This window comes from Odontesthes bonariensis, assembly GCF_027942865.1.
Source record: "Odontesthes bonariensis isolate fOdoBon6 chromosome 6 unlocalized genomic scaffold, fOdoBon6.hap1 SUPER_6_unloc_1, whole genome shotgun sequence".
Classification (NCBI taxonomy): domain Eukaryota; kingdom Metazoa; phylum Chordata; class Actinopteri; order Atheriniformes; family Atherinopsidae; genus Odontesthes; species Odontesthes bonariensis.
The window spans coordinates 407,762-479,850 of record NW_027457365.1 but is presented as its reverse complement, the minus strand read 5'-3'; the positions used below and the strand labels follow the sequence as shown (position 1 = coordinate 479,850).

Genomic DNA, 72,089 nt, shown 5'->3' with positions numbered 1-72,089 from the left:
TAAATCCACACCGTGTGTGTGTTACTGTCCCCCCAAATAAATCCACACTGTGTGTGTTACTGTGTCCCCCAAATAAATCCACACCGTGTGTGTGTTACTGTCCCCCCAAATAAATCCACACTGTGTGTGTCACTGTGTCCCCCAAATAAATCCACACTGTGTGTGCTACTGTGTCCCCCAAATAAATCCACACTGTGTGTGTGTTACTGTCCCCCCAAAAAAATCCACACTGTGTGTGCTACTGTGTCCCCCAAATAAATCCACACCGTGTGTGCTACTGTGTCCCCCAAATAAATCCACACTGTGTGTGCTACTGTGTCCCCCAAATAAATCCACACCGTGTGTGTTACTGTGTCCCCCAAATAAATCCACACTGTGTGTGTTACTGTGTCCCCCAAATAAATCCACACCGTGTGTGCTACTGTGTCCCCCAAATAAATCCACACCGTGTGTGTTACTGTGTCCCCCCAAATAAATCCACACCGTGTGTGTTACTGTGTCCCCCAAATAAATCCACACCGTGTGTGTTACTGTGTCCCCCAAATAAATCCACACTGTGTGTGCTACTGTGTCCCCCAAATAAATCCACACTGTGTGTGTGTTACTGTCCCCCCAAAAAAATCCACACTGTGTGTGCTACTGTGTCCCCCAAATAAATCCACACCGTGTGTGTTACTGTGTCCCCCAAATAAATCCACACTGTGTGTGTTACTGTGTCCCCCAAATAAATCCACACCGTGTGTGCTACTGTGTCCCCCAAATAAATCCACACCGTGTGTGTTACTGTGTCCCCCCAAATAAATCCACACCGTGTGTGCTACTGTGTCCCCCAAATAAATCCACACCGTGTGTGTTACTGTGTCCCCCAAATAAATCCACACCGTGTGTGTTACTGTCCCCCCAAATAAATCCACACTGTGTGTGTTACTGTGTCCCCCAAATAAATCCACACTGTGTGTGTCACTGTGTCCCCCAAATAAATCCACACTGTGTGTGCTACTGTGTCCCCCAAATAAATCCACACCGTGTGTGTGTTACTGTCCCCCCAAATAAATCCACACTGTGTGTGCTACTGTGTCCCCCAAATAAATCCACACCGTGTGTGTGTTACTGTCCCCCTAAATAAATCCACACCGTGTGTGTTACTGTGTCCCCCAAATAAATCCACACCGTGTGTGTTACTGTCCCCCTAAATAAATCCACACCGTGTGTGTTACTGTGTCCCCCAAATAAATCCACACCGTGTGTGTTACTGTCCCCCTAAATAAATCCACACCGTGTGTGTTACTGTGTCCCCCAAATAAATCCACACCGTGTGTGTTACTGTCCCCCAAATAAATCCACACTGTGTGTGTTACTGCCCCCCAAATAAATCCACACTGTGTGTGTTACTGTGTCCCCCAAATAAATCCACACCGTGTGTGTTACTGTGTCCCCCAAATAAATCCACACTGTGTGTGTTACTGCCCCCCAAATAAATCCACACTGTGTGTGTGTTACTGTCCCCCAAATAAATCCACACTGTGTGTGTTACTGTGTCCCCCAAATAAATCCACACTGTGTGTGTCACTGTGTCCCCCAAATAAATCCACACTGTGTGTGCTACTGTGTCCCCCAAATAAATCCACACCGTGTGTGTGTTACTGTCCCCCCAAATAAATCCACACTGTGTGTGCTACTGTGTCCCCCAAATAAATCCACACTGTGTGTGCTACTGTGTCCCCCAAATAAATCCACACTGTGTGTGTGTTACTGTCCCCCCAAATAAATCCACACTGTGTTTGCTACTGTGTCCCCCAAATAAATCCACACTGTGTGTGTTACTGTGTCCCCCAAATAAATCCACACTGTGTGTGTTACTGTGTCCCCCAAATAAATCCACACTGTGTGTGCTACTGTGTCCCCCAAATAAATCCACACCGTGTGTGTGTTACTGTCCCCCCAAATAAATCCACACTGTGTGTGTTACTGTGTCCCCCAAATAAATCCACACCGTGTGTGTGTTACTGTCCCCCCAAATAAATCCACACTGTGTGTGCTACTGTGTCCCCCAAATAAATCCACACCGTGTGTGTGTTACTGTCCCCCCAAATAAATCCACACTGTGTGTGTTACTGTGTCCCCCAAATAAATCCACACCGTGTGTGTGTTACTGTCCCCCCAAATAAATCCACACTGTGTGTGTCACTGTGTCCCCCAAATAAATCCACACTGTGTGTGCTACTGTGTCCCCCAAATAAATCCACACTGTGTGTGTGTTACTGTCCCCCCAAAAAAATCCACACTGTGTGTGCTACTGTGTCCCCCAAATAAATCCACACCGTGTGTGCTACTGTGTCCCCCAAATAAATCCACACTGTGTGTGCTACTGTGTCCCCCAAATAAATCCACACCGTGTGTGTTACTGTGTCCCCCAAATAAATCCACACTGTGTGTGTTACTGTGTCCCCCAAATAAATCCACACCGTGTGTGCTACTGTGTCCCCCAAATAAATCCACACCGTGTGTGTTACTGTGTCCCCCCAAATAAATCCACACCGTGTGTGTTACTGTGTCCCCCAAATAAATCCACACCGTGTGTGTTACTGTGTCCCCCAAATAAATCCACACTGTGTGTGCTACTGTGTCCCCCAAATAAATCCACACTGTGTGTGTGTTACTGTCCCCCCAAAAAAATCCACACTGTGTGTGCTACTGTGTCCCCCAAATAAATCCACACCGTGTGTGTTACTGTGTCCCCCAAATAAATCCACACTGTGTGTGTTACTGTGTCCCCCAAATAAATCCACACCGTGTGTGCTACTGTGTCCCCCAAATAAATCCACACCGTGTGTGTTACTGTGTCCCCCCAAATAAATCCACACCGTGTGTGCTACTGTGTCCCCCAAATAAATCCACACCGTGTGTGTTACTGTGTCCCCCAAATAAATCCACACCGTGTGTGTTACTGTCCCCCCAAATAAATCCACACTGTGTGTGTTACTGTGTCCCCCAAATAAATCCACACCGTGTGTGTTACTGTGTCCCCCCAAATAAATCCACACCGTGTGTGTTACTGTGTCCCCCAAATAAATCCACACCGTGTGTGTTACTGTGTCCCCCCAAATAAATCCACACCGTGTGTGTTACTGTGTCCCCCAAATAAATCCACACCGTGTGTGTTACTGTGTCCCCCCAAATAAATCCACACCGTGTGTGTTACTGTCCCCCAAATAAATCCACACTGTGTGTGTTACTGTCCCCCCAAATAAATCCACACCGTGTGTGTGTTACTGTGTCCCCCAAATAAATCCACACTGTTTGTGTTACTGTCCCCCAAATAAATCCACACTGTGTGTGTTACTGTCCCCCAAATAAATCCACACCGTGTGTGTTACTGTCCCCCAAATAAATCCACACCGTGTGTGTTACTGTCCCCCCAAATAAATCCACACTGTGTGTGTTACTGCCCCCCAGATAAATCTACACTGTGTGTGTTACTGTGTCCCCCAAATAAATCCACACTGTGTGTGTTACTGTCCCCCTAAATAAATCCACACCGTGTGTGTTACTGTGTCCCCCAAATAAATCCACACCGTGTGTGTTACTGTCCCCCTAAATAAATCCACACCGTGTGTGTTACTGTGTCCCCCAAATAAATCCACACCGTGTGTGTTACTGTCCCCCTAAATAAATCCACACCGTGTGTGTTACTGTGTCCCCCAAATAAATCCACACTGTGTGTTACTGCCCCCCAAATAAATCCACACTGTGTGTGTTACTGTGTCCCCCAAATAAATCCACACCGTGTGTGTTACTGTGTCCCCCAAATAAATCCACACTGTGTGTGTTACTGCCCCCCAAATAAATCCACACTGTGTGTGTGTTACTGTCCCCCAAATAAATCCACACTGTGTGTGTTACTGTGTCCCCCAAATAAATCCACACTGTGTGTGTCACTGTGTCCCCCAAATAAATCCACACTGTGTGTGTGTTACTGTCCCCCAAATAAATCCACACTGTGTGTGCTACTGTGTCCCCCAAATAAATCCACACCGTATGTGTGTTACTGTCCCCCCAAATAAATCCACACTGTGTGTGTTACTGTGTCCCCCAAATAAATCCACACCGTGTGTGTGTTACTGTCCCCCCAAATAAATCCACACTGTGTGTGCTACTGTGTCCCCCAAATAAATCCACACCGTGTGTGTGTTACTGTCCCCCTAAATAAATCCACACTGTGTGTGTTACTGTGTCCCCCAAATAAATCCACACTGTGTGTGCTACTGTGTCCCCCAAATAAATCCACACCGTGTGTGTGTTACTGTCCCCCCAAATAAATCCACACTGTGTGTGTTACTGTGTCCCCCAAATAAATCCACACCGTGTGTGTTACTGTCCCCCTAAATAAATCCACACCGTGTGTGTTACTGTGTCCCCCAAATAAATCCACACCGTGTGTGTTACTGTCCCCCTAAATAAATCCACACCGTGTGTGTTACTGTGTCCCCCAAATAAATCCACACCGTGTGTGTTACTGTCCCCCAAATAAATCCACACTGTGTGTGTTACTGCCCCCCAAATAAATCCACACTGTGTGTGTTACTGTGTCCCCCAAATAAATCCACACCGTGTGTGTTACTGTGTCCCCCAAATAAATCCACACTGTGTGTGTTACTGCCCCCCAAATAAATCCACACTGTGTGTGTGTTACTGTCCCCCAAATAAATCCACACTGTGTGTGTTACTGTGTCCCCCAAATAAATCCACACTGTGTGTGTCACTGTGTCCCCCAAATAAATCCACACTGTGTGTGCTACTGTGTCCCCCAAATAAATCCACACCGTGTGTGTGTTACTGTCCCCCCAAATAAATCCACACTGTGTGTGCTACTGTGTCCCCCAAATAAATCCACACTGTGTGTGCTACTGTGTCCCCCAAATAAATCCACACTGTGTGTGTGTTACTGTCCCCCCAAATAAATCCACACTGTGTTTGCTACTGTGTCCCCCAAATAAATCCACACTGTGTGTGTTACTGTGTCCCCCAAATAAATCCACACTGTGTGTGTTACTGTGTCCCCCAAATAAATCCACACTGTGTGTGCTACTGTGTCCCCCAAATAAATCCACACCGTGTGTGTGTTACTGTCCCCCCAAATAAATCCACACTGTGTGTGTTACTGTGTCCCCCAAATAAATCCACACCGTGTGTGTGTTACTGTCCCCCCAAATAAATCCACACTGTGTGTGCTACTGTGTCCCCCAAATAAATCCACACCGTGTGTGTGTTACTGTCCCCCCAAATAAATCCACACTGTGTGTGTTACTGTGTCCCCCAAATAAATCCACACCGTGTGTGTGTTACTGTCCCCCCAAATAAATCCACACTGTGTGTGTCACTGTGTCCCCCAAATAAATCCACACTGTGTGTGCTACTGTGTCCCCCAAATAAATCCACACTGTGTGTGTGTTACTGTCCCCCCAAAAAAATCCACACTGTGTGTGCTACTGTGTCCCCCAAATAAATCCACACCGTGTGTGCTACTGTGTCCCCCAAATAAATCCACACTGTGTGTGCTACTGTGTCCCCCAAATAAATCCACACCGTGTGTGTTACTGTGTCCCCCAAATAAATCCACACTGTGTGTGTTACTGTGTCCCCCAAATAAATCCACACCGTGTGTGCTACTGTGTCCCCCAAATAAATCCACACCGTGTGTGTTACTGTGTCCCCCCAAATAAATCCACACCGTGTGTGTTACTGTGTCCCCCAAATAAATCCACACCGTGTGTGTTACTGTGTCCCCCAAATAAATCCACACTGTGTGTGCTACTGTGTCCCCCAAATAAATCCACACTGTGTGTGTGTTACTGTCCCCCCAAAAAAATCCACACTGTGTGTGCTACTGTGTCCCCCAAATAAATCCACACCGTGTGTGTTACTGTGTCCCCCAAATAAATCCACACTGTGTGTGTTACTGTGTCCCCCAAATAAATCCACACCGTGTGTGCTACTGTGTCCCCCAAATAAATCCACACCGTGTGTGTTACTGTGTCCCCCCAAATAAATCCACACCGTGTGTGCTACTGTGTCCCCCAAATAAATCCACACCGTGTGTGTTACTGTGTCCCCCAAATAAATCCACACCGTGTGTGTTACTGTCCCCCCAAATAAATCCAAACTGTGTGTGTTACTGTGTCCCCCAAATAAATCCACACTGTGTGTGTCACTGTGTCCCCCAAATAAATCCACACTGTGTGTGCTACTGTGTCCCCCAAATAAATCCACACCGTGTGTGTGTTACTGTCCCCCCAAATAAATCCACACTGTGTGTGCTACTGTGTCCCCCAAATAAATCCACACCGTGTGTGTGTTACTGTCCCCCTAAATAAATCCACACCGTGTGTGTTACTGTGTCCCCCAAATAAATCCACACCGTGTGTGTTACTGTCCCCCTAAATAAATCCACACCGTGTGTGTTACTGTGTCCCCCAAATAAATCCACACCGTGTGTGTTACTGTCCCCCTAAATAAATCCACACCGTGTGTGTTACTGTGTCCCCCAAATAAATCCACACCGTGTGTGTTACTGTCCCCCAAATAAATCCACACTGTGTGTGTTACTGCCCCCCAAATAAATCCACACTGTGTGTGTTACTGTGTCCCCCAAATAAATCCACACCGTGTGTGTTACTGTGTCCCCCAAATAAATCCACACTGTGTGTGTTACTGCCCCCCAAATAAATCCACACTGTGTGTGTGTTACTGTCCCCCAAATAAATCCACACTGTGTGTGTTACTGTGTCCCCCAAATAAATCCACACTGTGTGTGTCACTGTGTCCCCCAAATAAATCCACACTGTGTGTGCTACTGTGTCCCCCAAATAAATCCACACCGTGTGTGTGTTACTGTCCCCCCAAATAAATCCACACTGTGTGTGCTACTGTGTCCCCCAAATAAATCCACACTGTGTGTGCTACTGTGTCCCCCAAATAAATCCACACTGTGTGTGTGTTACTGTCCCCCCAAATAAATCCACACTGTGTTTGCTACTGTGTCCCCCAAATAAATCCACACTGTGTGTGTTACTGTGTCCCCCAAATAAATCCACACTGTGTGTGTTACTGTGTCCCCCAAATAAATCCACACTGTGTGTGCTACTGTGTCCCCCAAATAAATCCACACCGTGTGTGTGTTACTGTCCCCCCAAATAAATCCACACTGTGTGTGTTACTGTGTCCCCCAAATAAATCCACACCGTGTGTGTGTTACTGTCCCCCCAAATAAATCCACACTGTGTGTGCTACTGTGTCCCCCAAATAAATCCACACCGTGTGTGTGTTACTGTCCCCCCAAATAAATCCACACTGTGTGTGTTACTGTGTCCCCCAAATAAATCCACACCGTGTGTGTGTTACTGTCCCCCCAAATAAATCCACACTGTGTGTGTCACTGTGTCCCCCAAATAAATCCACACTGTGTGTGCTACTGTGTCCCCCAAATAAATCCACACTGTGTGTGTGTTACTGTCCCCCCAAAAAAATCCACACTGTGTGTGCTACTGTGTCCCCCAAATAAATCCACACCGTGTGTGCTACTGTGTCCCCCAAATAAATCCACACTGTGTGTGCTACTGTGTCCCCCAAATAAATCCACACCGTGTGTGTTACTGTGTCCCCCAAATAAATCCACACTGTGTGTGTTACTGTGTCCCCCAAATAAATCCACACCGTGTGTGCTACTGTGTCCCCCAAATAAATCCACACCGTGTGTGTTACTGTGTCCCCCCAAATAAATCCACACCGTGTGTGTTACTGTGTCCCCCAAATAAATCCACACCGTGTGTGTTACTGTGTCCCCCAAATAAATCCACACTGTGTGTGCTACTGTGTCCCCCAAATAAATCCACACTGTGTGTGTGTTACTGTCCCCCCAAAAAAATCCACACTGTGTGTGCTACTGTGTCCCCCAAATAAATCCACACCGTGTGTGTTACTGTGTCCCCCAAATAAATCCACACTGTGTGTGTTACTGTGTCCCCCAAATAAATCCACACCGTGTGTGCTACTGTGTCCCCCAAATAAATCCACACCGTGTGTGTTACTGTGTCCCCCCAAATAAATCCACACCGTGTGTGCTACTGTGTCCCCCAAATAAATCCACACCGTGTGTGTTACTGTGTCCCCCAAATAAATCCACACCGTGTGTGTTACTGTCCCCCCAAATAAATCCACACTGTGTGTGTTACTGTGTCCCCCAAATAAATCCACACCGTGTGTGTTACTGTGTCCCCCCAAATAAATCCACACCGTGTGTGTTACTGTGTCCCCCCAAATAAATCCACACCGTGTGTGTTACTGTGTCCCCCCAAATAAATCCACACCGTGTGTGTTACTGTGTCCCCCAAATAAATCCACACCGTGTGTGTTACTGTGTCCCCCCAAATAAATCCACACCGTGTGTGTTACTGTCCCCCAAATAAATCCACACTGTGTGTGTTACTGTCCCCCCAAATAAATCCACACCGTGTGTGTGTTACTGTGTCCCCCAAATAAATCCACACTGTTTGTGTTACTGTCCCCCAAATAAATCCACACCGTGTGTGTTACTGTCCCCCAAATAAATCCACACCGTGTGTGTTACTGTCCCCCAAATAAATCCACACCGTGTGTGTTACTGTCCCCCCAAATAAATCTACACTGTGTGTGTTACTGTGTCCCCCAAATAAATCCACACTGTGTGTGTTACTGTCCCCCTAAATAAATCCACACCGTGTGTGTTACTGTGTCCCCCAAATAAATCCACACCGTGTGTGTTACTGTCCCCCTAAATAAATCCACACCGTGTGTGTTACTGTGTCCCCCAAATAAATCCACACCGTGTGTGTTACTGTCCCCCTAAATAAATCCACACCGTGTGTGTTACTGTGTCCCCCAAATAAATCCACACTGTGTGTTACTGCCCCCCAAATAAATCCACACTGTGTGTGTTACTGTGTCCCCCAAATAAATCCACACCGTGTGTGTTACTGTGTCCCCCAAATAAATCCACACTGTGTGTGTTACTGCCCCCCAAATAAATCCACACTGTGTGTGTGTTACTGTCCCCCAAATAAATCCACACTGTGTGTGTTACTGTGTCCCCCAAATAAATCCACACTGTGTGTGTCACTGTGTCCCCCAAATAAATCCACACTGTGTGTGTGTTACTGTCCCCCAAATAAATCCACACTGTGTGTGCTACTGTGTCCCCCAAATAAATCCACACCGTATGTGTGTTACTGTCCCCCCAAATAAATCCACACTGTGTGTGTTACTGTGTCCCCCAAATAAATCCACACCGTGTGTGTGTTACTGTCCCCCCAAATAAATCCACACTGTGTGTGCTACTGTGTCCCCCAAATAAATCCACACCGTGTGTGTGTTACTGTCCCCCTAAATAAATCCACACTGTGTGTGTTACTGTGTCCCCCAAATAAATCCACACTGTGTGTGCTACTGTGTCCCCCAAATAAATCCACACCGTGTGTGTGTTACTGTCCCCCCAAATAAATCCACACTGTGTGTGTTACTGTGTCCCCCAAATAAATCCACACCGTGTGTGTTACTGTCCCCCTAAATAAATCCACACCGTGTGTGTTACTGTGTCCCCCAAATAAATCCACACCGTGTGTGTTACTGTCCCCCTAAATAAATCCACACCGTGTGTGTTACTGTGTCCCCCAAATAAATCCACACCGTGTGTGTTACTGTCCCCCAAATAAATCCACACTGTGTGTGTTACTGCCCCCCAAATAAATCCACACTGTGTGTGTTACTGTGTCCCCCAAATAAATCCACACCGTGTGTGTTACTGTGTCCCCCAAATAAATCCACACTGTGTGTGTTACTGCCCCCCAAATAAATCCACACTGTGTGTGTGTTACTGTCCCCCAAATAAATCCACACTGTGTGTGTTACTGTGTCCCCCAAATAAATCCACACTGTGTGTGTCACTGTGTCCCCCAAATAAATCCACACTGTGTGTGCTACTGTGTCCCCCAAATAAATCCACACCGTGTGTGTGTTACTGTCCCCCCAAATAAATCCACACTGTGTGTGCTACTGTGTCCCCCAAATAAATCCACACTGTGTGTGCTACTGTGTCCCCCAAATAAATCCACACTGTGTGTGTGTTACTGTCCCCCCAAATAAATCCACACTGTGTTTGCTACTGTGTCCCCCAAATAAATCCACACTGTGTGTGTTACTGTGTCCCCCAAATAAATCCACACTGTGTGTGTTACTGTGTCCCCCAAATAAATCCACACTGTGTGTGCTACTGTGTCCCCCAAATAAATCCACACCGTGTGTGTGTTACTGTCCCCCCAAATAAATCCACACTGTGTGTGTTACTGTGTCCCCCAAATAAATCCACACCGTGTGTGTGTTACTGTCCCCCCAAATAAATCCACACTGTGTGTGCTACTGTGTCCCCCAAATAAATCCACACCGTGTGTGTGTTACTGTCCCCCCAAATAAATCCACACTGTGTGTGTTACTGTGTCCCCCAAATAAATCCACACCGTGTGTGTGTTACTGTCCCCCCAAATAAATCCACACTGTGTGTGTCACTGTGTCCCCCAAATAAATCCACACTGTGTGTGCTACTGTGTCCCCCAAATAAATCCACACTGTGTGTGTGTTACTGTCCCCCCAAAAAAATCCACACTGTGTGTGCTACTGTGTCCCCCAAATAAATCCACACCGTGTGTGCTACTGTGTCCCCCAAATAAATCCACACTGTGTGTGCTACTGTGTCCCCCAAATAAATCCACACCGTGTGTGTTACTGTGTCCCCCAAATAAATCCACACTGTGTGTGTTACTGTGTCCCCCAAATAAATCCACACCGTGTGTGCTACTGTGTCCCCCAAATAAATCCACACCGTGTGTGTTACTGTGTCCCCCCAAATAAATCCACACCGTGTGTGTTACTGTGTCCCCCAAATAAATCCACACCGTGTGTGTTACTGTGTCCCCCAAATAAATCCACACTGTGTGTGCTACTGTGTCCCCCAAATAAATCCACACTGTGTGTGTGTTACTGTCCCCCCAAAAAAATCCACACTGTGTGTGCTACTGTGTCCCCCAAATAAATCCACACCGTGTGTGTTACTGTGTCCCCCAAATAAATCCACACTGTGTGTGTTACTGTGTCCCCCAAATAAATCCACACCGTGTGTGCTACTGTGTCCCCCAAATAAATCCACACCGTGTGTGTTACTGTGTCCCCCCAAATAAATCCACACCGTGTGTGCTACTGTGTCCCCCAAATAAATCCACACCGTGTGTGTTACTGTGTCCCCCAAATAAATCCACACTGTGTGTGTTACTGTCCCCCCAAATAAATCCACACTGTGTGTGTTACTGTGTCCCCCAAATAAATCCACACCGTGTGTGTTACTGTGTCCCCCCAAATAAATCCACACCGTGTGTGTTACTGTGTCCCCCCAAATAAATCCACACCGTGTGTGTTACTGTGTCCCCCCAAATAAATCCACACCGTGTGTGTTACTGTGTCCCCCAAATAAATCCACACCGTGTGTGTTACTGTGTCCCCCCAAATAAATCCACACCGTGTGTGTTACTGTCCCCCAAATAAATCCACACTGTGTGTGTTACTGTCCCCCCAAATAAATCCACACCGTGTGTGTGTTACTGTGTCCCCCAAATAAATCCACACTGTTTGTGTTACTGTCCCCCAAATAAATCCACACCGTGTGTGTTACTGTCCCCCAAATAAATCCACACTATGTGTGTTACTGTGTCCCCCAAATAAATCCACACCGTGTGTGTGTTACTGTCCCCCCAAATAAATCCACACTGTGTGTGTGTTACTGTCCCCCAAATAAATCCACACTGTGTGTGTTACTGTGTCCCCCAAATAAATCCACACTGTGTGTGTTACTGTCCCCCAAATAAATCCACACCGTGTGTGTTACTGTCCCCCCAAATAAATCCACACCGTGTGTGTTACTGTCCCCCCAAATAAATCTACACTGTGTGTGTTACTGTGTCCCCCAAATAAATCCACACCGTGTGTGTTACTGTCCCCCAAATAAATCCACACTGTGTGTGTTACTGTCCCCCTAAATAAATCCACACCGTGTGTGTTACTGTGTCCCCCAAATAAATCCACACCGTGTGTGTTACTGTCCCCCTAAATAAATCCACACCGTGTGTGTTACTGTGTCCCCCAAATAAATCCACACTGTGTGTGTTACTGTGTCCCCCAAATAAATCCACACCGTGTGTGCTACTGTGTCCCCCAAATAAATCCACACCGTGTGTGTTACTGTGTCCCCCCAAATAAATCCACACCGTGTGTGTTACTGTGTCCCCCAAATAAATCCACACCGTGTGTGTTACTGTGTCCCCCAAATAAATCCACACTGTGTGTGCTACTGTGTCCCCCAAATAAATCCACACTGTGTGTGTGTTACTGTCCCCCCAAAAAAATCCACACTGTGTGTGCTACTGTGTCCCCCAAATAAATCCACACCGTGTGTGTTACTGTGTCCCCCAAATAAATCCACACTGTGTGTGTTACTGTGTCCCCCAAATAAATCCACACCGTGTGTGCTACTGTGTCCCCCAAATAAATCCACACCGTGTGTGTTACTGTGTCCCCCCAAATAAATCCACACCGTGTGTGCTACTGTGTCCCCCAAATAAATCCACACCGTGTGTGTTACTGTGTCCCCCAAATAAATCCACACTGTGTGTGTTACTGTCCCCCCAAATAAATCCACACTGTGTGTGTTACTGTGTCCCCCAAATAAATCCACACCGTGTGTGTTACTGTGTCCCCCCAAATAAATCCACACCGTGTGTGTTACTGTGTCCCCCCAAATAAATCCACACCGTGTGTGTTACTGTGTCCCCCCAAATAAATCCACACCGTGTGTGTTACTGTGTCCCCCAAATAAATCCACACCGTGTGTGTTACTGTGTCCCCCCAAATAAATCCACACCGTGTGTGTTACTGTCCCCCAAATAAATCCACACTGTGTGTGTTACTGTCCCCCCAAATAAATCCACACCGTGTGTGTGTTACTGTGTCCCCCAAATAAATCCACACTGTTTGTGTTACTGTCCCCCAAATAAATCCACACCGTGTGTGTTACTGTCCCCCAAATAAATCCACACTATGTGTGTTACTGTGTCCCCCAAATAAATCCACACCGTGTGTGTGTTACTGTCCCCCCAAATAAATCCACACTGTGTGTGTGTTACTGTCCCCCAAATAAATCCACACCGTGTGTGTTACTGTCCCCCCAAATAAATCCACACCGTGTGTGTTACTGTCCCCCCAAATAAATCTACACTGTGTGTGTTACTGTGTCCCCCAAATAAATCCACACCGTGTGTGTTACTGTCCCCCAAATAAATCCACACTGTGTGTGTTACTGTCCCCCTAAATAAATCCACACCGTGTGTGTTACTGTGTCCCCCAAATAAATCCACACCGTGTGTGTTACTGTCCCCCTAAATAAATCCACACCGTGTGTGTTACTGTGTCCCCCAAATAAATCCACACCGTGTGTGTTACTGCCCCCCTAAATAAATCCACACCGTGTGTGTTACTGTGTCCCCCAAATAAATCCACACCGTGTGTGTTACTGTCCCCCTAAATAAATCCACACCGTGTGTGTTACTGTGTCCCCCAAATAAATCCACACCGTGTGTGTTACTGCCCCCCTAAATAAATCCACACCGTGTGTGTTACTGTTTGCACTCTGCCTTAAGCTTACATGGGCTTCCTCAAGAGTCTGTATCTCAAGCCATGTCACAATACACAATATTGCTGTGTGCAGTTCTACAGCAATCAAACTTTAATGGGAGTCCATTTCTCAATCCATGACTCCTCCAATGTCCATATAGTTCAGCATAAAGGTTAGGGTCAATGACTGCCCGCTCAACCATATGGTTGAGCACATTTTGGGTCACTATATCTCAATGAGATGAGTGCCTAACTTAGCTTAACCTGGTTGAGCCATCTCTACCACTTGGCTGAGGTACGTTGCGCTAAAGAAATCCACTAGAGGGCACTGTGTCTTTAAATAATATTCTTTGTCATCCCCCCTCCAACTAGGAAGTCAGAAACACGAAAATCCTTCCCGACATGTTGACTTTTTTTAGTAAAACTTTGAAAGGTAGGAATAATTTTTTGACATATGATAGTGTTAGAGACCTTACTAAACAGAATTATGTAACTTGATACCACCTAAAAACCTAAATTAAATGTCTAATAATTTTTTAAAAACATGCTCGACCAAATGGTTGATTTGTCGCTTTATGATGCAGTGTTTTCTTGTGTTTGAATGCAAAACAGGAATGCTTTGCAGCATATCACCAGAGGTAAAGTGGATCTAATGCACAAAAAGCATTTGTGCTGTTGCACAACCACACAGATGAGGTTTTTTTTAGGTGAAAAGGTCGCAAATGTGATGTTTTAATATGTTTGGAAATGTTTTCCTGTGTTTGCAATGTTTTTTCAAAGTTTAAATGGTAACCAGCAATACTAGTTCCATGAGAAATGTGACTCTTGTGTCCCATAAAACATGACTGCTGTTGCACCAACACAGACGAGGTGTGTTGAGATATTAAAGCGAGAAATGCAAATGTTTATATTGTTTTGCAGTATTTTCTTTTCCTTTTTGAATGCAAAAATTAATGTTTTGCACTGTTACATATAATCAGAAGTGGATTGAATGTGAGAATTTTGTGCTGTTGCACTTTAACACAGATACAGTCAAGATGGGAAAATTAGAAATGCAATATTTCCTTGTTCGAAGCAATATTTTCCTTGGTTGACATAAAACCAGCAGTGTTTTGTGGCATACTAACAGAAATAAAGTGTATCCAGTGCCCCAGACATTTTTTGTTGTTTATTTCTTCGTAAATTAGCATTTTATTTGAATTTATCTACTGTTCCTGGTATTTTCATGAAGTTATGCACTTAAACCATTAAGTGAAATCTCAACCGTTTGGTAGAGATCAATATTTTAAAAACCATAGGGTCTGTTAAAAAAAAAATCATTGATTTTTCTTATGACTCCCCCAAGGGTAAAAGAAATGCAAAGAAATAATTTTTTCACTGTTTTTTTCTTGGTGGGTTTGTTAAAGGGTTAAACTCTGCTTTAAGCTTACATGGCCTTCCTCAAGAGTCTGTTTCTCAAGCCATGAACCAAAGAAGTGCAATGGCCTCCACCAATGTCCATGAGCACCTTCTGAATGACTTCAAATGTGTACCTTATGCTTTTGGGATAGTCGATGTTGAGTGCGTAGAGCAGACCCATCAGCAGTGCCACAGCAGTTGGAAAATCACTGATGAATGGAAAGATGATTTCTTCCTCGATGACCACTGTGAAATTGACAGTATCATCCCCGTCTGCCACCATGAGGATGCCAACAGTCATTCCTCTTGTCATGTCCTCCTCAGCATCTGTGGCCTAAACAAAATGGACAAACATGTGATAAAATAAACCTTTATTGATTCTGTTGATGTGGCCGCAACAGCATTAAGCAAGAAACACACCAGTTGTTCCTAAACTTTTTAGCTTGAGACACAACAGAGACATCTTCTGTCTCCCTGGAACCCAAACTACGGACATAGCTGAACTACAAGCTCACAACACTTCACACACAAAAAAGCAGTGTGAGCTGTTGAGTACTTAGAAACCTATTTTTTAAGGGCATTTATAGAAAAATAATAATAATAAAGAAATAAATAAAAGAATCACACCCAGTGGGAAATGAGTGGTGCTTTCGATGAGTTAATTTATACTCCTAAGTGGCACAGATATTATGTGAAGCTTGGACAATGGTATCGAGGCAGTGCTGGTACGGACATACACACAAAGCCACATGTTGGAGCGGTTAGCGCTCAAAAAAGAATTGTAAATATTTTGAGGAAATTTGGGCTATTTGCTCATGATTGGTCCCAACCCACTGTTTAGGTCCTAAAATACAGGCTACGTACAAGTAAAGGTAAGAATAGGGGTCTGATCTGCACTGATGGAAAATATAAAATAAAATATACCTGAACTTTCTTGTAAAAGTTGGACGCAGCATGTTTGAGGTAGTGGGGGAGCCCCATCAACACGACGGTCCTTTTCCATTGGTTGGAACACTAAAAATAAAAGACAGTACACAACCAATGGAACAGCTTCAGTCAGATAACATCAGAATAGAGTTTTTCACAGTAAATAAAGCTGGAGCGACAGGGACTGAGAGAAGCCTGTTAATGAACCAACACTATAGTAACATTTACTATAAGAACTTTTTTTAACAGAAAAACACAACAGAATAACAAAATATTGCGTAAGCATACTTACATCACTATCCAGTGTTGTCAACAGCTTCTTCAGCTCAACCACACCAGGCTTGGCTCTGTAGATATCAATGAACCTCTGCAGATACTTGTCAAGGCCAGCGAAGAGGCCGCCTTTCAGGTCAACAGTGGTGAGGCGAGCAAACTCTGCTTCAATCTAGTAGGCATAAAAGAAGCAAAGAACAAGCCGAGGGATTGGCTGTAAATTCAGTAGCACTGATAAATGTATATAACTGTATAGTCTTCATGACAGCAGACATTAGCCATTGCTGTATGACATATTTTTCTATTCTTAATCCTCCTCCTCCTAATTCCCCCTTTTTTTTTCTCGGCAAACTTCATTACATTAGAAATTCTGTTTGTCTAAAGGATCTAGCATTTATACCCTCACATCCCATTATAATATAACCACTTCAGCAGGTGTCCCAGAGCAGTTTTTTTTTCATTTTTTAAAATTCAAAACCACTGAAGTCGATAAGTCGTGTGCAGTTTTTGTAGAGTTCAGAGGGGATTTGTGTCATTGTGCATCTGGTGCAGCACAGTAGTAAACTGCACTGTGCTTTTGTTGGGCTGCTTTGTTTGTGAGAGAACTATTCTTCACTGTATCCCCGCTCAAATCTCCATAGATGTTGAAGTGCTCTTTATATGGATCTTCCATTGTTTTATCTTTTAAAAACAAATGTTTCATAGCTGTGTTTCCAGGTGACTGCTGGTACCAGAGCATTAGCCAGTACTCACTTTTATTGTGGCTGCAGAAAATCTGCACTGTATCACCAGGATTTGCGACGACATCAGAAGAAGACTGACGGACCTCAAGACCCAGACTAACAGCTGGAGCAAGAGCAAAAGAGAACTTTAGATCAGGATAATGCATCAGAAAAACATCCACATGATAAAGAAGGAATACTTTTTCAAATGATTACCTGGCATGCAGCAATAAATGAGAAGGCAGAACATTTTCTCCTTTAACAGCACAGATGATTTGTTTAAAAGCCCTGAAAAAAAAACTATGTTTCACAGAGTTTTGCAGATGTTGATACAGTCAGAAAAGTCTCAGCATCTATACTTGTGTTAAGGCTCAAATGAGATGAGTGAGGTTTAAAGAGGAACGAAGAGGATGAAGAAACACCATCACTGTAACTGATGAAGTGGAAGGAGGGAGTGGCTTCACATATTCTTGCTGCTGTAGATCGCCTTCCTGGATGTATAAATCGTGCTAAAGCGAGACACCAAGTTAAAGTGGACAGAAACAGTGTTACTGAAGTGTGCTGCGAATGCATCAAACTGAAAGGCAACCACATAGCAGCTGCTTTGGGAGCCTGCAGAAAAAAACTAGTGTGCAGTTTTTGTAGAGTTCAGAGGGGATTTCTGTCATTGTGCTTCTCGTGCTGCACAGTAGTAAACTGCACTGTAATTCACTCCTGCATCTGGGATGTGCAGAGATCCATTCTTTGCTGCGTCTCCACCCAAATCTCCAGCGAGACTGAAACCATCTTTATATTTGTCTTCCATTGTGACAGCTTTGTAGTTCAAATATCCAATGAGTTTCATGGCTGTGTCTCCAGGTGACTGCTGGTAGCAGAGCATCACTCTGTAGTCACTTTTACTGTGGCTGCAGAAAATCTGCATTTTGTCACCAGGATTTCTGATGAGATCAGAGGGAGACTGACGGACCTCAAGACCCAGACTAACAGCTGGAAACAGAAAGACAATACAACATTTTAGATCATGATAAATGATAAATGTCATGAATTTAGTGATTTCAGACAAATGATTGTAATGTACTTTAACCGGGCCGACAGTTGTCCATTACTGCAGTGATACATTTCTGTGGCTTATCTGCAGTGGTGTCAAAAGTACACACATTTGTTACTTAAGTAGAAGTATAGATACTGCAGTTTAAAAACACTCTGGTAAAAGTTGAAGTATCAACTTGACCTCTTCACTCAAGTAAAAGTGAAAAAGTATGTGCTCCAAAACCTACTTAAAGTATAAAAGTATAAAGTAACCTTTAAATAAATAAAAAAAAGAAAAAAAAAGGTAGATGCCACTATATGAATTGTAGCGAGCCCTTAAAATGACATGGGAGAGTAAAATAAAACCCAAGGGTTTCTCGTGCGCACAAGAAACTTCCTTACTGCCTGAAAAATTCAAAGAAAAAAGATATACACACGCACGTTCCCCCTTTGTCATAGCTGACAGTCAAGACAAAAACTGAAAGGAAAATGAGCTCTTCATCACTACATACAGACCTAAAACGCTCTGAAAATGGCACGGAGTAGGAGAGTGCAACAATTTTGCATACACACTAAGATTATGTTAGACGCTTTGCGCAGCTTGGCGTTTGCAGTTTGTAGAACACCTGCTTGCTTCTGACGAATGACGATTTCCTTGTGTGTCAGCAGCACAAATTTGACGAATAGCCTAACCGATGAGTGTTTGCGTTATATGATTCATCCAATTACACTCGTTCTCACTAGGTGTGGATGGCGCCACTGATCTGTATTGGATGGCGCACATGACGTGAAATACATAATCAATGAAGCCAAGAGTTAAAAAAAAAAAACTGAAGCCAAGAGTAACGAGGCTGTTAGTTTTGAAAATGTAAGGAATAGAAAGTACAGATACTTGTGTGAAAATGTAATGAGTAGAAGTCAGAAGTAGGCAGAAAAATAAGTAATGGAGTGAAGTACAGATACCTAAAAAGTGTACTTAAGTACAGTAACGAAGTATTTGTACTTCGTTACTTGACACCTCTGCTTATCTGTCATCAATGCCCACCCAAAATAATTTTAAGACCCAAAGAGACAGTTTACAGCATCGAGCAGTTGGTTGTACTCACATCATCATCACTGAAGGGCATCATCTTCATTCACAACTGAGAGAAGCAATGGATGTCTGCAAGCTGTATATCAGCAGTGTTGAAGTTAGTTAAAGGCTTTCACAAACCACTGAAACAGGTGTTACTCTGCACCGGTCTGGTAAGGGTTCCGTATTCTGTACATTAAGGGGGGTTCTGTGCGATGTCACAGGGAGCTCAGCGAATAAATTAGAACATTCTGGGGTTCTAATTCTGCCCTAAGAGAAAGGGTCATGGAGTAAAGAGGTTTTTAAATCAAAACAAACATTTCTGGCCAGGCTTCTCATGTGGGAAGCTGAAAATCTGCTTTACGTGTACACACTCGTTCAGGTTCACAGTTCACACCAGTGAGCAGCTAACAACTACGTGAAAACAGCGTTATATAGTGGCCATCCCCCTCTATATTCTCACCATTATCTTTTAACCTCAGTCTGTAAACACCTGGGAACTGATGAGAGCCGTTCTTGGACCCTGGACCCTAGTTTTTATTCCCATTTCACACACCGTACCAACACACCCACCTTCTGGAATTGGCATTGTAAAATGTCATTTTACAGTGTAATTATTTAAAGTGTTGGCTGCTGAGTCATCAAGCATAGTTGAAACCAGAGTGGTCTTTTTATAAGGCTCAGGTTGAAAGCATGTCCACAGCACAGGGAAATATTAATTCCTTTTTACACTGGGCCACTCGGTAGGCAACTTTATATGAGGCGAGTTGAGCATCTCCTGGATGCAGCTCGAGTAAAAAATGACTGTTGAGCAGGTTTTTATCTGAAAACTCAACTGGTTTGTCTTCTTTTTTCCCCCCATATCCTGTCCAGCATTATGACAGCAGAATTGTAATCTGAATCTAAGGACATCCTTGTTATTGCTGCCTTGTTTGCAGTTCAGCTGATTATTCATGTCAGGGCTCTTATCCATCGGGAAATGTGTTTTTAGGTGGGCGGGGCCTTCGAGCATTGTTCTCCTTTCAAAGTAACACAATACACTACAGACATACTGCCACCTTACTGTATGAATATTACTGAAATAACAAAGAGCTGAACTGAAGCCCAAAGCCTGGTGTTTGTTCAGTCTGAAACTTACATTTTTCCATCCACTTCCTGGATCACCTGTTTGGATGAAACGAACACACTGATGTGCTGCAAACTAAAAACAGCTGAATGAGGACATAATGTAAATGTTGGTCATCATTCCCAAACCTCACAGGCTGCAATGCTCTGAAAACTTTGGCTACTTGATCATTAAAGCAGATATCTGATAATAACAGGGTTTCTTTTTCAGTCTGAAATGAACTTATACTGAACAGACTGAAATATAGTGATTCCATGATTATGGGCCTGTTTCTTTTTCAAACTATAATTTGTTGTTTTTAAACTTTCCTCAAAATTTGCAAAGAAACTAAAAGCCCCTGTATTTGAGCTTTATTTAGGTCTTTAGTGGTATTTTGTGTATTAAATGGGGATATTTCATGTCAAGCCAACCAGGTGATCCCACAGGAACTACAAATATCTGAGCCATTATAGAGTTTTAATATTCAACAATGATATGCAGCCACCTCTGATCAAACATACTTGAGCTTGCTGCAGTTTATAAAGAGAGGTGGGGGTTAAAGTCAGTCCTCTACAGTAAGAACCTCCCATTTTAATCTCTGAGTGTAATCAGGGGAGACCAACACTGGTCAGAATGCAGGTGCAAGGAGCTGAGAGCTATAAGAGAGATGAGAAAAGAGAAATGTGGGATCAGGAGGTTTCTGTATTGAGCAGCAGTGACATGTTACACTGTGGTAACTAGCAGCACAGAAGTAAACTGCACTGCTGTTCAGGCTGAGTCCTTCAATTGTTAATGTGCAGGTTTCTCCTTTATTTGCACCTCTAATCTGCACATTCACTCCTTTCTCTACATTTCAAGTGCCTGCGAGCATGTATCCAAGGAGCATGGATTGCTTGTACCAGAGGATTGTATCATAGTTGTCAATAGCTTTTCAGTGTGGTGCACTTTTGTAGATTATAATTTGCTGACAGAAAGGTAAGGATTTTTCTCTCTCGGTTGTCTGTCTAACCCTCTGGCTATTTACTTGGATTTCTGGCAGGGAGAAATATTCCTCTGCTGATTTATGCTCAGACTGGACCTTAGACTGAGCCCACAACTTGTAAAAATGAGGATGGCACAGAAGTAATAGAATCGGATGCAAAAAGGTTTCAAGGTGAAACAGTTTTCTGAATTGCAACCTTTGTTTTGTGTTGTTTCTCAGGAGATTGCCTTCCCCAAGATGGTGGCCAGCTGTTGCCGTTTCTTATGCTATCTCTGCCGCATTAGTCGCCAGAACCAGAAAGCCATGTTTGACCACCTGAGCTACCTGCTTGAGAACAGCATTGTTGGGCTGGGTAAGTGATGGTAGATTCACTAAGAGTCCACTCTCCTAGCTGCTACTGACAGTAACCTAATGGATTTTCAGTGTATCATTCTGAGGGAAGACAAGACAAACGGAAGACAAGTCGGAGGAAAATATAAATACTGAGGAAAGGTTTTTGTGACATTGAGGAATTCCTCCTCGAGTATATCCTACACTATAGCACCTAAAAATGTCAATACTGCCCCCAAAGTGAAACAATGCACTAAAACCAATAGTTGCTACCAGCTGGAAGAGTTTTTCGGCTAAAGTATATTTTCAGGCTCATCATCCACATTATAGGAGGCATCCGGTGAAGAAGAAACATTTTGTAATTCAAAATGCCAAAATATCAGGTTCTGAGAAATAGGGTCATGGAGGGAGGAAGACGACAAAGAGAGAAAAACGACGGTAATGAAGGTTATTTGTAAGTCCAGGGAGGGACCGATGAGACAATGAGTTGTGTGTGCTGGTGCTGCTGCTGCAAACTAAAGCACCTGCCTCCGAAAGAAGAGAGATTCAACTCATCAAACAAAGATAGACGAATATCTGCAAAATGATGGAGGCTCAGTGGAGAGCAGAGACTACACCATGAGTGTATAGCTCAGTGTAACTCAGAGGTTAAAAAATGATTTACAGTTTTCCTTTTACAATGTGACACCATCATTGAGGTCATCTTTACACCACTAGGCGCTCCTCCTCCTCCTCCTTTCTTAGAGCAGTTCACTTTAGATGTAAAGAGGGAGAGAAGATGGCATTTAAAAAACAACAACTATATTCTCTGTAGATTAGAAATAATTGTAGAAATGAGGTCATAAGGGTTTTTTCTTTATCAAAGTCTGACTTGGATAAAACGCATGGCCCTCCTCTACCTCTCGCCTGAATGATTTAGCGATCTTTTTCCTGTTGTGGTCGTGGACTGAATCATCCAGCCAGTTTAGGACCCTTCTTCGAATGCTCTTCTCTTTACGTTTTTCTCCAACTTCTACTGTTTCGTCTGGCAGGAATTCAAGGTTTTCAAAGTCATCCAAGTTTTTCTGGATTGCCTTTGGACCTGTTTTTTGCCGACTGTCCTGTCCCACCAAATCAAATCAAATCAAATTTATTTGTATAGCACATTTCATGTACAAACAATTCAAAGTGCTTCACATAAAATAAAAGCATTGCAGCGGGGAGTGGAAGAAGCATTAAAAATACATAAAAGAATATAAAGAGAAACAAATAAAATCATTTAAAAACAAGCAACAGGCAAGATGAGTTAAAATCAATCACCAGCTCCTCTTGCGGCTCTGAGTGGAAAATCATTGCACAACGGCTCCTCTCTTCTGAGGAGAACGTCCTCGTTTTCCACCTCTTCCACCGGCACCTCTTTAGCGGCTCCTTTTTTGGGTTTGGGGAAGTGGACTGTTATTTGGGATATTTCAGTGGTGTTGCTGCACACCTGAAAACTGAAGGTGGGGGCTGCAGAGGGTTGAGTGTGACTGGTGCTTCCTGCCATCAGGTGTCTGCTCCAACCACGACAGTTTGTAGTGTGAACTTTTTGTGAACGAAAAACGTCGTCTTTAAAAAGCTCAGCTGTTGTCATGGGCTTAGGATGAACTCTCATCTTTATGTTCCTGATGGAGAGGTCTTTGGCATCCTGCGATGAAACAACGAGACAAGAATATCCGTGTTGGACTTCTCAGATATACCGAGGGCATTTTCAGTGAAAACAAATCCCCCCAAAAAAACATGGAATAGAGATCATAGGGAATTAAGTCTTTTATTTCTTTTTTTTTTCTTCTTCTTCTCCAAAAATCTGGTCATGTAGCTTAAGTTCCCAGACAGTCTTACTGGAGAGACATATTTTCTGGTTATGCACTGATTGGCTCTGTGTCTTTCTTTGCATCTTCTTGAGATTTTCAGCTGAGCTTTTTTTTTTTTATCTGTGAAACCATGGATTTCTGTGCTATTTTGGATGCTTTGTGGCTGGGAAGACTTCTGCTGATAACTCAGGCATTTTTTTTCCAGCTATTATGATGCATAACCATGGCAACAGCAAAGTTGTTAACCTTTTGGAGCAGCTAAACCGAGCTACCCAAAGCCCAAGTAATGCCTTCAATAAGACCTCAATTCAAGATGAGTTGAAGAGGAGATGTCTTGGATGCAAAGTGAGAAAGAAGTTAAACTTATTGTCATGGAATGTACGAGGTCACTGGAGATGGAATGGACAAGCTTAGACTCCTGATGAGAACACAGCAGAAATCTCAGGATGGCGATATTATTGTTTGATTATTGAGACGTGACAGCAGCTCTGGCATCTCTCTACTCAGCTTTGGGACTGTGCGGTCGGAGAGATGTTGGACTGTTGGCTGTGAGTTTCTGTCCATGTACAGAGAGTTTATCTGTGTTACCTGCCAATGCTGCATGTGCACTCATCAGCTAAGTTGTTGCCAAGCTACAAAAACACCTTAACTCATTGATGGCGATCTCTGAAGATTTCTGCCGCACCTTCCTCTCTATTATACTTAAACTTTATGCATGTTTGTCAGCTGTTTTATATCTTATTTTGTCACCTCCCTGTAACAAAAGCATATCTTTAATAATTATGAATACTGAAGCAAAAAATTTTTCCCTTTGGGGGATTAATAAAGTATTATGGAATTGAATGGAATAGGTTGGCCTGTTTTGGCTTTTAAGCTTGGCAACAACTGAGCTGATGATGTCATTCACAGTGTCTGCAGGTAATACAGGTGAACTCTCAGCAAACAACACGCACAGGAACTCAGCCAACTGTTTGACATTTGTGGTGCAGAGATGCTCTTTCTTAGTAACATGTCCAGGACTATACCATGTGTTGTTACTGAAATCCCTCCTCTTTCAGCAGTCTCTGCCAAAATCTTCCTGCAGCCACATTTTAGTGAAAAAATAATTATATTGCCTTCCTGATATTCCTGCTGGGTCCTCATCGGGGCCCCCAGCATGTCCATTTTATCCAACCGTGATCTACCACTTCCAGTGATGATCAGCGAAAGAAATGTTTTAAACTTCCCCCTCCTTTCTCTTCATTATGTTCTTGCTCAAGATGTTCAACTAATCTGGATTCGGTGTCTTTTTCCAAGCATTATTTGGGCTTTGGAAAGGTCAATCTGATGCTCCCACATGCAAACAACTTTCCTGTTGCCGTGGTTATGCTTCACAACAATTTTTTTAAAATGTGCCAGAATTACCAGAAGCAAACATTGCAGCACCCAGCATAGAAAAATGTTTTAAAAATAAATAATTCACCAAAAACCACCTCTACATTGACAAAATCCAATGAAATGCCATGTTTACTGATTATGTTTCTGAACTGGTTTGTCTGAAAATGTCCATTTGTGAAGTTTTTTGCGTTTTTTTTTATAGAAAATCTTGTGGGGTTTAAACTTGACAATGATTTATGACCTTACTGGTACACATGTACTGAACACTACTCAAAATTTGGAAAGAAAAGCATAATTCTATGGCTTTTTTTTTTTTTTCCATCTCAACTGATGTTGATGAAATACAGCAGATTAAACTGCAGGTTAAAAAATGTCATTGGCTGTATTTTAACAGTGCTTTTCTTCTTATGCACATTGGATTTAAAATGTGCAAAGAAATTGTTGTTTTTATTTTATGTGAACATTTTTTAAGTATTCGCCACTTTAATGATTAACATTTGTAAAAGGATGGGACACCCCCAATGTAAGTGCTTTTCTTTTCTCCCTGCTGAAAAGAGTGAGCTACATTATCTTTTAAATTGTTAACAGAAGTTAATGACCCTCTTTACCTTTTGAAGAAAGCAGTCCAGATCAGCATCTTCCCAATTCAGTTTTCCCCAAATACTTGTGTTTAGTCCTCTGCAAGTGGCAGAGGGGCTTTGGATGCAGATCTGTGGGTTCAGCTTTAAAAAGCCTTGGCTAGCTGCAGTTGTTTGCGCCTCCATGAAGTCCAAAGGTTTGGTAGTTCTTGTTTTACCGTGTGTTGACAGTGCTGAAGAAAATTATGCTTTTTTTGTACAGCTCAGGCGATCTGAAAATGATCCTTCTCTCAGAGAAAATCGTGTGAACTTTGAACGGAACTTGTTGTCCATTCTGAATACGAAAAATAGAACACAACAAAAAATTTGAACAAAAATACGCATTCACTTTTGAATCAAAACAAAAGTCTAGGGTTACTAAAATGAGTTTAATCAAGTGGATATCAGTAAAAGTTAGAGCAGTCCAGCCGGGAAACATGGAGGGAATTTAATTCAAACATCTAAGGCTTCCTGAAATGGAAAAAATGTTTTCATCTCCTTTGTGAACAGGAAGAATAATTACAGCAATAAAACTCTCTTTCAGTGTTCATTATATGAATATGTTCCTCAACATCCTTTTAGAAGGGCATGAAATAGTTTAGCTTTTTGTTTTTGTTTGAATGGGTCTAATTGCTATAACTCTTTGAATTTTTTTTATTCTCCTGTAACGATCTATAAAAAATGGCAGAATTTGTTTTTCATCAGTTCTGTCAACCTTTATTTAGTTTGACTTTAGCCTTATTAGTTAGATTTCTGTGGATTAGAGTGAGTGCATTGTTCAATGGAGGTTAGAGAGGAGCCTAAGCACTCCAACAAATACATGTCACAAGTTCAAGAAACCTGCATGTGACAGCAGGCAGATGTATTACTATGTAAAATGTTTGACAGCTTAGATGCTGACTTGGATAGCTTGATATATTCTAGTATTCTGTACTGAAATAGACAGAACCGATCATATCAAAACAGACACAATATGTAGCTAAACCGGTGTTTGTTTTTACTACACGGCAAAAAAAGTTTGCTTTGCTGCTGACAGTGTGTGTGTGTGTGTTTTCAGCCTCTGAAGCTATGCGGGGCTCAACTCCACTGGATGTTGCAGCATCTTCAGAGGTGCCTCGCTCTGGCTCTGGAGGAGCCTGATCTGGAAAAGGTTTGTCAGTTCCACATCTAGAAAAATAATAATTATAGCAATAATTCTGATAATATTAGATGATAATAATAGTAATAACAGATGTTTTTTTTTTAAAAAGAGGCTTGACTGCACAGCTCCTTATAATGTGACACTTTTAAGTTTGGCTGATTAAAGTAGCTATCAAGTGTTTACTCTTATCTGAGCGTATTTGTTGTTTAAGCAAATAAAAATGTTGGGTGATAGATTTTCTTTCATTTCTGATACTTTTTGTAAAGCCAATTTGATCAAACTGCATCTCGAAGAGAAGGAAATATCGTTGAACACAACAAAGTTAAGACAAAAAACACATCGGTAATTTCCTATCAGATATTTCCGTTTTAATATCATTAAAGCTACTCAACACTGACTTGTGGTGAACATAAGTCGGAAAGTAAAACGCATGCCATCCACGTTTTCTCTGCAAGGATGCAGACTGATATTCTGACAAAACTCACTTGGTAAGTGCTTTCAAGCTGTCACAGTTGCTGACAGGGTGAAAAAGACAGAACCTTCCATTAAAAGACCCAGGAGTGAAGCAGGACTGTTTGTGTGTCGGTGGTGACATACCTGGCAGGATGTGGTCTTCAGAGTTGTGCCATGCTGGTCGCTACGGGTTACCCGGACATTGGCTGGAATCCCATAGAGGGAGAGCGGTACCTGTCGTTCCTGAGGTTCGCAGTCTTCTGCAACGGTACGTCTGTCAATTTTCTTTCTAAACACTTGTTTCAAATGTTGCAAACACTGACTTTTATAGGGTGACCTTACATGCGCTGAATGATTACCTGTGGTTTACTCTCTGTTGATCAGATTATCTTGCTGCAGTAATATAAGGTTCTAATAAAGCACACTTTGGACATTGGTTAAAACCTTTTGAAACAGCAGGGAAATGTTAACCGAGGAGGACGGTAGCAGTAGGTTAGGAAGTAGGCAGACAATAGGTTTGCATTGTTTTATTTTATTAGCAATTTGAAGATGTGACTTGAGATGGTTATCACAAATAACTTGCAGCAATGCCCAAAAGCTGTATCTGCTTTCTTTAAGTGTTTTTTGCCTGGTTTAAAGAAGAGTTTTGCACATTAGGGGGGAATGGGAAAAAACTTTACAAATCATGTCCCAACTTTGCAAAGATTAAAATAATGTGACTAACCAGATGTTTCCAGTCTGAACCGGCAAACAAACGCACAGCTGACAAGTGTAACATCTCAGATACTCAGATCTTTTACTTAATTAACCACAAGAAATCTAGCCTATACCACCAACCACTGGTGACACACAAGGAAACGCATCTGAATCCAATTTCTTTTTCACGGCTTTTCAAAAAAGTTTTGTTTTGCTGGTGAATGGAAACGCAGCAGGTGAATTATTGCCTTTCATTGTGTTCAACGTGTCCCGTCAACAAAATGCACTGTTTGAATCTTCGAAGACACACACTCATTTACAGAGCAGATCATTTAATAATTTCTGACTGCGGGCACAATAGAGTCACTCTTAGTTTCCAAAATGACCATGATGACACATTAAAATAGCAATTAATAATTACCTGAAAGAGAGAAGAAAAGATCATTTCATTGCACTTATGTCATTGGCCATCTTTACATAATCTATGTAGAAACCTTAACTTGACTTTATAATGGATCATATAGGATACATGTAAATGTGAGTTGTGTGTGTAGATGCATTGGAGGATTATTAGTAACATAGTTACTGGTATAAAAAGCAGGAAAGGAAGTGATTAAAAAATTTGCAAGGGAAGGCACCACAGTGCTGCTGAGTTGCCAAGACTGAGAGGTGAACATGTTAGTCAGCTCTTTCTGGATAAAGAATGAATCAGTCCTTCAGCGAAGGTGCTGAATTCCACTTCCTGGATATCTGTGGTCGAGCTGACTCTGTCCATTTCTCTTGAGAATGATATAAAGCGTTAGCTAAAGTGTGAGAAAGATGAATGTAAATGCCCTTCTGTTGGTCTGTTGCATCTCAGGTGAGAGCGTCGAGGAGAATGCCAATGTGGTGATGAAGCTGCTGATCAGACGTCCTGAGTGCTTTGGCCCCGCTCTGAGAGGAGAGGGGGAGGGCAGGGTCTGCTGACTGCCATGAATGAGGCCATCAAGATTTCTGACGATCCTGCTCTGGACCTGCCCAAGACCCCTGCTGGAGTCACTACAGGGTATGAATCTGCCCCAGTCTATTTGTTCAGCTGGTTCCTGACACTGTTTCAAATAAGCAGTTTGATCACACTGAGGCTGCGGCTACACGGAAACGTTTTTCACTGTAAACGATACTTTTTCTTATCGTTTGGCTGCCGCGGCCACACGGAGCCGGCGTTCCCACTACCCCAAAACGATAGTTTTTGAGAACGGGTTCCAGAGTGGGAAGATTTGGAAACGGCGTCGTTTCGTTTCCATTGTTACAGCAAAAACGGATTCGTTTACATCTGCGTCACAGCCACATGGCTAACGCAGTGACGTATACACATACGTCAGTGACCACAACAAAAAGCGGCTTCGCGTGCAACATCCATTCAAAATCCGGAAGAAGAAGACAACACAACAAGGACAGACAGCGATCATCATGGACCCCACAACACTGATAGCAGCACTGCTGCAGACACTGCTAACTACAGCGGCGTTGTTGAAGGAACAACGTGAGCTTCGCGCTGGTAAGGTAGGGGCGTACACGCATGCGCATTGCTTCTTCTATTGTTCTGGTGTAACCGGTGGGGGTGGCTTACAGCGCACCTAGAGGTGTTTCGTGTGTACTGCATCGTTTTCAGCAAGCGTGGCGTTTCCATCTGGACAGAGAAGCTCCCCTGTGTGGTCGAAATCGTTTTCGTACCAGTTTTCAAAAAAACCCTTGTTTCGTTTTCGTGTAGCCGTAGCCTGAGACACTAAAACATCCATCCAAATACTCAAAAGTATTCACAAATGATTAGATCTCCAATTATCTGTGTGAATTGCTATATTTATAGTTATATTTAACATCCTGTGTGTTTGTGAGCTTTGCTCAACCTACCTGTTACAGAGACATAAAATAAGAAATGCTCCATTCCTGAGGTGGGATGAATGTTTATCCCCTGTTGATCCAAAATAAGTGGAAGAGAAGGGAGGTTATTTCTCTGTTATAATGAGTTTTTTCAGTAGACCAAATTGTTTTAGTAATAAGCTGATCTCTCTGAGATTTACTGAATATTTAAAAATGGTGTTGCATAAAGTTTTTGCGGCTCCAGCACAAATAAAAACATGCAAATGAAGCAACATTAGACACGGAAAGCATAACTGAGTGAATGGGAGAAAATATATTTGCAAAAAAAGTATTTTTCCATCCTCGAGAGCAACATTGATCTTTTATCCAGTGGATATACGGCTCTACGTGTTTCAGTTTGGTTCAAGTCTCCAGCTGCAACTGCAGCTTTGAGTTTGAGTTGAGTCTCTTTCTGATATATGAAGTAGAATGATTGATTGTAGACTACACAATCTTCTTATTTACTGTAATTTGAGGTGGAATATAAGCTAATATGCTGCTGAATCTTCACTCTCATAACTCAAATTTAAATCTTTGCTCCAAAGCGGGCAACTACTGCACTTCACATTGCAGGTGCCTTGAAAGGAGATCATGTTCTGTGCCAAAAGAGTGTTCTATACTTACAAAATTGTCCACCTACTGCTCCCCTGCTGACCTTTTTGATTGTCTTTCAAAAGCATTGAAGAAAATAGTTATTACAGTTGCAAAGTAACGTTGTTGTCTCTGTGCTTCAGGTCGGGTGAGGAAGAAGAAGAAGTTATTCACATGGGCAATGCAGTCATGTCCTTCTACTCTGCCCTTATTGATCTGCTGGGACGCTGTGCTCCAGAAATGCATGTGAGGCTCTTGTTGAAGAATTCTGTGCAGTATGGAAAGCTACGCCTGTATCAGACTTGAATGACAGCTAACTTTGTAATATGATATTCTGTATTTAGTAGAGGTATTAAAATTAGTAGAATTAGTCATTTGAAGACTTTGGTATCTCCCTGTACTTAATCTTAATGGTGCTTTTTAACATTATCTCTCAATAGAAAACTGCAATTTGAGCAGCTAAAAAAAAACTAACAATGAGCTTCACAAAAGCAAACAAGGACTGCCAAACTGTGCTTTTTTTTTAAGATACAATGTTGAAAGTTTAAAAAAATAAACAGAATGAACTTTTTAATATTTACCATTTCAGCCACAATATACTTACTTTAAATCTGTTCTCACCTTGTATGTAGACTCGTGTTTTCTACTTAATTATTGCTGCAGGACACCCAAATAAATGTGTTTTCTTATTTCTTACAGCTTATCAACGCAGGTAAAGGTGAAGCACTGCGTATCAGAGCCATCCTGCGCTCTCTGGTTCCCACTTTAGATCTGGTGGGCATCATCAGCATCCCCCTCAAAATGCCGGTGATTAATAAAGGTAAGTAAATCCTGGTGGCTGCATTAAGTCATGCAGCAGTCAGTGATTGAAAAGCAACAGATGAACAGAAATGAATTGAGATAAAGCAGTAAGAGCAACAGAATATTCAGAGCTGTAGACAGGAAACCAAAAGAGATTGAAAATCTTCCAACCGAAGCAGGAAAGCATTTTTCTGGCTTAAAGGCTGAAGCTGTGCAGTCATCTATATGACATTAAAATGTATTCTGTGTGAACAAACACATGCCACCTTATCTCACAATCTGTTTTCACTGCTTCCTGCTGAACTGTCATGCCACATTACTTACTGGAAGTGCTCAGAGAGAAAAAGTAGATTTGGCTGGTATGGTACGCATGTCACACTGACAGATCAAGGAAACTGGAGTGATTACATATATCTTCCCTTTGAGAATCATACATCATTGTAAATGTCTCTGTCCTGACAGCAGGCATCACTCAGAAGTGAATTAGTCCCTCCTCTCTGTCATCGCTGTGAAGGAAAGCCATGCCTATGATGTGTTTTCCACATCGGAGGCGTGTACTTCATCTCGTCTTAAATGATCCATCATCTTCCCTTCATTCCTCTTTCCTCTGTTTCTTATGAGCTTTGCATGCTTACAAAGTGGAAATCTTCATAACATTTGCACACAATCCAGAGTACCTGTCATTTGATACACGTTTAATCTGCAGACGGCACAGTGACAGAACCCGACATGTCAGCTAGTTTCTGTCCGGACCTCAAGGCCCCCATGGTGCTCTTCCTGGACAGAGTGTACGGCATTGAGGACCAGAGTTTCCTGCCTGACCTCAAAGCCTCAGCTTCTCTGGACACAGTGAGACTTTTTTTTTTAGAGAGAAATTCCTCCTATACCTTAGCTGCATCTTTTATTGGGCCTTTTCTTAAATAGTAGTTCTACTATGTTGTCATTGATAAGTTTAAGCTTGTCTAACTTTTGCAACTTGATTATCGCATACAAGCTAAACACCACTGTCACAAACGCGTCACATTAAAAGTCAAAATAACCTGAAAACACAAAATCAGTTAATATTCCGTCAGTATCGCCCTTTTCAAACCCCAGTTTTAATGACAGAAATGCTCTTTTCTACCCACAGGAAGTGCTGAGCACAACAGAGACGGCGTTGGCTATGAACAGGTACATCGGCTCGGCCCTGCTGCCTCTGCTGACCCGCTGCGCCGCTCTCTTCGCCAACACGGAGCACCACGCACTCCTGGTCGACTCAACGCTCGAGACTATCTACCGGCTGTCCAAAGGCCGCTCGCTCACCAAAGCCCAAAGGGATGCCATTGAGGAGTGTCTGCTCACAATCTGCAAGTAAGGCCTCTGAATGCTTGTTCAGACTCAGTGGGGGGAAAACATTGAAGTTGAGTTTACAGCTCCTTACATCATGATACGTTTCAGACAGTCATGCAGCAAAAAGGCTCATCACAGGCTTTAGTCCAGCATATAAAGTGCAAAACAAAATGAACCAGGCTTTAGTGTAAAGACTTATATATAAAAATATGTTTTTATCTTGTTGGTGAAATCAGTTCATCTGTTCAATTTATCATTTTAGATGTTCATATTGTCAATTAAAGACTAAATGTATCCATTACAGCACACACAGCAACAAAGGACACAAAGTCTACTCCTGTCGTTGTATTTGGATGATTCATATGCTGTGGTGTTTGATAACTTAGATGTTTAAAACATTGTTGAATTAGAGAAGGCACCTATTTTAATTAGGAGCTTGACTTGGTTATATTGTTCAAGTGAAAATTAAGTTACAAAATGTGCAGTTAGTTAAGTTCAGATTTATTTGTGAAGCCTGTTTAAAGCAAGCAGAGTGCACCAAAGTGGGGTACACTGAATTGAGGCACAGCAATGGTAAAGCAAATAAATGAATGAATAAAGGCAGCTAAGAGGACATAACACAATAATTGTATGCAGTATACTTTTCCAAAGCTTTGAAGCAATTACCGCAAAGAGACAATTCTTCCTTACTGACTAACCCTAATCAAGCAAAAATAAAAGCAATTTTTCCGGGGATGAAAGACCCTTAAAAAACATACACATTAAAAAAAAGATACTTTATAGGAAGCTAGTAGAAGGATACTGGAGCATGAATGTTGCTGTCTGTTTTCCTGGTACCACTCAGAACTCTAGCTGCAGCGTTCTACACCAGCTGCAGATGAGACAATTGAATTTCAGTTCTGGACTGAATGTAAAAGGAGGTTACTGGCATGTGCATGGAGGTGGGGAGACGACGCCTCTCTATTTGTTTTGGTGATGAAAACAACCACCATATTCTTGCTGTCATTTAGCTGCAAAACACCTGATTGCAGTCCAGCATTTCACCTCGTGATGGCTGCTTTGAATGCTGATGACAGAAGTGGACTCGGTGGCATGTCAATTTGCGTGTCGTCGGCATAGTAATTAGAATAAGACATCGTGCTTTCGGAAAATGGAGCCTAAAGGAAGCACGTAGCATATAATAATTTAGCTTCTTCCTCTTTGTTTGTTCTGGGTTTTTTTTGTAATCAATGCAATCTTTACAACACACCTATGCTTTTTGCCTTTTTTAAAAAAAAAAGAAGTATTGCGTAAATATAATTTTGTTCTCATTCCACAGACATCTTCGTCCCTCTATGATGCAGCAGCTGCTCAGACGGCTGGTGTTCGACGTTCCCATGCTCTCCGAATACTGCATGAGACCTCTCAAGGTGAGATGCAAAACAGTACAACACATACAATAAGTGATGTTTGATTTACAAGTTGAGAGTTATGAGATAATTATAACAAGCAATCCCACACATTTAGTTATTCACACCTCATTTAGCTCCCCAGTTTAAGCATCTTTCCCCCTTTTATGTATTTCAAACGGTGAATATGAAACAGAGCTTTCAGAGTTTTTCATAGTCTTATGCTTTGGGCCTCCCCATTCAGACCAAACTTTGTAAGAAGATGCCTTGTATTCTATTTGTCTTTTTAGACGCGTGCAAAGATATTTGGTCATTTTTAACCTGCTTCTTTTTGTTTTCTTGTGTCTGATTTCCAGCTGCTGATCAACCACTATGAGCAGAACTGGAAGTACTCCTGTCTCCCGTCTGGTGTGGGCGTCTTCGGCACAGCCTCCGAGGAGGAGCTCCTTCTCACCAAAAAACTCTTCTGGGGAATCTTTGACTCCCTTTCTCAGAAGGTACCACCAGAAAGCATGTTGTATAGACTGTTCTCTTTGTTCTTCAAGTCAAATGTCAGGAGGCAAAACCATATTCTCCGATATGTCTTTCTTCTGTTTACTAATGTTTCTGTTTATTCTGTTTTCTGGTAATCTCAAGTTTTTTTTTTTTTGTTTTTTTTTAACATTTGTGTTGCTCTCCTGAGAGAAAAGTTCTTGTTTGTCAGAAGCAGTGAAGTAAAAGCTCAATGAAGTGCTGTGAGCAGTGCAGCAGAAGCGCAGCCAAAGCAGATGAATCATTTATCAGTCTGTGACAACTCTTTAGTCTGGTTCAGCTCTCCTCAGTCTGTCTAAGAATCTACCGAAAAATTCGTACGAAAAAGAAAAAGTGGGAAAACTTTTGTAAACTCTTCCCCTCTCTGTCACCCCTGAAGAAGTATGATTCTGAACTGTTCAAAATGGCCATGCCATGCCTGTGTGCCATCGCTGGAGCCATTCCTCCGGACTTTGTGGACGCCAGCTTAGGGACAACAGTGGAGAAACAAGGATCGGTGGATGCACAGGGCAACTTTGAGCCCAAACCCATTAGCACCGCCAAGTAAGTCATTTGTAGAATCAAAGAGATTAAAAAATAACGATAAATTTGAGCCGAAATCTTTGATCCTGTTTTGTTGAATTTATAGACAGCCATTTCAACATAAGCTGTTCTTTGTGGCAGGTCTAATGAACAAAGCTTACCTGCTCGCTTTCCAAGTAAAACGGACATTGCAATAATACTAAATATTCAAACATGATCTCCATTTTCTAGTATCTCCCTTCCTGAAAAACTTGAGTACATTGCCTACGAATATGCAGAGCATTCCCATGACAAGTGGTCCTCAGAGAAGGTTTGTTTGTTTCTTTCATCCATGTTCACATTTTAGTTTTTACATAGAGACGTGGGAGGGTACAAAATGCAAAGAAATGCTAACTTGTAATTGAAGTTTGCACTGTGCATCATTAACTGTGATAAACCGCTGTTGCAGATGTCAGCAGGCTGGAAACATGGAGACAGTGTGGATGAGCAGGCCAAAACCCATCCATTGCTGAAGCCATACAAAGCTTTGAGTGAGAAGGTACGATAAAAAAAATGAGCTCGACCAGTTTTTCTAGGAGTTTGAAAGGGCTCAGCTCCTGCCTGAATTCTCCCTTGTAGCTCCCGTCTCTATGACCCCTCCTCTGAGGCATAGATGCTTAGAGGACTGAAACATTGGTAATTGATTGCCATTAACAACAAACTATTGTTGAGTGTTTAACATCTTGAAAGCTTGATTAGCCTTGCAGGAAAATATCAACAAGTTATCAGTATCTTTTGGATGTGACTTTGACAGAAGAACAGTGGGCAGGATCTTTGGAAGCAGTACACTCATCTTTGACATGTGACGTGCATGAGGGATTTATCCAGTTTAAGGTTTCCCTTAAATTGGATAAATCCCTCTCAGGGATGTTGTTCTAGCTCGATCCTTTTGGCTCTGCCTTAAACTATTCTGGTATTCTATTGAAATACAATTTTCATCAGTGTCTGACATTTTCAAATTGAAGATAAAGGGGCATTCTTTGATAACCATCTTTTGTATTGAAAGAGAGTAACCATCTTGATCAAATTCAACATAAGCCCCTTTCACATGACATTTCTTTCATTCATTTATTAGGAACTGAATGTGTCAGTATCATGAGTGGAAAAACCCCACAGAATAGATTTGTTGCCATAACAATTGATTTGTCATATCTGGAAGAAGTCCCACCCATCAGGAGCAAAGACAAATAGCTCTTTTTTTTCTATTCCCCCTCATCTGTTTAATGTATAATTATTATTTTGAAAAATGAAGAAAAAACCCTTTTTGCGTTCATATGTCAATAAGAAGAATCTGCAGGAGGATGATCTAGAAATGAAGAAAATAGTCTTGCTGTGTGATTTCCTGGTCAGATGTGTCCATGTGAATATTTTCAGCTGTGTTGAACAGTGACAGCTGCTGGCCACATAGCATCTGGTTCAATATCTTATAGAGAACAAAGAGAGTCTAACATCTGTGTGTTTCATCTGTAGGAGCGAGAGACGTACCGCTGGCCTGTGAAAGAGTCTCTAAAGAGCATGTTGGCGATGGGCTGGAACATCGAGAGGACCAAGGAGCGAGAAGCCGTGTTCCAACAACGAGAGAGCGAAAAGCAGCGCAAGATCTCAGAGTCTCAGGTAACCTCTTTATTTACAGAATGAGTCTATTCATGCTTTTCTCATGAGTCTGCAGAATGTAGACATGTCAAATATGTGTACTTAGATGATACTTTTTCACAGGAGTCACTATAATCTCAAACAGATAATCAGTTTACTTTTCTTTCTTTTGAAGTCATCCATCTTTTATGAGTTACTGCTGAGATTTAGATCAGTTTTATTTATATCGAGACATCTCAAGGCACGAATATAAAGAAATGCCAATAATTCAAAGAATTCAAGCGTGTTTAGCAGAGATGGTGTGACATATTTTAACATGTCGCCATTTTAACATTTTAAACATTAAAAGCGGGAAATGGGCAGATTGCTTTTGTCATGCAAGACTAATTCGTACAAAGCGACTATGCTGATGACTTGTATCAGTTCAGCTTAATTTATCTCACAAAGATATTTTGCAATGAAATGTAGTGTTGTTTGTGACTGAGAGGTATTTGATCAACATTATGACACTTATCTGTCACGATATATGTCAAATAAGTAATACTTGTTGATAGATAAATAGGCCAGTGACATACATCCTGAAACATAAATCAAATAAATATATATTGTTTTTCTATTATAAATAAATTCCTTAAAGTGTCCTGTGAAAAATGTGGAATTTTGTATTTTATGCTGTTTTTGGCAAAATATACTGTGTGCTACACTAATTTAAAGGGAAAGAGTGAAAGAAATGAGGAATACATTCATCTTCTTTAACAAAGACTTTGCATTGTTCTTTTTGACTCTAGATTAATGGATTCAGTCCTGCTCCAATGGACCTTCACAGTGTCGCTTTGTCTCGAGAATTACAGGTTGGTTTTCACTTTTCTCAAACCTAAAAAAAAAAAGTGTTCACATGAAATAAAAGTTAAATTCTTATTGTTTCTGCAGGGCATGGTTGAGGTGGTTGCAGAAAATTACCACAACATCTGGGCTAAGAAGAAGAAATCTGAACTCCTCAGCAAAGGTGTTTAAAAAGGGCAGTTTAAAATGCTTTGAGGGGGAATTAATTTTTGCCTGCTGTGTAAAATGCACTTGAATTGAATACAAATATATCTTGTCTGACTGACCAGGAGGAGGGGCTCACCCGCTGCTCGTTCCCTATGACACCTTGACTGCAAAAGAGAAGTACAGAGACAGAGAGAAGGCCCAGGAGCTCTTTAAGTTCCTGCAGATAAGTGGCTATACTATCACAAGGTTAGCCTCTTTTGCATTTCTGTAAATACACAAGTTAAATTAACTGATATATCTCTTTAATTTAACTTCACTACAAGAGCTGAATAACGCTGGCTGGCCCTGACCAAACGTTTAAGATTCAAATCCTTTTGATGATTCGATTGATAAGTTATGAGTTGTAGTCGCCTGTGATCTTTCGGTCTCGTAGAGACCTAAAGGACATGGAGCAGGACTCATCCTCCATGGAAAAGCGCTTTTCCTTCAAGTTCCTTAAGAGGCTGCTGAAATATGTTGATTCTGCACAGGAGTTCATCGCTCATCTTGGTGAGTTTGTTGCACATACAGACAAAAAGAAGAAGAAAAAAACCCACCTTCTTTCAATTCTTAGGTTTTACATATCAGGGCATATCATGTTAGAATTTGGTCCTAACCAGGTTTCAAACAACACATGGCATATTACACTGCCATTAGAGACAGTATAAGACACAGTGTGTGAAAAACAAAGTACATTCTGACTGAATCCATAAGAATTAAGAGGGTAGGTAGCAGCCAGGTGCTGCTGACAAAATGCACTTGATTAACTGAAGAAGTTTTGGTATTTTGCTGGTTTGGAGCATTCAGGTGTGTTAAAACAATGCCAAGACATTACAACATCAGTAATTGCCTTAGAGAAGCAAATGTTGCTATCCATTAATCTGGAATTGATTATTAAGCCATTTCCAAACTATGTGGAGTCCATCATTATACAGAGTGAAAGATTATTCACAAGTGGAAATCATTTAGGACAGTTTTTTTAGTCTTCCCAGGACTGGACCTACCATCAAGTTAACCCCAAGGTCAGACTGTGCAAGCTCAGGCTACGTGCCCACGACAACGGTAACGACAGATAAACGCAGAACATTTCGACAGATGTGCCTATCTTGCACACGGCGACGGCGTTTTTAGGAGTTAAAAACGGAGAAAACACAAAAGCCCCCCCAGAGTGGAGATCTTGAAAACTTTCCAACCTCTCGTCGCCGTAGGAACAGTTTAAAACGCAGAAGTGCGTTTTTTGCACACGCATCTGGAAGTAGCCACAAAACAGGCATTTGGTATTGTTGCTACTGCCACCTACGTCCGGGGCGTGCATACCACATCGGCAAACTGCGAGTTTTATGAGTTTTATACGTTTTCCCTGTTCCCATGGATAGACAGATATCCACCCCCAAGACGCTCGTGAGAACGCAGATAAATTGTGGAGGGAAAAAACGGACATATGCGTTTATGCTTCAGAGCGTTGTCGTGGGCACGTAGCCTCAGAGAAAGTGCAAAAAAACCCAAGAGCTACATTTCAGACTACAGGCCTCAGTTTCGACTGTTAAACGTTGAAGTTCATGACAGTACAATTAGAAAAGACTGAGTAAGTATGGCTTGTTAGTCCACCATGAACTCCTCTGGATACCAAAGTATTCTAGAGTCAAATGTTAGGCCTTCTGTCCGACAGCTAAAGCTGGGCTGAAACTGGGTCATCAACAGGACAATGATCCAAACACAGCAGCAGATCTACAGCAGAAGTTCTGAAAAAGAAAAGAATCGAGGTGTTGCAATGGTCCAGTCAAAGTCCAGACCTCAGCCTGACTGAAATGCTGTGGCGAGACCTTCAAAAAGCTTTACATAAATAAATTAATTTATAAAGTTGTACAAAATGGGTCAAATTTCCTTCAGAAAGATGAGCCCGATAACATAACACAGAAAATTATTACTTGAAGTCAATCAACCACTAAAGGTGGTTCTGCAAGCTGTTGAATCATGGGATGCAGTTTCCACACACTGTTTTTTTTTTATAATAACAGTGAGTAACATATCATGTGCTGTTATCTGAGGTTGTATTTACTTACTTCAGGACTTACCTAAAACCTGATGAGTTTGTCCTGGTACATAAAACCTTAGAATTTAGAGAGACTGTTCTTTGGTTTTTCATGACTTTACACTACAATAAAGCATAATTGAGTCTGTGACACTAAAAGTTTTAATTGAATTTGTTACTCAACATTATTGTCAATGCAGAGGCGATGGCAACCAGTGGGAAGACCGATAAGTCGCCTCATGACCAGGAAATAAAGTTCTTTGCCAAGGTTGGCAGCAATTTGTGGAACAGAGCCTCTGATTTAGTGTTTAATTTTTTCAGTGAGGTTTTTATTAGGTTTTCTTTTTATTTCCCTCAGGTCTTGCTTCCCCTGACTGATCAAACGTTTAAGAACCATTGCCTCTACTTACTGTCCACGCCTAGCCAGGGCCTGAGCAGCTGTGGCTGCGCCTCCAACAAAGAGAAGGAGATGGTCACCAGGTATGTTGTAGAAGTAATGCATAATCTATAATCGTGTTTTTGTTGTCAAAGTTTTGCTGGTCGGATATTTGTCTTGCTCTTGCTGCCTTGGTAAAAAGTGCATGACAGTTTTTCATATATTCTTAAAACCTTTTCTTCCTCCCTTCAGCTTACTTGTCTCTTCTTCTTCAGCTCTGTCCTTAATTCCATTCTTTTTTCAGCCTGTTCTGTAAGCTGGCAGCTCTTGTTAGACACAGGATTCCTCTCTTTGGTGAGGCTGCCACTGTTTCTGTCTGTATGCTTGTGAGCATCTTAGACTTAAATTCCCTTCAGAATTTACAGTGAATGTCTTTGTGACAGGAAGTGATTCTGCAATGATGCTGAGCTGTCTGCACATCCTAACTCACTCACTCGACACCAGGTGAGTACACAGTTTTTACTATAGGCTGTAACGAAGCTCAAGGAAAGGGATGCACATCAAAACTGAATTGACTCTTCTCTCAGGACGGTGATGAAGTCTGGTGCAGAGCTGGTGAAAGCTGGCTTTAAGACTTTCTTTGAGAATGCAGCAGAGGACCTGGAGAAGCTGGTGGAGATGCTGAAACTGGGGAGGTTCATGCAGTCCCGTGCACAGATGAAGAGCGTCAATCAGAGCATCAATTATGTGACGGTGGCGCTGCTGCCCATCCTCACTGCCCTTTTTGAACACATCAAAACTTATGAGTTTGGACTCGACCTGCTTGGTGAGTTCATTTAATTTCCGAACGCACAAAAGTCCTCTTACGATTCACTTTCCCTTTCATGCATATTTTCCATTGTTCTACATACTGTCCTTGCCGATTGCTGGTGTACAATGTGTAAATGTTTTCATTTGTTCCAGTGGATGATGTGCAGCTGTCCTGCTACTGAATCCTGATGTGTTTCTACACTCTGGGAACTGGAAAGAATGTCTTTGTGGAGAGGTAGGGGTGGATAGTCTTCCAGGGTTATAGAACAGCAATGCATTAGTTTTATTATGCTTGACACGGCTAATTAGGATTATGGCCGATGAGCAGTTTTCATTAAGTCATGTTTGTTACAAATGCACTCAGGGATTTTGGAGTGATTCATAGTCACTGATGTGCAAGAGGAAAAAGTCCACTCTGATTCATGTCCCAGCGTTGTTGGGAATCAGTATGTGTTCCTGGCTTGCTTTTCCATAACCATAAATTTTTCTAAAACTGCAGTGGATGAGACATTTTCTCACCCTCAGCCAACTCGAGCTGTAAAATATTATCAACCTTGCCTTGCTGTGTGGTCTTAATCTCAGCAGTGACAGCTCTGTGTGTCCACTAAATATCAATCTATGAAGTTGTCCATATACTAACTAACCCAGGACCCGTTTATTTACCAGCACTTGGCACTGTTTCTCCAAACAGAAGACAATGGTGTTTTTAAGATCTGCTTGGACGCAATAGTATATTGTTATGCATGCTTTTTTTCTCCATTACCTTAACATGTATGACTTTATATGGTGGTGTGTATGAATATATATACATGTGTGTGTATATATATATATATAGGCATCTGCCAGCGCTGGGGGAGAGTTTGGCAACGCTGGTGGGTGCCATGCCCGTAGCGTTCCTGGAGCCTCATCTCAATGCTCACAACCCCCTTTCAGTCTTCAACACCAAGACCCCACAAGCGAGGGCCAGTGAGTGTCCAACTGATCGTCTTCTTAACTTTGATTTTAATTGAACCCACTGTCATGAAGCTGTTTGTGTTCAATCAAAGTGACCAGTGCTTTTCTGTTGCAGTCCTGAGTATGCCCGACACTGTGGAGGAGATGTGTCCAGAGATGCCTCAACTGGACAAACTGCTCAAAGACATCAACGATATTTCAGAGTCTGGAGCTCGCTACAGTGACATGCCGCAGGTCTGAAGGAATGATGAGATATTTCAATGTGAAAGAACAACTGCGCTTTTCAGATGTTTGTCCAAAACAATGTCATTATTGTAGATATTATGGAATTGAACAACTGTCTGTGTAAGATCTATTATGAAACAATTTGACCTCACTTTTTACAATTTCACTATCAACCTTACTTAATACAAGTATAATAATATGCCTTTAATGAAGGAGTATTTCAGAAAACAAATTTAAAGGATATTTTGTGTGTATGTATGTGTGTATGGCTAAGAAATATATTAATGGATAGAAGAGAATTAATTAAATCAATAAATAAAAATAATCAAATAACTTTAATGATTTATTTTGGATTTGGCAGTGTCATCCACTGAATGTGACTTTTAAATTGTGAAACAAAATAACCGGGACCAGAGTGCTGGATATTTAACCTTCTGAATTTTCTTACAGGTCATTGAAGTAATCCTACCCACGATGTGCAACTATCTGTCCTACTGGTGGGAGAAAGGTCCAGAGAATTCGCCCCCTGATACTGACTGCTGCACCATGGTGACCTCTGAACACCTCAGCCTCATTCTGGGAAACATCCTCAAGATCCTCAACAACAACCTGGGCATCGATGATGCCCCCTGGATGAAGAGGATTGCAGGTAAGTGTGTGACACAAGGCTGCTCAAGAAATGAGTAAAAGTGATCACAGGCGGGTTGTTACGTCAGATTACGTCATCTCAACACTTGTTTGGACTTTTCTGGGATGTCATATAAAATAGAGAGAAGTGGATTACTTTCACATATAAAGAAGTTGGGGAAATACTCATTTAATTCAAGCTATTATCAATGTGAACAATTGTTTATAATATTGTACTCCTAACAAATAAAATTAGATATGGAACATGTTTTGTCTTGCATAAAATGGTTAAATGCTAATTGTTGTTTCTTTGCACCTACAGGATAATTCTTTCTAATTTTAAGTTGATCTACTGCAGATTTTACTCTAATTTCATATTTCAGACTTATTTAGTGTTATATTGGTTTTTTAATGTACTTTTAAGGTGAATGGTACTTATTGTGAGAATGCATGAAGCATTCTCACTATTAAGTTCCTGTTTCTCTTTATTATTATTCCGTATTCCATATTCTTCCGCCGTTTTTCGGCATTCAAATACTTCAGCATACTTTCAGCTATTTCAACAAATTTGGTATCAAAATGTTCAGCTCTTTCAGCTCTCGATGGGAAATATTTTTTGGTGTTTGTAACTTTTCAACTTTTTAAGATATTAAGCTTTTTGTTCAACTTTTTTCCCATTGAAACTAATGTTAAATCTTCAAATCCTTTCAAATCCTTTCAAATCCTTCAAATCTTAACTAGTTCAGCATACTTTCAGCTAGAGACACCATTCAAATTTTAAAATGTTCATAAGACATTCAGCTATTACAAAATGTCTCATCTTTTAAAAATATTCGGCCAATTTTGAAATATGACAGTTTAAAAAATATGAAAATTAAGTTCTTCAAATCCTTATCTTGAAATCCTTTCAAATCCTTCAAAACCTTAAAATCTTTTCAAATCGTAACTAGTTCAGCGTACTATCAGCTAGAGACACCATTCAAATTTTAAAATGTTCATAAGACATTCAGCTATTACAAAATGTCTCATCTTTTAAAAATATTCAGCCAATTTTGAAATATGACAGTTTAAAAAATATGAAAATGAAGTTCCTTCTTGGATTTTAGAGTGAGACATTCAGCAGTGCTGATAAGTTTCAACTTTTCAAACAAATTACTGTAACTTTCATACAGTTTAACTGAGAGAAACAAATTATACCTTAAAATGTAGGAAAACTTGTCCTCTTTCAGCCAATGTAACTCTTAAAGAGCTCACATGGACAGATTTTGAACTATGAGCCTTTAAGCTTGAACAACTTGTCAAATTTTGAGGAAATCTGCCATTTTTGAATCAGCTTCAAGTGTTTCAAACTGCTTCGATTTAAATATAGTTGACTCCACAGATGTAAAAGTACTTTGCTAAGTTCCTCTAAGCCTTCTGCTTCTAATGGTGTTAAAATTATTTTTCTAGCTGCTCAACTTTTCTCACAAGATGTATTTGAAGTCAGTGTTCGGTGTCATTTCTCTCCCGCGATCGGCGGGCGGCCGTCTCATCTCTCCATATATGTTGTGTGTGTTCAACCTGCTTCGATTTAAATATAGTTCACTCCACAGATGTAAAAGTACTTTGCTAAGTTCCTCTAAGCCTTCTGCTTCTAACGGTGTTAAAATGATCTTTCTAGCTGCTCAACTTTTCTCACAAAATGTATTTGAAGTCAGTGTTCGGCATCATTTCCCTCCCGCGATCGGCGGGCGGCCGTCTCATCTCTCCATATATGTTGTGTGTGTTCAAACTGCTTCGATTTCAATATAGTTCACTCCACAGATGTAAAACTACTTTGCTAACTTCTTCTAAGCCTTCTGCTTCTAATGCTATTAAAATTATTTTTCTAGCTGCTCAACTTTTCTCACAAGATATATTTAAAGTCAGTCTGCGCCTCAGGCTGCAGCAGCTAGCTTTGTGTCTTTCTGTGTAGTGTTTAACTAGGTGAAATGCAGTTCCGGTGTAACACAACGAAATGGCTTAATGGTAACACTACCAGCCTTTCGTGCAGGTGGCCCAAGTTCAATCCCCAGGATGTCAGCTCAAAATTAAAAAAAAAAGTTTCTTTGTAACTATTTAAGCATACTTTCAGCCATTTCAACTCTTTCTAGCTCGAAATCATTACACTTTCATCTTTTAAATGTCATTTCAACTTCAAACTCCTGTTTCTTTTCAGCTTTTTTTAGCTTCCATAGCTCTTTCAGCTTTTAGCTTCTTTTAGCTTCTTTAGCTGTTTTAGCCTTTTTTAGCTTCTTTAGCTAACTTCTAACTCTAACTCTTTTGCTCCTTCAGCTGCTTGCTTCTTCAGCTCCTTTAGCTTTAGCTTCTTCAGCTGTTTTAGCTTTAGCTCCTTCAGCTGTTAGCTTCTTCAGCTGTTTTAGCTTTAGCTCCTTCAGCTGTTAGCTTCTTCAGCTGTTTTAGCTTATTTTAGCTTCTTCAGCTTTTAGCTTCTTTTAGCTTCTTTAGCTCTTAGCTTCTTCAGCTCCTTCAGCTTTAGCTTCTTCAGCTCCTTTAGCTTTAGCTTCTTCAGCTCCTTTAGCTTTAGCTTCTTCAGCTACTTCAGCTTTAGCTTCTTCAGCTGTTTTAGCTTTTTTTTAGCTTCTTAAGATATTTTAGCATGGTAATTCAGCTCATGCATTCTCACAGCTGTTTCGCAGGAACAGCTCTTTCTAGTTCTGTAACTGTAATTAGTGTGATATTTAATGTATTTGTTAAATACATATCCATCTGGCAGCACAGCTAATATTCTTCAGAGACGCATTGATCATTTTGGTGTCTGTGAGCTCTAAACCTGCACTATAAATCCAATTTATTATGGAGAGCATCATTCTCTTAGTGCAGAGATTAATTTTTCTCATCTTGGGCTCCAGTCTACTCTCAGCCAATCATCTGCAAAGCCGGGGCAGATTTGCTGAGAGCCCACTTCCTGCCGACACTGGACAAACTAAGGAAGAAGACGGTGAAGGTGAGAGCTTAAAATGCACTGCACAGTGTAACGGGTGCATATATTATCCACTGCTGACTGAATTGTGCTTAAAAGATCTTTTGCTGACACCAACAGTAGCTGCTGAACCCGAAGAGTATAAATGAAGCTGTTAGCAGTCAGGAATGCTTATGCAGACCGTAACAACACCACTATCATGAGAGAGGACGATGAAATGAGATCCTCCCTGGTTCTGAAGTGTTGATACTTTTAATTGTTTATATGTTTTGCAATCACAGGTCGTGGGTGAAGAGGAGTTGCTGAAGAACGACAGTAAAGGCGACAACCAGGAAGCAGAGCTGCTCATCTTGGATGAATTTGCTATGCTCTGCAGGGACCTCTATGCTTTCTAGTCCATGCTCATTCATTATGTGGACAATAACCGGTAAAATGTACATTCAGACTTAATTAAAAGAGCTTTTTTTTTTTTAGTTTTCTTAAGGGGTGAAATTGCTGAAGTTGAGGACTCAACCAGAACCTATTATATCTTGCAACCATTTCTGCACTATTTCCATTTTGTTCTTTTCCTATCTATCCATTCATATTATTGCTTTATAGGTTATTGATGTTGCTATCAGGGAGCCAGACTTTCTGAAAGTCGTCTGAGAGCTTTTTCCATCAACTTTTGCTGCCTTATCGCCCATTTTCAACCTTTTCTTTTCTGATAAGCCACTTAACACTGACTTAAGAGTAATTTAAACACAAGGCACATAAAACAAGAGTTGAACCGATGCTGTCTACACATAACAGACAATTAACAAAAAAACACTTTTAAGTTGGATCTTTAGGCAGTTTGTTTCTTAGCAGCCAGTCACAAAGACCTAATTTACCCCAATTTCCTTTTCCTTTTGTACCAAACAATGGTTAGTCTAAGAGGGTTTGAGCCTGTTAAATTTGCACAAACAGTTTTTGTCTCCACTCTTTCACAAACATGATGTAGATCATACTTCTACTCAAAGTGTGTCTGGTCCAGGTGGCTGAAGAAGCCAGATGCGGACTCCACTGAGATCTTCATTCTCTGGTGCAAGTCAAATGTTAGTCTCCCCACTCTCTCATCACAGTATTGCATGCAAAAACAGGTTTATAGGATATTTAGTTTATAGTATAATAACTTGTATTCTTTGTCTTTTCAATGCAGAGCTTTAAGCGTGAGGAGCAAAACTTTGTGATTCAGAATGAGATCAACAATTTGGGTTTTCTGACTGGTGAAGGCAAGGCGAAGATGTCCAAGGTAAAAATGTGAATGTTGAATGTTAAGATACCTCCGAATAAACCTTCCATATATTCCTGTTTTACTGGTGCTTCACATCAAGCTTAATGCGATCTGCATGTGAAATATATATATCTGCTCAGGACAAATGGGCTTAGGGCCAAGTGGTGCACCCAGGGTAGAGAGGTCAAAAAGTTTAATGCACTCACCTCTGGTTTTGGTCTTCTTATGGAATCTGTTGAAAGAAAAACAACTAAACAATGACAACGTTGGATCAAATAAATCAGTTAAGTTTACCAGTTATTGTTGAAATCCTTTCATTGAGTTTATTCGGGGGAACATTATGAACCACTAACCACAAAATATCATCTGACCTCATCGAGACATATAGAGGAAGATATTAAAAAGCATGCATTTAGCTCATTTTAAAAAGAATTTCAAAAAGGTATTTCCAGTAAAGATCAGGTAATCACATCTCAGTGGGTATACAGTGAAGTTGTCTGTTAAATAAAGGTTCAAAGAAATTAAACGAAGGACAGATTAAACTTTTTCTTGCATTTTGGAAAACAACTTTTCTTGAAACAGGGATGTAATTTAAGGAGAACTCCTTATATCTCGTGTTCCTGCTGTGTGCTGAACAAGCTGAATCTGGACACGTTTGATGTTCTACAGATGAGAGCTAAATATATCTGAAGGGTCCACTTGCAGTGTCCATATCATCCTTATTCAGAAGTTCATTGTTTAATCATAGGAGTCTTCATTAGCTTCACTTGTTTTAATGTGTAAAAAAAAACTTACTGTACATCCCTATCTGTCACCTTTTGTCTAAACGCAGCATTTTAGCCACTTTTTAAGCATAATGTTGCTTAAAAAAAAAGGGGGGGAAAAAGAGCTCAAGTGATCCCTCTGTCATGTCTTAAGAACCATTAAAAGTGTGCAGTGGTGTATTTCTCTGCAGAGATAACATATTCCCGGAAAGGGAAAACCCCAAAAGACATATAGGCAAGGCAAGGCAATTTTATTTATAGAGCACAATTCGTACACAAGGCAATTCAAAGTGCTTCACAGCTACACAAAATCACAAGAAGGCAATAAAATCATTAAAAATAAATAAAAATAAATAAAATAAATAAATAAATAAAATAAAAATAATAATAAAAATAAAAAATAATTAAAAATAATCATTAATTAATTCATTTAAAAGTGAAGAGTGCAGATAAAATACTTTCAGGTGTCATTGTTTTCAGCTTGGATATATAATGACCTGTTTATAGCACAGACACGAGGAACCATAAGCTCTTATACAATCATACTCAAAGGATAATCTTTTCAATCTTACCTCTGTCTGTAGGCCGGTGGGGACCAGGAGAGGAAACACAAGCGTCGCCGTGGTGAATACGACTCCATTCAAACGTCTCTGATTGTAGCTGCCCTGAAGAAGCTGCTACCCATCGGCCTGAACATGTGCAGTCCAGGAGACCAGGAGCTCATCTCTCTGGCAAAGATACGCTACGGTCTGGTGAGCTGTCAGAACAGGAACTGGTGCAAAGACTTTTAGACCACCTTTGAACAGAATAACATCCTATAATGTTAGTTTTTATGGGGAGGAAGCAGTCCCTTTTTATGCAGAGGTCATAAATGTACTCCATGTCTTAGTACATGCTCTGAAGATTAAGCCTCATCTTAGGTTTTTTCCAGTGTTCTGATTTGATCATTTTAAGCTTTTTGAAGACAAAGATTACGAACTGCTCTGGTGCAGAATTCTTCAGGTGGAGTGGTGCCTCTTGAGCAGACTTACGGGGCTTTTTTTTTCTGTACGATACTTCTTTTCATGGCTGCACTTTTTTTTTTAAACTGCAATTTGTTTTGTGGACTTGAACTTCTATTTTATCATGTTGAGGTATATCTCAAAAGATCAAAGAACAATAATGCCTCTATGATACAGCAGACATGAAGAAATGAAATATTAAGATGGCTCGATATGCACAGTCAAGTTTTAATGTATAGAAATGGTAATTAAACTGTAGTGCAATATTGATGTTGTGAACACCCTTTCTCCTTGCAGAAAGACACAGATGATGAGGTGAAGGAGCACTGGCGTCAGAATCTCCACCTTCAGGACAAGGTAAAATAACATGTTCAGCAATTTAAGCAGCAAGCCTTCAATGTCTCTGCTTTCTCACAATACCACAAATCTGGAAAAGCAGTGTTATTAATTAGTACTGTTGTGTATAATTCACAGTGGTTTCTTAATTGATTTGACTTATTTTTGTGTGTGTTTTTCCAGTCTGAAGATCCCGCTGTTCACTGGCAGCTGAATCTGTACAAGGATGTTGTGGTGAAGAGTGAGGAGTCTGCAAACCCAGAAAACGGTGGGGAGAGAATCCAGAGCATCTCTGCTGCAGTCTTCCACCTGGAGCAGGTAAATGCACATTTTTCCATTTCTGCCTTCAGGATAGGGCAATGAATATGGGCAATCCCACGAAATGCCTCTAAATATTACAACCGCTTTTAAAGCTGTCACAAAGCAAGATGTAGCACAAAATAAACAATCAGGCACAGATCTATTATGTTTTGATCAAAGTAGAGCTGCCAGAAACATTTATTTTCAGCAGTTAAGGTACCTGTTATCTTCACAATTAATCTTTGTCCTTCGGTGATTCATTTCTTTTTGTCTGCAGAAGTAACAGAACTGAAAGTGAACATTTTTAAAAGTTTAGAAAAGTGCAAAAGCAAAATCACTGACGTTTAACTGAGCTAATCTGTCAAATGTTGGTGACCAAAAATAATATACTAGAAATTAAAATTCTATCAATATTTCTATATAATTATATATCAACCGTAGAAAAAGTCTGCGCATTTCTCAGCATGTTTTGTAGACCCCATTTCACAAATCCTGTCATATCTCAGGTGGAACTACCTCTGAGGAACAAGAAGTGCGTTGTGCAGAAGCTGCTTTCTAAACAGCGGAAGCGTGCTGTAGTGGCTTGTTTCCGCATGGCTCCACTTCACAATCTACCCAGGTAAGATTTTTTTGGTTTGTTTGGATTTTCCTCTCACCTGTCAAGCATCTGAAACTGATTATGCCAATAGCTAAATATGGGAATTTCCTGTTTAAACAACACATTTTTACATCCTGCTTTTTGTTAATCTAACAGTGCACAACAATAACTAAAAGCTGTGGGGGGTTGGATGGGTGGTCAATTTTTTTGTGGCCATGTAAGTCCCTCATCGCCTCCCTAATGACATTCTCTCCTCTGTGTTGTTTTCTTGCATAACACTACCTCATCCTCCTTCAGATACAAAAATAATAATTACTTCCTGAATGGCTATCGGGAGGTTTGGCTTGTTTTCCCTGCTGACGGTAAAGTGACACTAAGAGCAAATGCTTCATCTGCTCAACCCTCCCCTCCATCTACCAGGCTATGGACTGATCTCTGCCTAGCAACCAACTGTTTCTGCACTGTTGATTCTGATTGGTCAGCTAGAATGAGGCAGAGAATTGACTGAAAAAACACAAACCTATATGGAAAGTGGAAACACGCTGCAAGCTGCAGGCCTCTGTTTTGTTTCAGGTGATGTCTAAAAGAAGAAATGAAGAAATAAAAAGAAGAAGAAAGAACAAAGTAGTCTTGTCTTCACATTGATTAGCCATTTACAACATAATTCTTAGTAAATTTGAGGTTGTTTTATGTAATTTTTCACTCTTACTATAATGATTTCAACCAACATTTTGAGTAGGGTTGAGCTGTTTTCCAACATATCTGTTTGTCTTTGTGGAGGAACTTGTTTAACGTGATTTTTATATTTATTTTTTTAATTTAATACCTGAAAGTTATAATAAAAGTTTAATAGACCTGCTGATGTGTTGGAAAACTGCACATCTATCTTTAAGAGTGCATGCTCCGACATAGAATTTTCCAACCTGCTGGAGGTAACTGCAGTTATTTTAGAAACCAAACATGACCAGTCAGAAGAGTCAGTGGATCCCACATGGACCAATCACCATCCTGCCTGAAATGCACTTCCTGTAACCCCTTCCTCCCCCTGACATTTCTCCTTCCTGTCTCCTCCGAAAAACTCACCAGAACCCTCCCTAATGCCACTGTACCTCCCTCCCCACTCCCCCTCGCCCAAAGCACCCAGGGGCCCCCGCTCTAAGCGTGCTAGATCCTTCAGGCAGAGATCCGTCAGGGGGCAGAGGCTGCATGACCAACTCAGGAGACACAGGGCCAGCTCCGGCGCTCACAGCTCTAAAAAAGCAGGCTATGCCTTTCTGACTGCAGTGGTAAGGAGGGCCTTTCACTACAATAGGAGACTGTTCCTAGCTGTTTGGCTGTCAGAACTGGATCCAACCCATCAGTTGTGTTTTCGCTGTACTCTGTAAGTGTGTGAAGGTGACGTTACAGTACGTTCTGTGGCCATGTCGTCAGTGGCATGCTCGCGTAGTCATGTAAAGGTCATTGTATGCAGATGTGCAGCAAATTCATCAAAACGCTCAAACGTGCTCATTTAGTAAATATGAAAGTAGAACTTCTAATACAGTAAATCAGTCATCAGTTTATTTTGGGAGGAAGTCAGTTTAATTCCACAATTCTGATTAGTTTGGACTCATGAAGACTTGTGTAGTTGTGATGGTCCGTCTTTCTCAGTATCATTCTTCATGTTCCAATTACATCACCGAGCGGCTTACTGCTTGCATCTGTTTGCTCCAAAACGCATGATTCTGAAAACGTGTTCCAACACCGTTCATAATCCACTCTTTAACTTCCTTGTCTTGTCCTCTCCAAGAATCACTGGGAAAAACCATTCATTTGCATGCTGGTGCCAGATGAATTACTGTACATATGCATTACATATGCAGACATGATGGCAAAGGTTGTACCATTTTTTTTTTATATTTCTTACAGAGAGGACAATATACTTTATTTAATGTAACCCTCTTTGGCTTGAATAGAAGTAAGTAATCTCTTGTTAACTAGAATAACACGGTGTACAGAGGGTAAATAGCTTTGGATACCTCAATAATACTCTGACTGAAAACATCTGAAATATATTATAATATGTAAAGGTAGATGCGTAAAAGTAAACAATGCTTTAAATCGGACATTTGGAGCAGTACTTAGTATTCCTTAAAGAGGTGGAACCCACCTTGTGAATTCAAAGAAACAACTTACAGGTACCTATCTGCTGGGCAACAAAAGCCCCTTAGAGGAGGCCGTCCTGTACGCACAGGCTGGTAATCAGGGCAGCTGCATAAGTCTTAATGATCGACACTGGTTCGTGTCTCCTGCTTATTTTTCTTTAAGGCATAACAGCTTTTGACAAATGCCAGTAAATGCTTTTTTTATATATATATAAAATAACATTTTTATTTGTGACAGTTGTAGTTATTTAATGTGCACAGCTTTTGAAAATAATAATATGTCATATCTAAAGGATGCACAGTGGAAACAGCTGAGTGGTCTATTTTGGGAAAACTCTCATTAATGGATCCTAATCTCCTTCCAGTCAGATTGAGCTGTTGAAGAAGCTGATGGATTTACAGAAGGACATGATTGTCATGTTGCTGTCTCTACTCGAGGGTAAGAGTCTGAAGCTGTCAAGAAGAAGGTACATATGTAGAGAAAATTGGCAGACACTTTACTTTGCTTGGACACAAACAATGTGCTTTAGTAAGACTTTGAACCATCACCTGCAGCCAGAACAGAATTTCTGAATTTGCGCCGTCTCTACGCAGGTAATGTGGTGAATGGAACAATTGGAAAACAAATGGTTGACACGCTGGTGGAGTCTTCAAACAATATGGAGATGATCCTCAAGTTCTTCGATATGTTCCTCAAGCTGAAGGATCTCACAACCTCTGACAACTTCAGGGAGTATGACCCTGAGTGTAAGGGCATTATTTCTAAGGACTTCCAGAAGTCGATGGAGAGTCAGAAGCAGTACAACCAGTGGGAGATTGAATTCCTGCTCTCGTGTGCAGAGGCCGATGAGAACGACATGTTCAATTACAAGGAGTTTGTGGAGCGATTCCACGAGCCAGCCAAAGATATCGGCTTTAATGTGGCTGTGCTGCTGACCAACCTGTCTGAACATTTCCCCCATGACTCCCGACTTTCCACCTTCTTAGATCTGGCAGAAAGCTTGATTCACTACTTTGAGCCTTATCTGGGTCGTATTGAAATCATGGGCAGCGCAAAGCGAATTGAGAGGGTCTGCTTTGACATCAGCGAGTCGAGCCGTGAGCAGTGGGAAAAGCCACAAGTCAAGGAATCCAAACGTCAGTTTATCTTTGACGTGGTGAATGAGGGAGGAGAGAGCGAGAAGATGGAGATGTTTGTGAATTTCTGTGAGGACACCATCTTTGAGATGCAGCTGGCCTCGCAGATCTCTGAACCTGACGAGATTGAACAGCCTGAAGAGGAGGAGGAGGAAGAAGTGCACAGCATCCTGGAGGAGCTGGCCGGAGAGGAAGAGGCCGGCCTGGAGTCCGTTTCTGCTTTCACCGCTGCGTGTCGCTCAGTCAAGAAGAAGATTACAGATGTGCGCCAGATGTTTACCATTAAAAATGGACGCAAGCAGTTCAAGAAAATTAAGAAGCTGAGCATCAAGGAGATGATCACGGGTTTCTTCTACTTTATCTGGATGCTGTTCACTGGCTTCTTTAAAGGAATCTACAGCCTCATCTTCGGTTTCTTCCACGTCACCTGGTCCTCCATGTTTGGTGGAGGGCTGGTTGAGGGAGCCAAGAACATTAAGGTGACAGACATCCTCGGAAACATGCCTGACCCGACTCAGTTTGGTATCCATGGCGATGTGGTAGAAGGAGACAAAGTGGAGACTACAGAATCATCAGGACATAGCCTGGACATAGCAATGACACCATCAGGGGACATCGCAGAGGTGGACACTATGTTGGAGATGCTGACAATGCCTAAAAAAGAGGGAGGGAAACATGTGGAGCCAGGCCTGGGTGATGTTTCTGAGCTGTGTGCCGAGTCCTCCACAACTGATCAGAAGAAGGTCCGTCATCACGTAACAGTCATAACAGAAATCTGCCTTTCATGATTCCTTCCAGTCTATTGTGTCATGAACATGTTCTGTGTTACAGAAAGCTGCTGCCAAACCTGCAGAAACCCAGGAGAGTGAACAGGAAAAAGCAGAGTGAGTAACATGAAGTCACATCCAAACTAATGATCATTAAACTAAATAAATACAAATACAACTGATACAGCACAGAGAACCAGGAGAAGGAGGATAAACCAAAGGAGGAGGCGGCGGCTAAGGAGCCTGTAACGGAGGAGAAACCCAAAACCAGATCAAGTCAGCCTCAAGAGGCGTCTCCTACCTTCATGTCGACTATCTTTGCTATTTTTAATATTTTCGTGACCAAAATGGTGGTGAGCCATCTTAGTATTGACTCATTTAGTAAAGTCCTCACTTTAGTCGTGGACAGTGTAAAGCAATAGGTAATACTGTTTTTCATACGTTTTCTTTCCAGAACTACCTGGCTCGCAACTTCTACAACCTCCGTTTCCTGGCTCTGTTTGTGTGCTTTGCCATCAACTTCATCCTGCTCTTCTACAAGGTAATACGAGTTAGATTTGGATCCAAAGCGTATGCAAACTGTAACCGGATTTTCCATAAACGCTGCTGAATAAGAATGTAAAATAAAAAAATCTGAATTTTCTTTCAATGCTGTTGCGTGATGATTAAGAGTGCAAAGGGACATCCGAAAACAATGAAGAAGTATCACATTCATTCTGTGGGGATGCCAGATAGTTATGGGGGGAATATTTTAGACTGGGGATGGTTCATACATTACATTGTCTGTACACCGTCTTAGATTTTATTTGTTGGTAAAAGTGTGCAACACATGGGTACAACGAATACCCACTCTGGTCATTGCATTTCATAGCAGAGAGATCCTAAAACTACCTTTCCATTTATCTAAAATAAAATGCCATAATCCATTTGAGCACACCTTCATCTCAATGTGCAGTAGAGACCATTTAAGCCATTGAGGCCGGGAAAGCATTGCCGCATTTCTACCTTTAAAGCCGGGGGCGCTGTTGCGTTATTCTACCTTTAAGGCCGGGAAAGCGTACATGTCTTTTTTCATGTATAAGGTTGTTTTGCACCAATTATTCACCTCTGCGCCAATTAAATGCATTATAATAGACACGTGAGAGTGTCGTCATGTTCCTCGTGTCATTGTTTTGAAGTTAAGTTACATCGAACAAGCATGGAGGACTTTCAGTGGGAAGACATTTCAGACGGTAGCGATTGTGAGGAGTTTCTTGGCTTTGATGATGCTGATGAACGTGCTGACCCAACTGATCGAGATTTATGGCGAGCACATATGTTTGAGGATGACGATAACGACGAGGGATAGAGTGTGAGCAGTGGATTTTAGCTGTTTGCTTCTCTTCTTTGTACAGATCGGGTGGAGTCTGGCTGACTTTGTCACTGAGTGAGGAACCTTTGGAAAAGCACAAGCAGCAAACACATAACAATACACAGTGAAGGATAAATCAAAGATTTAGAATAGAACTTAGTTTAATTTAACTTTTAAAATTTTACCTGAGACCCACATAAGATGAAAGGTTATGCCTGTGATGATCATGTGGTGTTTCATGGCTGAATCTAAGGACATCCTTGTTATTGCTGCCTTGTTTGCAGTTCAGCTGATTATTCAGCTTTTGTGTCAGGGCTCTTATCCATCAGGAAATGTGTTTTTAGGTGGTCAACATTTGTTTTGAATATTTACAATGATTGAATTAACAACAATAAAACAACAATAATAATACTACTACTAACTAAATAATAATAAATGACTAAATGGCAAAATAAACAAATAAAGAAAATCAATTTGAGAAGAACTCAGCAGTCCCTGTTATAAAGCCTTATGGCTGTGGGAACAAAGGCCCTCCTGAACCTCTCAGTCCTGCAGCGTCTCTCTGCAGCTGCTCCTCTGTCCTGCAGGATGCTGTGGAGAGGATGTTTATTGTTCTCCATCACAGAATCTAACTTCCTCCTCATCCGTTGCTCCACCACAGCACAGAGAGGGTCCAGCCTTCTGCCTACAACAGAACCAGCCTTTTTCACCAGTTTGTCCAGGCGCCTACAGTTTGTGTCTGTAGTGCAACTCCCCCAGCAGACAGCAGCATAGAACAGTGCACTCTCAATGATAGTGTGATAAAACATGCACATCATATCACTGCAGACATTGAAGGACCTGAGCCGTCTCAGGAAAAAGAGACGACTCTGGCCCCTCCTGTACACTGTGTCTATGTTGGCAGACCACTCCAGTTTATTATCCAGCACCTCCCCCAGGTATCTGCAGGTCTGAACGGTCTCTATCTCCCCTCCATCAATACAGACTGACTGGTATGGGGTTTTAGATCTCCTGAAGTCCACCACCAGCTCTTTGGTTTTGGTGGTGTTCAGGAGCAAACAGTTCTTTTTGCTCCAGTCAGTAAAGGCCTCCACAAGGTCCCTGTACTCCTTCTCCTGTCCACCGCGCACACATGCCACAACAGTCGTGTAGCGCTTTTAGCCTGATTGGGACACACTATGACACCTACATTCTCTAGGTTCGGAAAGCTGGCACTCAAATAAGAGAACATGAAGTTGCAGTTGACAATTTATTGCCACACCCAACAGGTAAATTATTGCAATGTATGAAAAATAAAAAACAGAAACAGAAAAATAGAGCTCTTTCAAAAAAAAGAAAAGTATAAAATAAAATCAAAGTCCAAATAAAAGTGTCCCGCTTCCTTATTAGAAGGTTCGAGTTCAGTTCAGTTCCGTTCTGTATGAATGTGTGTAATGTTCTGATCCACTGTTTACTACCCGGGTAGATTTGTGTTACGCTCTTATCTGTATCACGAGTGAAGTGAAAAGAATGTCTGGAGTCCCCTGGAGCAGATCCCACGGCTGGCCACACCGTGCACTGTTCTGTCAGAGTCGCTCGTCTTCCCTGGCTCGCCACCAAACCTCCACCGGTTTGGAATTCCAAATTCCGAATCAATCCCTAATCTGGTGAAGTGGATAAAAAGACCAATCTACACATAGAGTGCAGACATCATAATCATTATTCACTATCCGTTGAAATAACATTCTTCTACTTTCACCTTTCACTCTAATTATCTTCAACATCTGTACTCAAATGCAGGATAGGCCATTCAACCATTTAAATGAGCCTGTGTACATTTACAGTCCAGAATAAGTATTTTTACCATGACAATTTCTCATCATGAACTTATATTTTTAACATAAATGCACTATTTATGTTTTTATAGAGCTCTTTGAATCAATATTTATGTTTTGAACTCTTTTAACCGTAAATGAACAGTATTAAAATCAACCAACATGAATATTTTAACCATCTTCAGCACAGTAAACACATTATGCACTCAGATATCAAACAAAATAAGTATCACAATTTAACATATAACACAAATATGCATCATGAACAAGCTATGTCTCCCTCAAATTAAAGTGATAGCACGTCCAGCTTCACTGTTAGCACTCACATTACAGAATTAGCTTGATGCTAACTCAGTTAGCGATCTTTATTAAGTTAATTTTTATGGTTCACAATGATACGGAAAGTACCACGGTGGTTCAACACTAACGAACATATCAATGACTCCGACTGGTTTTATGAAAGTAGTCCAATAAAAAGCATTTTCACACAACAACTACATCACAAGTCAATCTCGAGGCCTAGCCTCTAGCATGTAGCCTGCTCTTACCGGAGTTCTCAGAGGGTTGTCCGGTGAACCGGCTCCTCTGTCTTTCAACAGTTAGACTTTCTTCTAATATACAATAGACTTGTCAACATACTACATGGGGATTAATGATTATCTTATGTGTTTTATATTGTGTTTCATACCCAAGTTCGTCAGCACGTTTATCGTGGGTGCTCTGGTCAGTAACTCGGCTCAAAGTGAGATCACGTTTTGAGGATCATACTGTACACTGCTGATGCGCAGATGATGGAGCAAGGGTACTACATTCAAATAAAACAAATGGGTCTAGAAACCGTGTGGGTTACAAGTCGTATCATCAGAATACTTCTGTATGTGGCAGGACTCTGAGTTGTACCTGAAGTCTGATGTGTACAGGGTGAAAAGAAAAGGAGCCAAAACAGTACCCTGCGGAGCCCCAGTACTGCATTCCAGTGTTCCAGAAACACATTTCCCCATCCTGACATACTGTGGTCTGGCAGACAAATAGTCTATAATCCATGATGTCAGGGAGGGGGCCACACCCATACCGAGCAGCTTGTCTTTCAGTATGGGAGACCGTATGGTGTTGAAGGCACTGGAGAAGTCAAAGAACATGACTCTCACATATGAACCAGGCACATCCAGATAAGCATATGCCCGATGCAACATGTACAGAATCACGTCTTCCACTCCTATGTGTTTCTGGTAGGCAAACTGGAGGGGATCAAGAGCCTCAGCAACCTGCAATCTCATGCGATGAACAGTGAGTCTCTCCAAGGTCTTCATGATATGAGATGTCAAAGCCACCGGTCTGTAGTCATTCAGCTCCACCGGTTGCCCTAATTTGGGCACCGGTATGAGACAAGAAGTTTTCCACAGCACCGGGACTTTTTCCATCTGAATGCTCATATTGAAGAGCCTCTGAAGAGGGACTGCTAGTTGACCAGCACAGTCCCTCAGAAGCCTTGGACAGACTCCATCTGGGCCTGAAGCCCTCGCTGACTGAAGTCTCCTGAGCTCAGCTCCAACCTCCTCTATAGTTAGACACAGAGGTTGTAGCGGAGGGATGGCAACAGGAGTGATGTTGCTATCAACCATAGAGATGGGGGTGGGGGTGCAGCTGCACAGAGGAGGGCTAGTGGTGGGAGTTGCTGCAGAGGTGGAGGAGCAGCTGGACCGAGGAGGCCAGGCGGTGGGAGCAGCCACAGATGTGGAGGAGCAGCTGGGCTGATGAGGCCAGGCGGTGGGAGCAGCCACAGATGTGGAGGGGCAGCTGGGCTGATGAGGCCAGGCGGTGGGAGCAGCCACAGAGGTGGAGGGGCAGCTGGGCTGATGAGGCCAGGCGGTGGGAGCAGCCACAGAGGTGGAGGGGCAGCTGGGCTGATGAGGCCAGGCGGTGGGAGCAGCCACAGAGGTGGAGGGGCAGCTGGGCTGATGAGGCCAGGCGGTGGGAGCAGCCACAGAGGTGGAGGGGCAGCTGGGCTGATGAGGCCAGGCGGTGGGAGCAGCCACAGAGGTGGAGGGGCAGCTGGGCTGATGAGGCCAGGCGGTGGGAGCAGCCACAGAGGTGGAGGGGCAGCTGGGCTGATGAGGCCAGGCGGTGGGAGCAGCCACAGAGGTGGAGGGGCAGCTGGGCTGATGAGGCCAGGCGGTGGGAGCTGCCACAGAGGTGGAGGGGCAGCTGGGCTGATGAGGCCAGGCGGTGGGAGCAGCCACAGAGGTGGAGGGGCAGCTGGGCTGATGAGGCCAGGCGGTGGGAGCAGCCACAGAGGTGGAGGGGCAGCTGGGCTGATGAGGCCAGGCGGTGGGAGCAGCCACAGAGGTGGAGGGGCAGCTGGGCTGATGAGGCCAGGCAGTGGGAGCAGCCACAGAGGTGGAGGGGCAGCTGGGCTGATGAGGCCAGGTGGTGGGAGCTGCCACACAGGTGGAGGTACAGCTGGACAGAAGAAGCTTGTTGGTGACAGTTGCTGCAGAGGTGGAGGTGCAGTCAGGCAGAGGAGGAGGCTTGGCGATGCAGGTTAATTATCTACCAAAGAAAAAAAAATCCAACATAATAGCTTCTATTTTGAGCAGTTGTCTTCTTTGGAATAAGAAGGATGTTCTGATCATAATGATCATAGAACATGATCTATGCTCCTAAACTGCAGTTCAAAAATAGTTTTAAAAAAACAAACCAAAAACAAACAAACCAATCTTTGTGTGATAAACCTTTGCATAATAAACTCACCTTTAAATGAATTGATATATTTTACATCAAATCCTTCCTTATCTTCACCTAATGAACAATAATAACTGGCATCATGTTTGGGATTTCTTTTTGCTCTCTGTGGCTTTGTTGCTGCCATCTCCTGCAAAGATCAGATGTTGATAACTTGAGCAACAACACATTACTGTGTACAAAATGATTGAATGTTATTGTATGTGAAAATGTTTTATGAATGAAGTAAACAGTATCACATCTCTCCCTTTCTATCGACAGGTTCTCAAAACCTTCAAATAAAAAAAATATCTTTATCTTAAGGATTGCTATCCAGGATAATTTGTGCCTGTGAAAGAATATTGCACACTGACACATCACAGAAAATGACCAAATAGAGTTGACTTTTTCAGAGATTTCATGCCTCCCTTCTAATCCTGGAGTGAGTGAACTTCCCTTTCAACTCTGGTACACTGATTAGCATGCTTGCTTATAACTAGCTAAACTGTTGCAAATCAGATGCTTTAAAGTATCCAAACATCAAGCAACCTACACAATTCTGCATAATTACATAAAAACATGTACCTAAAAGTGTAAGGGGTTTTATATGGGTCTTACCTCTTCCTCCAGGCAAAGAATGAAACATGTTCAATTAACGCTTCCATATTGGATTTGATCAAACTGTCTTTGTTGCCAGGATATGTACCTCAGCCTTTTAAGGTTGCTGTAATTAAACCTTTACTTAAAAAACCTACTCTTGACTCAGAAGTGTTAGCTCATTATTCACCCTATTCTCCATGGTTACAAGGGCGGAGCCATCTTGTTTATTTTGTGTTAGAACTTCCGGTGGCGCAGCTGAGTCATTAAAATCAAGGGTAAAAAGAAGTCAGGTAAAATGACTAGTATCATTTGTGCAGTCCGTGGTTGCCATAATAATTGGAATAAGAGAAGATTGTCTCTTCAGCAAGAGTGTTTTACTCACGGGAAGAGCAAATTGAATGCTGTGGGCCAAGTTTTAATCTCCATCCGCCTCCTAGCGATGAGGAAGACCGGCGTCTTTGGCTGAGGGCACTTAACTTAAAAAACCCTCCAAAAAAGCCCTATGTCTGTTCGTTTCATTTTGTGGATAGTAGACCTACTACATGAGACTTGACACAGACATACAAAAGCATGACATTACATTCCGTTCCATAACATAACAGAAAAGGAACACTGAACTGCACACAAGACTCAGACAAACAAGAAGCAAGCAACACAGTAAGTTATAGGCATGTACAAAATACAACAGCATATCAGATAAATAAATAAATAAGGTAAGTTAAGTATATTACAATTGTTTCTGAATGTTTAAAACATGAGAGGTGATTATTTTTGCAAGAGAGTGAACGGTTCAGTGTTTTTGCAAATGGTTTTGGAATCGAACTTTTCAAATACTTACTTGCATAACTGTGTGTACCTATCACAAAGCAACAGGCGACCCTCTTGGTACTCGTCTGTTGCAAAGGGAAGCATATGCTTGAAATAGAAGGACCGGAGTCTGGCCACAGTGTTGACACAAAATGTCTGATCATATGGGACATGGAGCAACATCTGCTCGTCCTGTGAATAAAAAATTGGGGTGGGGGGTAGGGGTAGAAGGTTGGGCCTTACATCGGGTGCCTGGTAGGCATCTGTTGGTTTGTGGTGTGAGAATGAAATATCCCCCAGCAGCTTTGGAACAAGGTTGCGCTGTGTCCCGATGTTCCACAGGCGCTGCTCATCGGTGCTGGCCAGTCCCGTGAGCCCATTGGACACTACATTCTCCACCTAACATCAAACATGGTTTCAATCAATGACTACTTAAACAAAAAAATACAGAGTCAATCAGCCCATAACCCTGCTCCCTGAGGCTGCCGAGTGCTGTGAACAGGCATCAGAATGACAGCAATGGTAGACCAAAATACAAACTGGCAGGCAACGCCAACAGATGCGGGCATATGAAAACAAAACTCTCATTCCCTCATCAGTTGACCTAGGCTACTGTTTCGCTATTTGGTCTACCTTGCATGAAATTCTGTCCCTCTCATACCCATCAACAGCACTCGGCAACGTGAAAGAGCAGGGCTACAGATTGATTCACTTCGGATAATACCTTTAACTGACATGCATAATTTCAAGGATATTTTAGTTCATGGACAGATACCAATGGCAAACAGCTTATCCTTAAAAAAAATGTTGTAAAACATTGTTAACAACTGATCACAAAACATAACCTTACCTTACCTCTCTCCCTGGTAAAAGTAATTAGACTGAAGGTGTGCTAGGGTTGCCAGAACAACCTGTGTCAGCTGTTTCCTCCATTGGGAGTGGACAGCTTACTTACAGGTTTTGTTGTAGGAAGCTTACCTATTCACAGAATAGATTTTAAAAGCCTGCTGATGGTTTACAAATCCCAGAACGGTTTAGGCCCAAAATACATCTGTGATATGTTCAGAGAATATAAACCCAGCAGAGCTCTTAGATCCAAGGACTCAGGTCAGCTGGTCCAGTCCAGAGTCCAGACTAAACATGGAGAAGCAGCATTTAGCTGTTATGCTGCAAACAAGTGGAATAAACTGCCAGTGGAGATTAAAGTTTCACCAAATGGAGACATTTTTAAATCCAGGTTAAAGACATTTCTGTTCTCATGTGTCTATGCATGAAATCTGCACGCTATCTTTTAACTTATCTGGACTGTTGCTTGTTTTTAAATTCATTTAAATTATTTGATTTCTTTTCTCTTTATATTCTTTTATGTATTTTAATGCTTCTTCCACTCCCTACTGCAATGCTTTTATTTTGTGTAAAGCACTTTGAATTGTTTTGTACATGAAATGTGCTATACAAATAAATTTGATTTGATTTGATTTGATATTCTTGAAGGAAGAGACACTGACATCCTCCATCGGTTAATTGTCTTGTCATTGTCTTGCTTTTGATAAAAGGCAGACTTACCTGGGCGCCATTCACTTACCTTATTCCTTGAAACAGTCCGGAGATTTGACAATATAAATTACTTACAAATGGTCATCAATAATCTTGAGCTGTATATACCCAAAAACAAAATATGTTAATAACCATTGTCAAGGCAGTGAATACATTTTCCATACAAGATAATATAATGTAATGTTCTCTGTCTGTGATACAAAGGACTACTAACAGTAGCCTAGGTACACCACAGGCTGCTACAGTAAGAAAGTAACGTCAGAGAGCCAACTAGGCCTATGTGAACATGAGCAGTAACGTTAGAAGAAAGGGGCAGACAGCCTAACGTTAAGCTATAAATGCTTACGTGTCCTAACGTTACATAACAATATGGTAAAGTTACACAAGGCCGACCTCTCATTGTGTTCTAGATATGAATGTGTTTGGTAATGTTTGTCTCTGACACTGGAGAACAAAACTAAAAACGGCTAGAAGTTGTCTAACGCTGCCATAACGTTAACGTTAGTTTAACCACAGATTCTATAATAGGACAGATACGCCACTCACGGTGCATTTCCGGTTTCCAACGAGGCGATTTTGGTTGCAGTTCCACCCTCTTTCCACGTGGGGCGCTCAATTTTGGAGACCAGAATGAATGGAGTCCTATGGAGCTATACGCCCTATCGTGCCCTTATCTCAAGATATAATTTTTTCTCTAGTAATTCGAATGTTGTTTTCGAAAGAGGGTGTTTAGAAAATACCCATGGCTGAGTTTTAGATTTTTAGAGCCACTCATTTGCTTAAAAAAAGGATTTGAAGTGTATATGACGTCATACATAGCTGGTCGACCAGCTGTCATTAGCACAATGCTAGCGCGTTGTGGACAACAAGAAGCCAACCTGTAAGAAATCAAAGGGATATATGTACTCGTTCAGTAGATTTCTGACTTGAAACCCATGTTGAGCTCTCAGAAACTACATTCAAATCTGAGCGCTCTTGAGGAGACTTATGTGAAACTGACCATTTGTAGCATCTAGCTCCATTGGGCCCAATTCATTCTGGTCTCCACCGACGCCCCCAGTGGAATTCTGGTGGAACTGCAGCCAAAAAGCTAGTACAATGGGGCTTAATAGAGAGTGGCAAGGCTGTTCGTTATAATGGCTGTGGTTTAACTGAACTGCATGATATAAACTTGCATCTATGCTCGCTTTAAATGTTGTAATAGTACAAGGAAAGCAGGATTAAGGATATGACAGCTAAGTACTACAACTCACAAAATTATACACATCAACATAGCGCTGCCTTACTTACCTTCCACAAAATTGCAGCGGCGTGACTGCAGGATCTTCCCAGGCCGGCAATACAAGAGCATCCTGTTGTCTCCACAACTCCCTCCGTTGTTACCAAAACCCAAGCGTTGTGACCTAGAGAGCTGGCATGGCTTGGGCTTACGGTGGCTTTTAAAAATAACTTTTGATCATCCAGTTTATGCAGCAGGACGCGACCGACCTTTCCGCTGTGTAGGTACTGGTATGCTTCGGTGCTTTTAAAGTTTTTCATCGAAGCCCCGCCTGCGCCTACAGATAAAACCATATAATTGAAAATATCGCCGTACATCACATCTCCTCATGTCGTCCATCCACTCTGTTATTAGACTAGGGTGTAATAACATTTCACCTCCACTACTACGAACAGCATCGCTTGTCTCTGCCCAGGTAACATCCATCTAACACTACCTTAAACTAGCTAACCGGAACTAGCTGACCGGAAGTTCCAACACAAAGCTGAAGAAAAAAGGCTGTTAAAAATGGGCGGGGCGTAATAGGGTGAATAGACCTATATCCAATCTCCCTTTTTTGTCTAAAGTTGAAAAAATAGTTGCAGCTCAGCTTTGTGATCATTTACACAGAAATAATCTGTTTGAAGATTTTCAGTCAGGATTCAGCAGGGGTGGGAAAGTAACGAATTACATTTACTCACGTTACTGTAATTGAGTACTTTTTATGAGTAATTTGTAATTTTCTACGTAGTTTTTGAAATGTGTAATTTTTCCTTTTACTCGAGTACATTTTGACCCAAGTACTTTTACTTCGCTACATTTGAAACCCCTCACGTTACTGAGTAAAACAAATATTGATGGTGAAAAATTAAATGCGGGCGAAATTTAAACAGCTGTCCCGGAACTGAAAGTCAATTGCGTGGCCTTGCCTTGCGCGCGCCCTTTCCATTGTTAAATAATCTGGTGTGGTGGATCCAGTAGGCTACCTGCGCTTTGGAAGAGGGCTGTTGCTAACTTAGATGTGGAGACTTTGGAGGAGGGAAGCTCCGAAGACGAAGAGGATACACATTCTGGAGGAGACGAAAGCAAGAAAAACCCGTGGCCAAATTTAGAAAAATTATTTGTTTTCAAACGCACGAAAGGCAATACTGTGATTATGCAGTGCAAGATGTGCCTGCCAGCCAAAACGGAGCCTTCGGCTTTCAGAACATCGACTTCAAACTTACTTCTTTAATTCACCTCGAAATCGATTAAAACAACTCGTACTGAATTTGATTCATGACTCATCCTTTTTTGCATTAAGAAACTGAAAGTAATTAAGTAACTTTTACTCAAATTACATTTTAATTGAAGTAATTTTGTACTTTTACTCAAGTAAATTTTGAGATGGGTAATTTTACTTTTACTCTGAGTAGAATTTAGGCAAAGTAAAGATACTTTTACTTAATTACAAATTTTCAGTACTCTTTCCACCTCTGGGATTCAGAGTGCATCATAGCACAGAAAAGGCGCTGGTGAAAGTTACCAATGATCTCCTCTTAGCCTCTGATAGCGGACTTGGATCATATTTCTCCAGTTTTAGCTTCTCTTCATTGGCTCCCTGTTAAATTCAGAATAGAATTTAAGATTCTTCTCCTCACATATAAAGCTCTTAAAGGGGAACTCCGGGGCATTTGAAGCGTGTTTCCATTGCTAGAGGTTGTCAAATAATGCTAGTATGACACAGAGAGGTGCGTATCTGCGCTCCCTGTGTGGAGATTGCTCTGTCCGCACAGCATGTCATGCGAGGCTAATACGTGGTGGCTAAGGGGCAAGCGCTAACCCTTCCACGTAAAACAACAACTTGCACACTGCAGAAACGTCACACCACTTTATAACCCATCCGACAATAAAGTCACAAGCCTTACCATCAAAACCATATGCATGGTTCTCACATTACTGGCATGGGGACGTTACAAAACAACTTTATAAACAGCATGTAACTCACCGGCTGGTTGTAGGCTCGCGCATGTGAAAGCCCAAAAGAGTCGATGGAGAATAATCCCATATACAAAACAATTATATTCTCTAGAAAAACTGCGTTCAAGTATTTAAAACATTACAACAATATTACTGGGCATGTATTGTTGTAATGTTTTAAATACTTGAACGCAGTTTTTCTAGAGAATATAATTGTTTTGTATATGGGATTATCCTCCATCGACTCTTCTGGGCTTTCACATGCGCGAGCCTACAACCAGCCGGTGAGTGACATGCTGTTTATAAAGTTGTTTTGTAACGTCCCGGCCCGAGCAGAGCGATAGAGCCCTGCGAGCGAGCCGTTTGTCAGAGTTGAGCGCGTGTCCGAACACCTATGAGTGAGCGTGTGTGAGATTCATACGCACACGCTTAAAATGATTGTTCCTTCACATAGACCTGGTGGCGCGCTCAACTTGGTGGCACAAAAATCACGCCATACCCCTCCAGTAATTTTAAGTTGGACACGAAGGGAAGAGCTGAGCGGAGACAGTAGAGATGGGATTTATGGCTCTTTTGGGGGATCCGGCTCTTTATGGCTCGTTCATTTCAAAGAGCCATTCAAAAAACTGGCTCATTTGGCTCTTTTTTTTTTTTTTAAAGTATTTTAGGCTTATAATGTGGCAGAAATCATACATATTAGAAGAACTGTAATTTTAACACGCCATCTCCATTTGAAATCAAATGTAGCATGCTTGAAAACACAGTATGTAGAATCTTGGATGTTAAGTTGCAGTATTTGATAATGAATATGGTTAGTTTGTTATTGCCATTTTATAGAATTCTGAGAAAGCCAAGTTTCCCTTCCACTGGGAGGCGCCAGTAGCCAGTAAATGGCGATGCACACATTGTAAATAACCAAGGAAACCCATACTGAGGAACACAAAAATGAATGAACGTCATTAGGACCAACACATTTTTTTGTGTGTTGCACAGTTTTTTTTCTATTCACTTTAAATCTGATATCACAGCCATTATCAACCATTAGGCCCTATCTGAGTCTGAACTATTTGGAAATACTGATTATAACCCCATGTGTAGGCCTATGTTGAAAAGAATTTTCGTCTGAATTCATTGTAGGCTAAATATTGCACTAGGTGGTACAGCATCCCTCTGTCTCGACATCAATGCTGTGGATTTACCTTGTACACGGATGTTTAAGTGTGTAATGCTACCCCAACTTGTTTTTCATGAAATAGTTAAACCCTCATAAATAAACATTTAAAACAAAGCCAGCTGCAATGACTGTTTCTTCAGAATAGTTTTTATAGAAGATATTTAACTGTGGCGAATGCAAAGAACAAAAACACAATAACGAAGTCAGCAGCAGTAATGTCACATCACACAATATAAACTGTGTAAAATATCAGTAGATAAATAACAGTAGATAAAATTCGAACAAACAGAATTCAATGGTCAGCTGCAGAGTGCAAAAATGTCACAGTAGGCTAACCCACGATAGAAACAATAACTGTAAAATATTGGGCATTTTCAGTAGGCCTAACAACATATAAAACTACAGAATCCAATAAAAAAAGGTGCAGAGAGTTGCACAGATCTGGAGAGTGAAAAACTTTTCTTACGTTGTCTTCTTCTCTGGCTTGACCCTTGGCAAATTTGCGTTAAGGAAGACAAGTGCTTGGACATTTTTAGGCTTGAGGCGACTTCTTCTTTCAGAGATCAGTTGTCCAGTCTTTGAGAATATTCTCTCAGAGGGAACTGATGTCGCCACCACACAAAGCCTCTTGGCCATCAACTTGCTTAGCCTTGGGTATACAGGGGCTCAGCTTTTCCACCAGTTCAGGGGGTCTTCGTGTCTTGGTAGGAGAGGCTCCTCCAGGTAGGCTCGCACCTCCATTATGGCATCTGCAGTGGGGTTCCTGGCTCCTACTGTTCCAGCCACCTGCTCATAGGGGTGATGGAAAACATGACAATGGATACTATATTATATATTACATTAGATTCAACTTTTGTCATTACACACATAGCAATAAAAGGCACTTTTATTACTAAATAGAAGTGTCAGTAGATTTGCATAGGTTATGTGCAATATGGGCAGTATGTAGCCAACCTGTACAAATGAAATGCATTTATGATATTATTAGACTGAGACTAGATTTAGAGGTAAAAAGAGAGTAGTTGTTTCCATCCTTACTTCTTCTTGGAAATAGCTGGATGGATCGTTGAAATCTCCGGAGCTTCTCTCTGGCTCGTTCAATGTCTGAGGACCTGTCTCGGTGCGTTGGGGACCCGCTAGTCTGCCATGCGTTTCTTTCCTGCTTCTTGCGCGGTGTCGCAGTTGCCCGGGATGCATCAGCGCGTATTTCCCTCGTCGGCTGTCAGTATCCCCCTCTTCAGCATATCCTCCGTCGCCTCGTCCGCGTTGTCATATGTGGTGGGTCCTTCATCATAAAAGACCCGGAGCCTTGCAGGTGCAGGTGTTTGAAATCTGAGTCCTCGTTCTTTTAACACCTTCCTCAGTGGGGCGTATTTCTTTCTCTTTTTTATCACTTCTGCTGGGTAGTCGTGATCGAAGTACACTCTTTTCCCCTCGAAGTGTATCTCCTTCTTTTTCCATGCGGTGCTCAGCACCAAATCCTTGGTTTTGTACACGAGGAAGTGAACGACCATGGATCTCGGGGCGGCTTGCGGTGATGGTTTGGGTCCGAGTGACCGGTGGCAGCGTTGTATATTGAGGTCGATGTCTGGGAGTTGCAACTCGGACTTATGAATCTCTCCATGAAATCACATGCGTTGTTCCCCTCCTTCCCCTCCCGGATCCTGAAGATGCGCAGGTTATTTCTGCGGGAGTGTGTTTCTGAATCCGTTAACTTTGACACGATGCTCTCTTGCTCCTTCAGAGCCTGGAGAAGCGCATCTTTCGCGGTAACACTCCACTCCTCCATCTCGGCCACTCGGGTCTTCACCTCCTCCACCCTAGCCTCTGTGTGCTTGAGTTCTGCCCCGATCTCGCTCAATTGTTGGTTAACTTCTTCTTTAAAGTTCGCAAACTCTTCTCTCATGTCTTTTTTGATTGTCTCGCAGAATCCGCTCAGTTCTTTTTTCATGTCCAAATGCCCTGCTTTTATGTCAGCGCGGATAGCATCCATGCCAGCTTGCAGGGCAGCCATTGTAGCACGCACATTAACGTCATCCGCGTCGACTCCTCGTTTTCCTCACAGTTTGGACTCGTTGTGGTCTTAGCGTTTCTTAAATCGTATCTCCCCATAAAAGTTTTCCAGACATGCTCGCATAAATTACTCTGAAGTTGGGGAAATGTCGGACCGTTCTGGGAGTTCTCGAACTACACCGCCGATCAGCTCGCCACCATAACCGGAAGTCGTTATTGTTTACTTTTGTTATCTCCGTGAATGTTTGTATTGGTGCTGTGCTTTTGTAATTCTGTGCAAAACTCTGTTTGCAGTTGGGACGTTTAAAAGGCCCGATCCAGTGACAGTTTCCAAGGAAGACCTAGAGGTTGATATCGTAAAGGCGTGGACATGACTTGGACAAGTCACTGATAGCTGAGGGACTAATATCAGGTATGGACTACATATGGACAGTGCTATATACTATCATAAATGTATAGAAAAAACAATAGCAACCGTACACTTTGACTTAAGCTTTGTGATAAACTAATGTTGGAACTAATGTAAAATTTGAAAAAAATACTATATGTTTAATTTATAGGATCATCTGTGGCTAACCCTTACCACAACTCTATTGGAAACTCTATTTTGGCACCATGGATGGGAGAGCACACCAGAGTGGGAACTATTCTTCCAAAAACAGAGTTAAAAAAGGCCATGAAAAGAAACACTGATGACACCAAGCATCCTCTCAAACCAATTAATGAGGACATCATTTTGACCCACTCCTCCACCTGTTGGGCGAGTGGGAACAGGGCTTCTTGATCGACGGTTTCAGGCTGGCAGCTTTGGCCTACGCGGATGATCTTGTGCTGCTCAGTGACTCATGGCATGGCATGAGAGAGAATCTGGATATTCTCGAAGTCTTTTGTGAACTGACGGGGCTTAGGGTGAAACCTTCTAAATGCCACGGCTTCCTTCTCCAGGAACGTGGCAAGCGCATTTCCCTTAACGGCTGCGAGCAATGGACTATCAGCGGAACCCCCATTCCGCTACTTGGCGCCACAGACTACCAAATGTCTTGGCGTCCAGGTCAGTCCAACAAACGGGATTCTGTCCCCCCCGCTCGCAGTGACATTGGGATCTATGCTACACAAAATCAGGTCTTCCACCTTAAAGCCCCTTCAGAAGATGGCGCTGCTAAAAACGTATGCTATCCCCAGACTAACCTATCAAGCTGACCATTGTCTCGTTGGTACAGGTCTCCTCCAGCAGTGTGACGACGGTGAAGACTTGGCTTCACCTGGATCCATCCACTACCGACGGGATCCTATATTCGAGAAACAGAGATGGAGGTCTAGGCCTCCCCAAGCTTGAATATGTTATTCCTATCACTCAAATGAAAAGACTACAGAACTTGCAGAACGAGGTTACCCAAAAGCTCGCTAAGCTCCTTCTGCCCAGAGACATAACCTCCGTGCTCTGGGCGAGGTTCAATAAACATCTTGACACGGGACAGTTCCTTCCCGATGTCACAAGCCTCTCCAAAACCTTAACGCAAAGGTGGAGAGGCCACGAGCTTAAAAAGTGGTGCAAGCTCCCGGTCCAAGGCCACAGCACTGAACTCTTTGTCAATGACAAATTCAGCAATGAATGGCTGAAATCTCCTACCATGTTTGGCTTCTCCCAGCTTGAAGCCATCCTGGCTCTCAAACTTCGGACCAACACGGTGCGGACCCTTTCCCAGCTACACAGAGGGTCCCACCAAGGTGGCCTCATGCTCCGGAAAATCGGTGTCCAACATGGATTGACAGTCTTCATCGAAAAACGGATTATCGCTGAAGACGGCACAGTCTTAGTGCCTGACCTGGTCCTGGTCAGAGGTGACACAGCCCTGATCATTGACGTGACCATCTGCTTTGAGACTTCATCCAGCACCCTGGAGAGAGCTGCAGAAGATAAGACCATCAAATACCTGAAGTTTGACAGTGCCATAATGAAGCACCACCGCGGGGTGGTTACCGTCCATACGTATGGCTTTCCAATGGGTGCCAGAGGGAAATGGCACCCCGGCAACTTCATTGTACTCTGCAGGCTCGGCATGGGAGTTTCATCCAGCAGATCCATGGCTGGCACCATCAGCAGGACAGCCCTGTTCCAGACTGTCAAGACCGTTCGACTGTTCCATTCTCGTGTTCGCACATTTCATTGAGTGTTCTGTTATTATTATTGTTTTTATGTATATTTTTGATTTATTGTTATTAAAAAAAAAGAGAGATTCTCAAGAGTACCAGGATGGACCTGTCTCCGAAGGTCGCATCCTCCGACTCGCGCCTCAATCTCCTGCTTGTCAGTACTCTAACAGAACACGCTTGTCATGGTGGTAGTAGCAAACAAACCAGAGGTGCCACAGCCTCTTGTCTTGGGGTGTCTGCCAGTTCTCCCTGGCAAAGTGCTCTGGTTAGTAACGGGTCGCAGCCGGTTCTAGTGGGCCGTTCCCCATCTGTGGCGTAGCATGCTATGGATGGCGATGGGAAGGGCGGTTCCCAAAATCTTGGCGTACAAGTAAACACTACGGAACTTGAGTCGGCTGGCACCCACTTTGGTGGCCCTGTTGGTCTCCCTGAGGAGACCCGATTCGGAGGATGGCCACCCTCCTCAGGGGCCATCCAGGGGGGCTATTCATAAACCATAGCCCCTGCACGACTCGTGTGGCCTCTTGCACTTGTTGCAACAAGGGCATCTTCTGCCCAGGCACTGAATTTCAACGCTCGGGAGTTCAGGATTCGCCAGCAACGGCGGGAGTACTATGACTTTCTTAAGGTAGCCAAATGCCTCTTCTTCAAAACTTGCCCATATACCTTGCCAAATCTTTTTTCAGTAATCTGGACTCAATCATTCTCCCTTTTGTTTGGAATTACAAGTCCCATAGAATAAAAAAGGACCATCTCTGCAAACATAAAACCAATGGGGGGCTGGCACTGCCTAATTTCATTTTATATTACTAGGCCACTGGGATACGCTCTATGGTACACTGGTCAGATGACAACCTCACCATGGGCTAGAGATGGAGCGGGAGGATTGTTTACCATACTCTATTAGAGCAGTTGTACTATCACCCGTGCCAGTCAATAGAAATTACTTTAAACATAATCCTGTAATTTAC

At 42.1% G+C, this 72,089-nt stretch overlaps 1 pseudogene; it reads left to right on the top strand.

The window, feature by feature from the left end:
- Positions 1-20,905: 20,905 nt before the first annotated feature.
- On the top strand, positions 20,906-55,140 carry LOC142375815 (ryanodine receptor 3-like; annotated as a pseudogene).
- The last annotated feature ends 16,949 nt before the right edge of the window (positions 55,141-72,089 follow it).